Source organism: Heptranchias perlo, chromosome 12 (genome assembly GCF_035084215.1).
Source record: "Heptranchias perlo isolate sHepPer1 chromosome 12, sHepPer1.hap1, whole genome shotgun sequence".
In the NCBI taxonomy this organism is placed as follows: Eukaryota; Metazoa; Chordata; class Chondrichthyes; order Hexanchiformes; family Hexanchidae; genus Heptranchias; species Heptranchias perlo.
In genome coordinates this window covers 41212806-41284894 of record NC_090336.1, presented here as the reverse complement: position 1 = coordinate 41284894, position 72089 = coordinate 41212806, and positions in this window count along the sequence as shown.

Below are 72089 nucleotides of genomic sequence, written 5' to 3'. Positions count from 1 at the left end.
AATTGTATTATTTCTACAGTAAATGTGTAGAGCTTTATAAGGTAGAGTTATAAGGAAGTGATTTAAGCATGCATATAAATAGAACACATATGGCAGGATGATTCAAATATGATATATATTGACGGACAGTTTCTTGGCGCATTGGAGGCTATACATAATTCATTGGGGTCCTGCACGATTGCTGAATGTTGTAATAGAGAGAGTAGATTAAAAAAGAGAAACTGAAAAACACCAGATAGTGTAAGGTTTATTTTCCCATTATCAGTTCATATCCCCTTATATTTAACGTTTACAATGCCTTTGGGGTGAAATTCTTCTTTTAACAAAAAGCAGGAAAGCTCCTGTTTAATAATTAACAATCTGTTAATAAAATTGTATTCTCAAAAATCATATTTCAATTCCCCGATTTCATTGTTAGGTCATTAATTATGGAGGGGACAAATATTCTTTTGGATTTCCTTAAAACAGGAGTTTCACTCCCACTTTTTTAAAGCTGCAAAAGCCACACAATTTGTTATTTCAGAGTGTTTCCTCTTTAAACAAGCGGTGACAAGATTTCTTACTTTAAGATGCAAGCTGCTATAATCCCAATAGATCCAATGACCATCAAAATCATCCATCCAAAGTTGATCTTTGCTCTTGGTACATGAAGGTGGAAGCTGATTGAGGAAACTGGTGTATTTGTCTGTTAACGTCACCCTGTGGCAACAATTCATCTAAAAACTATGGGGTCAGAATTCCTCAGGTTGCTTACATGTAGTGACATGGTAAATATGCTTATGAAGATTTATTCTGGTATTTCAAACAAAATCAAGATATATGTATGATTTCACTAGAAACACCAAGCAGGGAAAAAACGTCACAAATGGATTTACAATGTTGCTACACACTGAGCAGGAAATATTTATTTTAAAATGTTTTCACTTTTTTAAACGAAGGATGTGAATAAGCCAGCCTATTATTTTTAAAGGGCCCAATGTCCCTCAGGTCACAATCCCACTGGAGTTTTTGGTTCAGTGGGAGGGCACCTCATTTGCATAGGTAAGTCAAGCTTCATGTGCATCTCTAATGCTCACCTGCCCTTTCCTGCTGGAAACTAACACAGGCTCAGAAGATTTGGGATGGTCAGATGCAAGTGGATGTTAGGACTCAGCAGAATTAAGGAAACCAGAGAGGTGTGGAACATACACATGCTCTGATCTGTTTGGAGTTAAATTATAAATTGTTGAATTTACCCTTGCATCTAAAATAAAATTAAAATCTTATATGCATAAGATTTGTCACATACAACTTTCTGTGTCACAATTCTTGCTCACACTTAATTATAGGCAAATGTCTAGCAGCTGACTAGCCCCAATGCAAATTTCTGTAGCAATCTTTTTTAAAAAGTGAAAGGAAGAGGGTCATTTGGAATGTACTGAGAAATTCATATCATATTAACATGGGTGACTGAATATCTGTACTTTATGACTTATAAAAACAATAGTAATCACATTTCAAGAAAAGAGAAAGTAAGCTAAATACAACATCCTAGGTTTTGACTTGCAGGTATAAGTGCAATTAAACTCTCATTGACTCAACACCTCGATTTTAAAATTCTTATTCTTGTTTTCAAATTTGACACCAAGCCACTTAAGGAGATATTCGGACAGGTGACCTAATGATTGTTCAAAGAGGTTGGTTTTAAGGAGCATCTTAAAGGAGGGGAGAGAGGTAGAGAGGTGGAGAGGTTTAGGGAGGGAATTCCAGAGCTTAGAGCCTGGGCAGCTGAAGGCACAGCCGCCAATGATGGAGCGATTAAAATCAGGGATGTGCAAGAGGCCAGAATGAGAGGAACGTGGCAATCTCAGAGGGATGTAGGGCTGGAGGAGGTCACAGAGATAGGGAGGGGTGAGGCCATGGAGGGATTTGAAAACAAGGATGAGAATTTTAAAATCGAGGCGTTGCCAGACCGGGAGCCAATGTAGGTCAGCGAGCACAGGGGTGATGGGTAAACGAGACTTGGTGCGAGTTAGGATACGGGCAGCAGAGTTTTGGATGCGCTCAAGTTCACAGAGGGTGCAAGGTTTTACAAAAATGTAAAACTTTATTGCTCTGGAACAAATAAAAACATATATGAAAACACACACTGATATACGCACTCCCCTAAATTCCATCCATGTCTGCTGTTTATCATCTCCAAGTGATTGGAAACAGACCTGCACGACAGCATGTGTCATGGCTGTATCTCAGGAAGATTGCAAACATGTGGATAATAATGCCATGCACATCACAGGGGGAATGTGTGCATCGAAGACAAAGTTACAATTATCGATCGGACTGGATTCTGTGGAGGTGCACAGCTTTACACGTGCATGGCATTCACTCCTCCTAGGCCCTGGAGAAGTCGGCTACGGCATTGAAATCTAAATGAGTTTTTGGTTACTGCTCCCTTTTTACATCAAACAAATGAACTGTCACTTTAAGCAAACCAGCTGTCATGTAGCTTTGATATGGTGGATTGGCTGAGGCACACAATAACTTCCTAAAGGGATCTGAAATGTACAGAAACAAAAAAAAGATGAGAGCAGCTATCACCTTCAATGCTATTTGAAAGTATTGTAAACAATTTTACAACACCAAGTTATAGTCCAGCAATTTTATTTTAAATTCACAAGCTTTCGGAGGCTTCCCCCTTCCTCAGGTGAACGATGTGGAGATTTGAAAGTATGTGCTTGCTGCGGAATACGTTTGTAAATCAGCCTTCAACTTCTGACATAGGACTATTTACATTGACAAAGAGCTCTGGCCAATAATACATAATTAGGCAAAATACAATATCAGAAGGAAGATATATTTTCTTCTTTCAGGTTCTTTCTGTATCTTGTCTCATCATGTAGAGTTCCAGAAATAAAAACTGGTCATACTTTATCTGTAACTCAGTGCTACAGCATATCTGTTTGTACTTTACACATTCAGTATTTGGTTCTGAACGGTATACTGGAACATACATGTTGTTGATTAAATTTGTGTTAGGAGTAAAGAAGTGTACAATAATTAAGAAAATACTGAAATTTGGAGAAAATAGTGTGTCATGCACAAACTCCCAGAAAATATAATTGGTGCTGGAATGTAGTGGTGAGTACATTTGCATATAGCAGAGTGAGGAATTCATACACTGAAACTGCTGCCTATTACCCATTCTCCCATATCATGATACCACTGGTGCAGACCTTCATGATATAACTGACAGGGGATTCTACACAAAACATCTCTTATCAGGGTCTGTCTAACTGACAGCTTTGAAGTATAAATCAAGGGAGGACTGTAAAGCAATGGTATGCTATGCACCAGTGATTTGGTAATTTGAGTGAATGGATTATGGGCTGCGGTCTTAGTGTATGAATTCCCCAATATGTAATCAAATGTACTCGTCGCTACATAGAATCATAGAATGGTTACAGCACAGAGGAGGCCATTCAGCCTGTCGAGCCCGTCCCTGCTCTCTGCAAGAGCAATTCAGCTAGTTCCTCCTTAGGCCTGTAGCCCTGCAAATTTTTTTCCTTCAAGTACTTATCAAATTCTCTTATGAAAGCCATGATTGAATTTGCCTCCAGCATCCCCTCAGGCAGTGCTTTCTAGATCATAACCACCTGCTGCGTGAAAAAGTTTTTCCTCATGTTGCCTTTGGTTCTTTTGCCAATCACCTTACATCTGTGTCCTCTGGTTCTTGACCCTTCCGCCAATGGGAACAATTTCTCTCTATGTACTCTGTCTAGACCCCTCATGATTTTGAACACCTCTATCAAATCTCCTCTCAACCTTCTCTGCACTAAGGAGAACAGCCCCAGCTTCTCCAGAATATCCAGGTAACTGAAGTCCCTCATCCCTGGAACCATTCTAGTGAATCTCTTCTGCACCCTCTCCAAGGCCTTCACACCTTTCCTAAAGTGCGGTGCCCAGAATTGGACGCAATACTCCAGTTGTGGCTGAACCAGTGTTTTATAAAGGTTCATCATAACCTCCTTGCTTTACATAGAATCACAAATTGTATTCTGTGGGTTATTTGCATGACAAGCTATTTTCTCCAAATTTGTGTATGTTTTTAGTTAGTGTATTTTGCCTGGTCAATGTAGAAATAATCAATTTATTATATCTCGGATTATGCCACAATTCGCATAACTTTAAGAATTCCTTCAAACTCAAAGTCAAAATGGATTATTCCGTGCCCCGCTAACATTACATGGAGAGAATCCTTGAGAATCTAACTACATTAATCTTTCACTGGAAAAACAGCAAAGACTAAAAGTACATCTCTGCTTGTTTTGTCATTCTAACCGAATCAGTAGTCCAGTGTAAATGTGGATCAGAAGAGCACAGCATTGTAAAGTGCTCATACTGCCTGGAAAGGTGACAAAACAATTAGCTGATGACATGATTTACACTTCTGTCACTTACAGGGAGTAATTTATTCATCACTTACATTGAAATAATCAGCACAGTTCTAAATTAGCTAAAATATTTACCTCCCCCTAAGACTATATTCAGTTACATATATATAGCTTAGTTTGGCAAAGGTACCACAATGTAATTCACTACACTCTGCTTTTGTGATACGACTCCCGTCTACTCTACAATGCTGCAATAACGACACCATCTGGTATCTTCTCAGAACCAGGGGCACAGGGCTGGAAATGAAGACCAAATGGTGTTTTTGGTAGTAAGCAACCTACAGACATGTTTTTTTTTAAAAGAGAAAGTTAAAAGTTTGGGGATAATGTGAAGATTTTTTTTTTAAATCAAAAATCTACTTATACTTGTAGCTCTTTATCTAACAGGCAATCAAACAATTACTGAATATAATATACAGTACATCAATCTTCATATTGTAATGTATTGGTATGAAATTTGAACTCTAATCACTTTTTGCTGTGCAGCACACAATAACTGATGATCTCCCCTGCTAGAAGCTTTATTGTAAAAAATCACTGGTACTGCATGTTTAATTGGCGCTATTCATTTGAGTAACTGCAATAGAAGGAATATAAAACTCAGAGACACCTGAATGAATCCTTATTAAAAGCTGAAAATAAAGTAGATGAAGTCAACACAGCCCCCATTTAATCAACAGGAGGCAAATTTGCTGAGCTTCTGCTTTCAGAAGAAGTGGGAGGCAGTAATTTGCTGGCAGGCTAATGAGTGCTGGTCATTAGTGCTGTGAATAACTCATACATATTTAACATATTCACGACTCCAAAGCACTTTTGCATCACATTGGAAAATAATGTAAATCAGTGGTGCCAATAAGTGGACATGAGGTAAAATGTTGATTAGTCACTAGCCTCTTTCCTCAAGCTCCCCAACTCTGAACATGATTGATACAATTGGAGTCTGTAATTTTCAAACATTGTAGGATGGATTAATGCTGGTTGGCTGGTTAATGCAAGCATTTGTCAAACACTCCTTTAAGTTGCATTTAACTAAAACATATCTGCTTATAATTTATTTTAATTTGACTTAAAAATGAAATTGAATTTAATTATAAGACATTCAAATACTAATTGTGACAGCCTTGGCTCAGTGGTAGCACTCTCGCCTCTGAGCCAGAAGTCATGGGTTCAAGTCCCACTCTAGAGATTTGAGCACATAAATTCAGACTGAAACTTTGGTGCAGTATTGAGAGAGTGCTGTACTTCGGAGGTGCTAACTTTCAGATGAGACATCAAACCGTCCGCCTTCTCAGGTGGACATAAAAGATCCCGTGGCACTATTCAAAGAACAGCAGGGGAGTTCTTACAGTGCCCTGATCAATATAGCTGTTTGTGGGAGCTTGCTGAGCGCAAAATGGCTGCCCCATTTCCCTACAACAGTGACTATATTTCAAAAGTATATAATTGGCTGTAAAGCGCTTTGAAACATCCTGAGGTTGTGAAAGGCACTATTTAAATGCAAGTTCTTTCTTTCTTTGATAACAAATATAATTCATGGAATACGGACTAATTTGCAACCAAAAATGGGAGAATGAATTGCTGCAGTTGCTTTGTATAGCAACTTTGTAAATGCATTCATTAAGATTTCCTCTGGACAGTACTTCTAATGAAATTGTAAATATTTGCAAAAAAAATGCATTTATGCTATAACTAGAAATGCAAGCCGGATGAAATCTCAAGAGCACGTCCACAATGTCACTACATAGTCAACAGAGCAACTCTTACCACATAGTTAGTGGATTTTTAAATACTCGACTGTACAAAGCCCTTACAACATAAGATGGAGATATTAGATAATAGATTTCCCAATCTGCGCTTGTAATTGGGCAGAACAATATGGATAAGTTAATTTTTTCCCATCAGTAAATACACATTTGGCACCTATGCCACTATTTTGGAATTCACTGTGGTGCTATAACTACTGCTAATTGTTAATACCAGAGCAATAAAGGAACAATTGAGCATAGAACTGGGGTGCAGTTTTAATGGTATATTCCAACATTAACTCTTGGAAGTGTTTAGGATAAATAGAAGTGTTAGAAAAGTGTTCACAAAATCATTTTCTACTCAAATCACTCATGCAGCAGGACAGCGATAAACCTACAAGGAGGACATATTACACTATAAACAGAATTTACAAGGCCTGCATAAATTACTCTACTCTAATTGAAAGGCAATGGCTAAGGTGTTTCATGCTCAGTAGACAACTCCAGAATGAATTATGTTAGCGTTACTTTTACTCATTTTTCAATTGCAGTTATTTCTATTCTGATCAGCTGATATTAACATGCCAGTAGCCAACAGCTCTTTTTCTAGACACATTTTGCTGATTAAGCAGACTTCGGTGGGTCCAACATATCTACATAGATACATTAAATAGACCAAATGAGGATCACTAACTAAAATCAAAGTCGTATCACTTTGCAAAGTGAAAGTATCGCCGTAAGCCCAATTGGCCTCCTTCTGTGCCATAAGTTCTATGATTCTACGATCCATCAGGGAGCACCTCACAACCTTGCCTCTTTGAAAGAGTGGAGATCATTTTAAATTACAAAGATAATCACTTTAAATTTATATATCTCTAGAAAAACAAATGGAAATTGAAATACAGAGAGAACAACAAATTATTTTACTATATGATGTGCAAAGGTTTCTAATGTTTGTCAAAAGCATTAGATAAATATTTTGTTTATCTATTTTTTGGCAGATGCCAACAGCTCAGACCCACTTGGCATGGACCTGTTTGTAAAGGGATCAGAACTAGGAAACAACACAAATTAAGCCCTCAAACTATAGCCACAATGGCACTTGAGATTGCCTCAACAATCCCTACAGACAGGTCATAAGGTTTTTTGTTGGGGGTCCAAATAGCAACACCTTCAGACTGTAGGAAAATGTGTGGGGGTGGGGGCATTAAATTGAAACATCAGGCTGACCAGTGAACAATCTTTTTGTCTAATTATTCCCCAGTTAGTTTCCAGACTTGTATGAAGGATAGCAGTCTGCTGTTTTCCCATTGTGATGCTGAGCATAACATTCCTTACCTCTTACCATCTTAACAAATCGTTAACAAATGTTTTTTGGGATGGTGATTGCCTTCCAGCTACATATTGATTGTCAGTTGAAGACTTTTCTGAATCATAGCTTTCTCATTTCTTTACTTTCCATTGTCTAGGGGTCCAGACTTCAACACTAGAATCATTTAGAAGCATTAAGTGCCAATTTCTGGATTTTAATTCCATCATTTAATTCCATCATTTGAACGTTTATGTTATGGAAGTTAAATTCACCACTGGTAATTTATGACAATAACAAACGTTAAACATATCATTAGTTTTTTGGTGCTACATATGTTAATTTCCAGTGGCTGTACAGACCAAAACGAACCCTTCATATACCAAGAAAGAAATCAAACCCTTTGTAGTATTTGAACTTGATCGCCTCTCACCTAGATAGTGGGCTGTTAAAAGCTTTGCTATTCTTTTCTATTCTATTCTTTCTGTATCAAAATTAAAAACACTTGAGTCATAAGAATTGTCACAAAATAATTTAGCGTTGTTATGTAACCCACAATTCCCTGCATGGTGAGTTGCTGAAATTGGTGATATTTTCATGGGGCAAGTGGTGAAGATAGGTCAGCCAATTCTTCCCTACATGGAAGGAAAGGAAACTAGAGAGAGTGTCACTTCACAAGTCACGTTCACACATTTCCAAACAGCGAGTCCTACTACAGTATGGAATGACTTATACACCCTTTCTAACTGAGAATGATGCACTAACCAGGAGCCTTTACAAGGAAAAATTAGAAGATAACAAATAGCTTACTATATGGACACGCATACACACACACACACACACGTACGTACATACCTGCAGGGATATGGAACTGGGTGATAAATTGCTCTTCACATCGTTTGTTTTATCCAACTGGACTTTACAATAAAATGGAATCATCACTTGCCCTATAAGGAAGCTAGCTAAAGATCACAAAGACCTCCATTACATGTGGACATTTGTAATAAAATGATAACAAGGGCAGAAAAATGATGTTAAAAATGCAATTTAAATTATAGCTTAAATATATGTCTTAAGTGCGATGCGATCATGTAAATTGATCTTAAACATGATAAATTACATAAAAGAGTAATTATGAACATATTTGTATGCAGATTAAAGATTATCTTCAGTAGGATTTGATCTCATTAGTGTTGTTTGAAATGGGCTCACACACATCATTAGATAATCCTTATAATTAAAAATTCTTTGTAACGATATGATTGTAATATTGTATGACCGTGATTTTATGATTGTAATGAACCTGTAGGCCCCGATATTACCAGGGAGGCGGGTTGTCAGCAGTGCGGGGGGGGGGGGGGGGGGGGGTCGACTGGGCGTGTGGGTAACCCGCCCAGTAAAATCGGATCACAAGTAAATTGAAGCCACTTACCTTGGCTTCCGGGTTGGAAAGCTGCACAGTGGGCGGACTGTGCACCCGCATCACAGGCTGTCAGCTGGAGGAGCCCTATTTAAAGGGGCAGTCCTCCAATGACTGATCCTGCAGCAAACAGCCAAAATTACAGCATGGAGCAGCCCAGGGGAAAGTGTGCCCACTTTGGCTGACCTAACTAGGTCAGCCAAAGTGGGCACACTTAGTCATTGTCCTACACTCCGTCTTCCATATCACCGCCCCCACCCCACATCTCCTTCTGCACTGCCAACACTACTCTATCACATCACTCCTCACACCCACTCAAACCTCATCCTCAACTTACCTGCACTTACTCACCTCCCCAGTACTCATCCCGCCACTACCACTCAACCCAATCCTCATACAATCTCATGGCTCTGTCTCATACTCACCCTCTGATGCATCTCTTTCACGGTCAGCCTCACCCAACCTGCCACTACCTCTGCTGCAGCCACAGGGCATGCACCACATATGAGTAGTAGGAACCCTAAGGCAAAGGTTTCGTGAGCACAAAGGGGATGCACAAGGGTGTTTGATGGTTTGTCATGTTTTTTATTTATATTTGATTTTGGCTCAACTCACATTAAATATTATATCGTCACCACTACTGCCACATCTTGGCCATTCTTGACTGGCTTGTGTAATAAGTCCTTTTCATGAGGTTCTCCATGAACACCCACACTTGATGCCACCCATTGGGTCACCCTACAGTGGGTGTATGTGTAGTTGCGGGACTATTTTGTGCAGGTGCCTGTGGTGCAGCACTGTGTTGTGGAGCTCCACGTGGCAGAGGTGGACGGCGTGCCTGGCGAGGCTGGTGATGCTGCTCGTCCTCGGATGAAGTGATGAATGCAGCCATGGCGCTCACCATCCTGACGGTCTGAGTTTGAGGGGGTCCGCAAAGTAGGTAAATGTATTTGCACAGCAGAGTTTAGGGTATAAATTAATAATTTTGAATGGAAAGACAAAGGTGTTGCAGCCAAAACTTTGTCTGAAGTGACAGAGTGCCCTGCTGCAATAAATGAGCTTTTCCCCCCAACTGTCAAAAAATCCTTTGCATCTCCCACTGGCTGCTGACTGAAACACATCTGCTCCAACAGGGAGTGTTTCCCACAGCACGGGAAACACGCTGAGGATCCATGAAAACTGCACCCCTGCCAAAATCTCCTGTCAATGAGGTCTGTCAAGTACCTCAACTAGATAAGTAAGTATTTAAATTGTCATCCCGCCGGCTTTAATTGCCGGTGGGAGTCCCGCATGCGGGAGCTGCGCACGCACCCGAATGAGTCATTGGGGAACCTGGAAGTGGGCGGGTTGGAGCAGGGCTCCAGACCCACTCCAGTTTCCCCGATTTTACGAGCCCCCCGCCCCCAACGCACCCGCTCGTCCACCGTATAATCGACCCCGTAATGTTGCTGATTGAACCATTCTATACATGTGACAGGTAGCCATCAGATCCTTATACTGCCACAGCTTTTAGAAATGTTGTTGTACTTTTACATTTCACTTTATTTAATGTTTTTCCCCTTTTATTTTTTTCCTCCCATGCAGCCAGGTCCTCAATTGCTCAGTCCCTCTGCTCCGTCCAAACCAAATCTCCTCTCCTCTCCTCTCCTCTCTGTGCAGGTCCCCATATCAATGCTCCAATCCACTTAGCTTTCATGCCTGGACTGTCCCCTCTGCCCAACTCGACTTTGAGCTGGCTTATCTAATCAACACAACCTGGGGAATGAATTGGTCTATTCACTATGTGTAACAACATCATAAGTGCATTCAAAAATAATGTGTTTAAAATAAGAACATAAGAACATAAGAAATAGGAGCAGGAGTAGGCCAATCGGCCCCTCGAGCCTGCTCCGCCATTCAATAAGATCATGGCTGATCTGATCCTAACCTCAAATCTAAATTCATGTCCAATTTCCTGCCCGCTCCCCATAACCCCTAATTCCCTTTACTTCTAGGAAACTGTCTATTTCTGTTTTAAATTTATTTAATGATGTAGCTTCCACAGCTTCCTGGGGCAGCAAATTCCACAGACCTACTACCCTCTGAGTGAAGAAGTTTCTCCTCATCTCAGTTTTGAAAGAGCAGCCCCTTATTCTAAGATTATGCCCCCTAGTTCTAGTTTCACCCATCCTTGGGAACATCCTTACCGCATCCACCTGATAAAGCCCCTTCACAATCTTATATGTTTCAATAAGATCGCCTCTCATTCTTCTGAACTCCAATGAGTAGAGTCCCAATCGACTCAACCTCTCCTTCTTTGTACTGCCTCGAGAGCAAGTATGTCTTTTCTTAAGTATGGAGACCAAAACTGTATGCAGTATTCCAGGTGCGGTCTCACCAATACCTTATATAACTGCAGCAATACCTCCCTGTTTTTATATTCTATCCCCCTAGCAATAAAAGCCAACATTCCGTTGGCCTTCTTGATCACCTGCTGCACCTGCATACTAACTTTTTGATTTTCTTGCACTAGGACCCCCAGATCCCTTTGTATTGCAGTACTTTCCAGTTTCTCGCCATTAAGATAATAACTTGCTCTCTGATTTTTCCTGCCAAAGTGCATAACCTCACATTTTCCAATATTGTATTGCATCTGCCAAATCTCCGCCCACTCACCCAGCCTGTCTATATCCCCTTGTAGGTTTTTTATGTCCTCCTCACTCTCCACTTTCCCTCCCATCTTTGTATCATCTCCATCTTTGATATGTTACACTCGGTCCCCTCCTCCAAATCGTTAATATAGATTGTAAAGAGTTGGGGACCCAGCACCGACCCCTGCGGAACACCACTGGCTACTGGTTGCCAGTCTGAGAATGAACCATTCATCCCAACTCTCTGCTTCCTGTAAGATAACCAATCCTCCACCCATGCCAGAATATTACCCCCAATCCAGTGATTCTTTATCTTGAGCAATAATCTTTTATGTGGCACCTTGTCGAATGCCTTCTGGAAATCTAAATACACTACGTCCACTGGTTCCCCTTTATCCACCCTGTACGTTATGTCCTCAAAGAACTCAAGCAAATTTGTCAGGCATGACTTCCCCTTCGTAAAGCCATGCTGACTTTGTCCTATTAAATTATGTTTATCCAAATGTTCTGCTACTGTCTCCTTAATAATAGACTCCAAAATTTTACCCACCACAGATGTTAGGCCAACTGGTCTATAATTTCCAGCCTTCTGCCTACTACCCTTTTTAAATAAGAGTGTTACATTAGCAGTTTTCCAATCTGCCGGGAACTTTGCCGAGTCCAGAGAATTTTGGAAAATTATTACCAAAGCATCCACAATCCCTACTGCCAAATCCCTCAAGACCCTAGGATGTAAGCCATGAGGCCCAGGGGATTTATCCGCCTTGAGTCCCATTATTTTACTGAGTACCAATTCCTTAGTGATTTTAATCGTATTTAGCTCCTCCCCCCCTAGAGCCCCCTGTTTGTCCAGTGTTGGGATATTCTTAGTGTCCTCTACTGTAAAGACTGAAACAAAATATTTGTTCAGCATTTTTGCCATTTCCATGTTTCCCACCATTAATTTCCCGGTCTCATCCTCTAAGGGACCTACGTTTGCCTTAGCCACCCTTTTTCTTTTTATATATCTGTCGAAACACTTGCTATCTGTTTTTATATTTTTTGCTAATTTATTTTCATAATCTATCTTCCCTTTCTTAATCAATCCTTTAGTTACTTTTTGCTGTCTTTTGAAGACTTCACAATCTTCTATCCTCCCACTAAGTTTGGCTACCTTATATGTCCTTGTTTTTAGTCTGATACTGTCCTTAATTTCTTTACTGAGCCACGGATGGCTGTCATTTCTTTTACACCCTTTTTTACTCAGTGGAACATATATTTTTTGAAAGTTGTAAAATAACTCCTTGAATGAACACCACTGCTCATGTACCGTCTTACCCTTTAATCTATTTTCCCAGTCCACTTTAATCAATTCCGCTCTCATACCATCATAGTCTCCTTTATTCAAGCTCAGTACACTTGTTTGAGAACCAACCTTCTCACCCTCTAATTGGATATGGAATGTAACCATGTTATGGTCACTCATTCCAAGGGGATCCTTAACTAGGACATTATTAATTAATCCTGGCTCATTACACAGGACCAGGTCCAAGGTTGCTTGCCCCCTTGTAGGATCAGTTACATACTGCTCAAGAAATCCATCCCTAATACACTCAATAAACTCTTCCTCAAGGCTGCCCTGCCCAATTTGATTTGTCCAGTTAATATGATAGTTAAAATCCCCCATAATTATAGCTCTTCCCTTATTACATGCCCCGACTATTTCCTGATTAATACTTCTTCCAGCAGAGTTGCAACTATTAGGAGGCCTATATACTACGCCCACTAGTGTTTTTTTCCCCTTATTATTCCTTATCTCTACCCAAACTGTTTCATTATCCTGATCCTTTGTCCCAATATAATTTCTCTGTTTTACAGTGATTCCTTCCTTTATTAACGTAGCCACCCCACCTCCCCTTCCTTCCTGCCTGTCCTTCCTGATTGTTAAATACCCTGGCATATTTAATTCCCAGTTGTTGTCACCCTGCAGCCATGTTTCTGTAATGGCCACAAGATCATACCCATACGTAGTTATTTGTGCCGTTAACTCATCCATTTTGTTACGAATGCTACGTGCATTCAGATAAAGAACTTTCAAATATGTTTTGTGACACTTAGTTCCTGCTTTTTCCTTTTTTAACACTTTACCTTTTACTCCATACCCTCTGTCCCTTCCTGACACGCTTTCCTCTGTCTCCCTGCTCAGGTTCCCAACCCCCTGCCACAGCTTTGATGCTGGTTTAATCGCCTTACGCCTTCTGGTTTTTATTTTATCTGTTGTGCCTAAAGTACACTTTCTTTCTGCTGCTCTACGCTTTTCCCTTTCACTTGTTCTTGAACAACTGTTTGTACTATTTGTATTGTAGATTTCACCTGGGTCTTCCCCTCTCTTGCTGCTCTCAATTTTATTCCCTTCTGACTCCCCGCTCAGGTTCCCATCCCCCTGCCACTCTAGTTTAAACCTTCCCCAACAGCACTAGCAAACACCCCCGCGAGGACATTGGTCCCGGTCCTGCTCGGGTGTAACCCGTCACGCTTGTACAGGTCCCACCTTCCCCAGAACTGGTCCCAATGTCCCAGGAATCTAAATCCCTCCCTCCTACACCATCCCTGCAGCCACGCATTCATCCTGTCTATTCTCCTGTTCCTATACTCACTAGCACGTGGCACCGGTAGTAATCCTGAGATCACTACCTTTGAAATCCTGCTTTTTAATTTATCTCCTAACTCCTTAAATTCGCCTTGCAGGACCTCACCCCTTTTTTTAACCTATGTCGTTGGTACCAATATGGACCATGACTACTGGCCGTTCACCCTCCCCCTCCAGAATGCGTGGCTGACAACCAAATGTTGCTAGACATCATGACCAGAGCAATTCTTCTCTGCTGGAATTTTCCTGAACATGCAAGATCAAATGCTGATTTGCTTGATACCTGACAGTAAATCACGTGTACTGTAATGGTCAACCTCCCTGCTATTGCTCCCTGGCAAACAGAGGCAAGGATATGTTTCTTCCCATTCTTCCCAGCCCATGAAGCATAAGGGCCATTGATGCATGAATTTCTACTATGATAGTGACAAGCATTCCAGCGGCCATTATTCCCGTGATTGTTCCCTAATTTGGTTGGAGCAAATCGAATCCAACGTGATACACATATTGTGTGTGCTTCAGAACTTTGACATTAGTGAGTTAAAGGCTCTTCATACGCTCAAGGGTCTAATAACTAAAAATCTCCTGGAATAGACGAACTATACCCAAGGGTTGCTGGAGAGACAAGGCAGGATATTTCGTAAGGACTTACAATCAAGTTGACGAAGTCACTGAGGAGTCTTTGTGGAGATTCCAAAAGACTGGAAATAGGCAAATGTAGTTCCTATATTCTCGAAGACCAGCAGACCCATACTGCCAACTACTGACTGGCCTCAGTAAATGATCAATTAATGGAATCAATAATCAGAAATGGAATGAAAGAGTACCTGTACGAGAATGACAGCAACACGGCCTTAGACATGGTGGATCTTATCTGATGAACCTCATATACTGGGAATTTCCTCAATGTCTCTCCTGATCGACCACTGTAACTTGGGTGGAAGATTGGCAGACCTGGTCTATCCATGGTTTCCATCAAAGTTATGGTGGCTGATTGGGAGAATCCCTAAGGAAATTCTCTGCGATAAACTTTTTTGAAGAGGGAAGTCACATGACATACTTACCTTGACTTCTATAGAATCATAGAAAGTTACGGCACAGAAGGAGGCCATTCGGACCATCGTGTCCATGCCGGCCGAAAAAGAGATATCCAGCTTGATCCCACTTTCCAGCACTTAATCCATAGCCCTGTAGGTTACGGCACTTCAAGTGCACATCCAAGTATTTTTTAAATGGGTTGAGGGTTTCTGCCTCTACCACCCTTTCAGGCAGTGAGATCCAGACCCCCACCACCCTCTTGATGAAAAAATTCTCCTCCGCTCCCCTCTAATCCTTCTACCACTTACTTTAAATCTATGCCCCCTGATCACTGACCTCTCTGCTAAGGGAAATAGGTCCTCCCTATCCACTCTATCTAGTCCCATCATAATTTTATATACCTCAATTAAATCTCCCCTCAGCCTACTTTGATCCAAAGAAAACGACCCAGCCTATCCAATCTTTTCTCATAGCTAAAATTCTCCAGCCTTGGCAACATCCTCGTAAATCTCCTCTGTACCTTCTCTAGTGCAATCACATCTTTCCTGTAATGTGGTGACCAGAACTGTACGCAGTACTCAAGCTGTGGCCTAACCAATGTTTTATACAGTTCTGCTCATATATTTTATGCCTCGGCTAATAAAGGAAATTATCCCGTATGCCTTTTTAACCACTTTATTTACCTGTCCTGCTACCTTCAGGGATCTGTGATCTCCAAGGTCCCATTGTTCCTTTACACCCCTCAGTATCCTCCCATTTATTGTGTACTCCCTTGCCTGTGCCTCCGACTATGCTGAGCAATGCTAAAGGTAATCTCGTAGTCCTTCATTAGATTTAATGTTTTGAAGTTTGGTAACTGAAAGTATACATAAAGTATAACTAATGCAGTACACAGATAATGTGGCCTTCAATGATCCTAAGCTTAAATAATTAAGGATAATTGTCTAATTAGCTCTGGAATGAGCAGAGGGTCATTACAATGACCTTACCATTTGCAAAGTTAACTCGAATCATAGGTGATATAGAACTGTAATGTAAAAGCTGTGGATTTCACTAGCTTGGATATCTATCTGTAAGTTACATGAGAACTGTTATCTAGCTAGGTTTATGGGCCAAATTGCCAGTTAAATAAGGATACATTAAAATTGAACTGAGTAACATTCCCACCTGTCCATCCTCCATCTGTTATTTAAGCTACCTAAAGAATTGTTTTACTACACTAGATTCGACACATAGAAAAATAAAATATGCTAGAATATTATGTCTAAAAACAGGTAAAACTGTACATCTGTAGTACTAGATAATGCAATACACATTGGGCCAGATTTTACTCTCAAAATAACGGTGAGGCTAATGACAATGTCCGTTATTTATGCGCAAATGGTACAGCAGCTTCAGGCGAGGGGCAGTTGCGCGGTTAAACGCGAGTATCAAAAAGTTGCTGTCTGAATTGCACCTCTCCGCCGCTAGCTAGATATGAACTAAAGTCACCACAGAAAGTTAAGTCTTGTTGTTTCAAGTCTAAGTACCCTTTTAACGATGTGATAATTGTTAATGACTGCAAATTAACCTCTCTTAACCAGAAAGTAAACAAATATGCGTGGAGTCTCATTCCTTCAGGTTGTGAATTGTTTTAGGAGATTTTTAAAAATGTCAAATTAAAAATTTTTTTTACAAAATTTCTTACTTTTCCTTTCTGTCTCTTTTCTCTCTCTCTTTTAATCCAATCTTTCCTTCTCTTTATTTCTCTTTCATTACCTGATTTGACATTGAATTCACCCACTCTAATTTACACTTCCTTCTCTGTCCTTGCACTGTTTATTTCACAATCCTTCAATCTGATTGATTAAGGAGATACACAGTTGCTTGCCCTGTTCACTCAGGTCCCAAATGACCTGTTTCCCTCACTGCAACATTATCAGCTCGCACTTTCAACAAGTTGCCACAAAAAAAATCTAAAAACCTAAATGTGCAAGGACAAGTCTAACCAACAGCAAATGCCATTCGATGCCCTGACACAGCAAAATCTGGACCATTGATATGAAAAAGTAGGACAAAATGAGAGTGAAATTCCTCCAGTTGATCATTTTAGTCAAAAGGCCACTGTGATTAGAAAATAGGATTTCCTATTTTGTGTCCACAACAAGGTTTTCAGTAAAAACATTGATAGGAAGATTTTCTCCCCTTATATGTTAGAAATATTTATTGTGAAGTTGTTAACATTACAAAATACATTCAGTTGATGCTCATTCAAATTGTGTATTGTGACATTGACGTCCATCTTAACATACGCTAAATAGGTTGTTTAGATTTGATTTAAGTTCTCAATAAACCCTCAGTGCCTTCCATTAATTAAAAACAGATGAGGTGAACAGAAGGAACTTTTCAAAGGACTAATTTTAGGCTAGATATCAGCATCACATGATGAGGTAAGAGTGACTGCCCTTGACATCAAGGCAGCAGTTGACCGAGTGTGGCACCAAGAAGCCCTAGTAAAATTGAAGTCAATGGGAATCAGGGGGAAAATTCTCCAGTGGCTGGAGTCATACCTAGCACAAAGGAAGATGGTAGTGGTTGTTGGAGGCCAATCATCTCAGCCCCAGGACATTGCTGCAGGAGTTCCTTAGGACGGTGTCCTAGGCCCAACCATCTTCAGCTGCTTCATCAATGACCTTCCCTCCATCATAAGGTCAGAAATGGGGATGGTCGCTGATGATTGCACAGTGTTCAGTTCAATTTGCAGCCCCTCAGATAATGAAGCAGTCCATGCCTGCATGCAGCAAGACCTGGACAACATCCAGGCTAGGGCTGATAAGTGGCAAGTAACATTCGTGCCAGACAAGTGCCAGGCAATGACCATCTCCAACAAGAGAGAATCTGACCATCTCCCCTTGACATTCAATGGCATTACCATTACCGAATCCCCCACCATCAACATCCTGGGGGTCACCATTGACCAGAAACTTAACTGGACCAGCCACATAAATACTGTGGCTACAAGAGCAGGTCAGAGGCTGTGTATTCTGCGGCAAGCGACTCACCTCCTGACTCCCTAAAGCCTTTCCATCACCTACAAGGAACAAGTCAGGAGTGTGATAGAATACTCTCCACTTGCCTGGATGAGTGCAGCTCCAACAACACTCAAGAAGCTCAACACCATCCAGGACAAAACAACCCGCTTGATTGACACCCCATCCACCACCCTAAACATTCATTCCCTTCACCACCGGCGCACTGTGGCTGCAGTGTGTACCATCCACAGGACGCACTGCAACAACTCACTAAGGCTTCTTCGACAGCACCTCCCAAACCCACGACCTCTACCACCTAGAAGGACAAGAGCAGCAGGCACATGGGAACAACATCACCTGCATGTTCCCCTCCAAGTCTCACACCATCCCGACTTGGAAATATATCGCCGTTCCTTCATCGTCGCTGGGTCAAAATCCTGGAACTCCCTTCCTAACAGCACTGTGGGAGAACCTTCACCACACGGACTGCAGCGGTTCAAGAAGGCGGCTCACCACCACCTTCTCAAGGGCAATTAGGGATGGGCAATAAATGCCGGCCTCGCCAGCGACGCCCACATCCCATGAACGAATAGAAAAAAATCACATGGACTGTAACATAGCAAGCAAATGAGCTGGAATTTTGTGCATAGAAATGCACCCCAGTGAAAGGACAAGTCGAGCGACTCTGTATTCATTTTCTAAGTAAATAGGCAGCATGCCACAGTTTTAATCTGGAAGATCTCCATGGGAAATAACAGAACACTGTTTTGTAAATGAACGTCTGCACAGGTTCATTTTGAGGCCTTATGGGCCATTGATACTGAATCAGAAATGAGGAAAGGAGTAAGAACAGATGAAATTTATTGACTATGAATGGATACTAAGATTACAATTTTGATGGAATCGGTGCATAGCATAAAGAGAAGGTTGTGTTGGAAGTTAAGTGCATTGAAAGAGGAGAGTGGCATAATTGAAAATTGTCAGCATGGGATTTGGAAACAGACGCAAGTGAAAGACAACAGGAAATAGAAGACAAAAAGCCTAGCACAATTTGTGGAACTGCATGAATAGTATACATCACATAAAGGCTGACAATTCAGTCACGGAGTACTGTAAGTTCAATGTCAACTTCTACGCTTTTGTGCTGTAGTAAGAATAAGTGATCACCATAGTAAATGACTTGATATTTGAAAGTAGTACAAGCTGTGTTGGTGATAAAGGAGCTAGTATTATTTTTTCTGCTGCACAATCTGCATACAGGCCTTATGTGGCATACATATAATACAAGTACCAGTGTCCAGCATTATGTGTAATGTAAGTATAAATGAAAGTCTAAAGGATAAAGTGGGCACAGGTTCACAGATAAATCATGTCAGAGCACTTGAACAGGGAAAAGCTACTTGAAAGCACATGCATTTGTTTGCATAAAAATAGAATAAGCTAATCAGTGTATTGATGTAGTTAAAGCAGAACCGCCATGTAGGCATATGCTGAATAGTCACTGCTGGATAGTTACTTTCAGTGAGGTTTTATGAGCAAACGAAAGCATATAAATCATTGCATGCAGAACAATTTTAAAAATACAATTAGTCCAGATTCCATTCTTTAATAAAACTATAATTCATCTATTTCTTTTGATTTGAATATTAGCTAATATGTGATTGGCATCTAATATGAGTACAACAACTTGCATTTACATAGTGCCTTTAATGCAGTAAAAGGTTCCAAGGCACTTTACAGGAATGTTATCACACACAATTTGACACCGAGCCACTTAAGGAGATATTGGGACAAAAAGCTTGATTAGGTGACCAAAAGCTTGGTAGATAGACAGCCCATAAGGGCCCACGAAAACCCCAAGGACCAATGTCAAGATAAAGACATAAACTAATAGATAGCATGTCTAAGCTTCTCAACAATTAACCAATCATTGCAGACAAAAATCAGCAGAGATATATAAACATATCTTGGAGCCGTAGACAGAAAGGGCTAGGATTTTCTTTGCTCTGTAGTACGGTACAGTTATTGTAGAGCTACATTCAAAAATATGTTGGAGTTACGAAGGTAAATTCACCAATTCGGTGCTCCCAATGGGAAGCCACACTCAAAGTGATCATGAATTGGACGTGGACTCTATTCACTGACCTGCTCTCTCTATGAATGGATTCCTCATTAGAAGTGCAGGATTGAAGAAATTATCCAACAGATTCTTGGAGGCCAGCTTCCTTCCAGTACCTCATCCAAGTGGCCAATTTCCTTTTGTGAGCTTTGACTAGGACACTCATTACACTTCTCTTGTGATCCCCTATTGCATGTAGTGCCGACTCCTGCTGCCGTTGCTTTCCCTTCCTTGCTGAATGACGGCTTTCACTTTTGCTTCTTGCTTTCTCCATCCAGTTTTCAACTGAATATCTTAGTAATCAGCCCATTTTAAAACTGGACAGTTTTTGGAAGGATAAGGAGAGTTTAGAAAAAAAGCTTTGTGCAAGTGAAAAAATGCTTGTGCATATGCAGTGCAAAGAGGCTTAAGTCAATTTGCGGGATTTGTGATAGTGTAGAGGAGCAGCAAGACTCTTGAATTGTATTTTTAACTGTTCATTTTACAGATATTGAAGTCTCACCACTAGTGAGTTGTGTGATTAAAGTATTGGACTGAGTGTGCCTCATGAGATTAGTTGTAAATTAGTTTAGCTGGTTTGTTTTATCATCAGGTTTCAGCACTGATCATGAGTTCTTATTTAGTGTCAAGCTATCATTATTATTACTATTAGCATTGCATAGAAATGGAAGGGGATAAAAGAATGTGGGTAAAACAGATAATAATGCATAAGAACAAAACATTAAAAATGGGTTTGTGAAATTGAGCCAGAAGCAAGTTACGGCTCATGATTGTGGGACTTGACCAAAAATTAGTAGGCATTCCTGGCCTGGTCGGTGAGTGTCAGTAGGCTATTTGACTGTATGCGGTCAGTTCATTTCCACCAGGGTTCACTGGATAGCAATCAGTAGCAGGAACTCTAGCTGACTTTTTTTCATTAAGGATTTATTAATGAAAAATAGATACAACAAACGAGCACTTATTTCTTAGGATAATCAAAGGTTCAGAAAAGGCCTGTTAAAAATAGTTAAAAGTCCTATTAGTGACCTTTAAATGAGCATCTCAAAACTGAGCTTTTTGCTCAGCCTTGATGTAACATACGAAACACCTTTCCCTACATAGTCAAAATTCGTAAGAATTCAGACTTTGAAAAAAAGGTATTGAGGTTTGATCTTGGAAGAGACCAGAAGGCTGAGTATTCTTTGGCGGTTTGATAAAAGCTCTCAAAGTTCCATGACAAAAGTATGATTATTACCATCTTGATCCGGGCAGGTAGACATTTCAAAAAGAAAGGTATTTACATTTCTGAAGAACTTAGCTGTAAGCTTGTAGAAATTACACTGCAGTAACTAGGAAAGTAGTAAACAGAGAGAGTTCATTAGCAGCCAGCAACCAGAGAAATTCTTTACCAATTCCCACACAAACTGTCAGTTACCCATTGGTCAGCTTAGTCATGTGTGCCACTCAACATGGTGCTTTGTGCAATCTATCCTGTTACAAGATCAATAAAACCCCTTGATCAAACATTGAGATGGAAATTATGAAACCAAAATATTGTTAACTCAGATTCCAGCCTTAGAGCAATACAGCTTCAAGACAGATGTGAAGTGCAAGTTAAAACAATTTGGGCTATGTCAATCACATTTAGTATTAGTGACAATGAAAGTTTGAAGTGTTTTTTAACATTAGATTGGCTTATTGTACAGAACTCTTGCAGATGACATTCTGCAATTGATATAGAGTTGACCATTGTTATAGTGTTTTCAGCCATAGTGCTATAGTTAGTTGGCTCCTAAATGTCCCAATAGACTTTCAATGCAATGTATTGGAAAGCTAAAGGAACTTTTGTAATACAATGAGAAAAAAAATGCTGCAGCTGAGGTAAAGCTATGAAATTTCTGCTGATCTTTCACTTAAGCATTTTAAACTCTCTTAAACTGTTTTTGTATCTACAGCGTAAAAAAACTGCACCCAATTGATTTTAGCTCACTCGGAGGACAACGACACCGGATTGATTTTAGCTTTGTTGGAAATATAGTTAATTTCATTCTTAGTAACCCACAGCAATGTCCTTGGGAGGTGCAGTTCTGAGTCACTGTAAACCCAATAGCATTAGCTTTAATCCTGTGACCCGAGTATAAGTGTTAGTGCTTTATCTTCACCTTTTTCACTCCTGCTTTCTCAGCTTGCCTGTTCTAACAGATATTGGATCCCAGCTGCTGATTAGAAGAGACTGAACTGAAGAAGCATTTGGTTTCAGCACACATAGGGCTCCAAGCTTCCCTGGTTTACAATAACAGTTTTGGATTAGTTGAGTTTGGGTCTTTTGTGCTTGCTACCATAGACATTCAATCCTATAAACAAACAAACAAACAAACAGTAAAAACAAGAGATTAACTCTAATTACATACTGCAGTTTGAACATAGATCACTGGCAACAGAAGAACATCAAATTCTTATGGGCTGCTGAAGGGAAAATAGATGGGAATATTCCAAACGGTCCATTGATTTCACCTACAGGCATCATCTACTCAACGCTTGAGAATCAACAAGACTTTTTTTTGTTCCAATCATCTCACGATATTTGTTTGGCTCACAAATAATGTAAAATGATGAGGGCATATTGCAGTCTTTCTGTATGTTATTGATATTACTATGGTCATTGCACCTCTGAGCTTTCCTCTCTTCCTCCTAAACTCTAAATATGCCTTCAGACATGTTCTTCTTCCACCCTGGATCTTTGTTTTGTTGAAATTAAGAGCTGCTCATTCACAAATAGTGGGACTGCCTCCCTCAGTCTTCACCTCCTCCTACAATTTACATGTTTTTAAAATTCAAATTTAGAATCACGTGATCATCGTTGATTTATCTCATCTCCTCTTCAATCCTGGTGGTTTCCTGCACTGTGAGCCTTCACTTAGTTTCCTCAATTTAAAACATCTGCGATCCATTTTTTAAAAAATCATCTTTTTTCACTGGGAATCAAGGTTTTCAGTATCAACCAATCAGATCTGGAGCCTGTCTAAACCAATAAAATTGGTTGGATGGTGGGACTGGAACCAGAGCCTCTTAGAACCAATTAGGGTAGTTGGAAGGTAGGAAGCCAGGTTGTTAAAACAAACCAATCAGAAGCTTTCTCCCACTGCTCGTTGTACAGAAACTTCAGGCAGAAATACTTTAACGTGGTGGTATAATATGCCTATGTGTTGGGTGGTGAAGGATGTGATGCAGGGATGGAATTGTTCAGAGTGTTTGGCAGGGATTAAGGACTGTTGCCTTGTTTTTTTTATTCATTCATGGGATGTGGGGGTCGCTGGCAAAGCCAGCATTTATTGCCCATCCCTAATTGCCCTTGAGAAGGTGGTGGTGAGCCGCCTTCTTGAACCACTGCAGTCCGTTAGGTGAAGGTTCTCCCACAGTACTGTGAGGTAGGGAGTTCCAGGATTTTGACCCAGGAATGATGAAGGAATGGCGATATATGTCCAAGTCGGGATGGTGTGTGACTTGGAGGGGAACGTGCAGGTGGTGTTGTTCCCATGTGCCTGCTGCCCTTGTCCTTCTAGGTGGTAGAGGTCGCGGGTTTGGGAGGTGCTGTCGAAGAAGCCTTGGCGAGTTACAGCAGTGCATCCTGTAGATGGTACACACTGCAGCCACGGTGCGCTGGCGGTGAAGGGAGTGAATGTTTAGTATGGGGGATAGGGTGTCAATCAAGCGGGCTGCTTTGTCCTGGATGGTGTCGAGCTTCTTGAGTGTTGTTGGAGCTGCATTCATCCAAGCAAGTGGAGAGTATTCCATCACACTCCTGACTTGTGCCTTGTAGATGATGGAAAGGCTTTGGGGAGTCAGGAGGTGAGTCACTCACCGCAGAATACCCAGCCTCTGACCTGCTCTTGTAGCCACAGTATTTATGGGGCTGCTCCAGTTAAGTTTCTGCTCAATGGTGACCCTCAGGATGTTCTTTGTGGGGGATTCGGTGATGGTAATGCCGGTGAATGTCAAGGGGAGGTGGTTAGACTCTCATTTTGCAAGAATGAGTACAGCTCTTTATTCCTCCATCTTTCTCAATAACCCATTCTTGCAAAATGTTTCCTGCATTGAATCCAGGTCCTCGGGGTTATGTTCCTGCATCTGATAATCTCATCCACCTCTCTCCAGGCCTGACGAATGCCCATTTTTGGTATCTTTTTGCCCTTGTTGAGAAAGAGAACTTCTATCTACACTTTGACCAGGACCTCCAGGGAGGCTTTAGATAACCTGGGTGCTTGCTTGCTGTAGAAAATCTTCTTGCAGCAATCTCACTGAGGAAATGCCAGAAGGGAATAGAACCTCCATTTAATGGGCACATTCTCACTTTAAATAAACCTCTAGAGGCCCACTGGAAATTACACTCTGAAGATGAGTGGGCTTCGCGTTTCCGACGTGATTTGGTGGGAAGTGTGCCAGTCAAATTTAATTGAGGCCCGGGAGATAAAATAATGAAATTTAAGCCAGCAAACGCATTTCATACACGCCCGCCTGCCCGCCCGAAACCTGTTCCCGGTTAAAATGGACCCAAACTTTTAAAAACATTTCATTTTTAAAAATTAAGTTTTTAAAAGTCTTAACAGCACTGTGGGAGTTTACCACATGGACTGTAGTGGTTCAAGAAGAAGGCTCACCACCACCTTCTCAAGGGCAACAAGGGTTGGGCAATAAATGCTGGCCTTGCTAGCGAAGCCCAACTGTCGTCTTATGTGAAGATTTATTTCTTCAAAACTCATTGCAGCCATGTTTTGGAAGCAAGAAGAATGTTCCCTAATTTGAATGAAATGAATTACTTTGTTTGAGCATTCCTGTCATTGTATTTGTGGACCTGGCAGGATCTGGAATTAAAACAGGCACTAGAGTTTGAGTGGTGATGACATTTACTTAAGTTTTGAAAATTACAATGAGATTTCCATGTTTTGGATTGTACTACAGAATTCTGCTATAATGTGAGATGTGGACCATTGCCCTATTTATGCAGGAGTTGAAGCACTGATGGATAATAGATACGGAGACTGTAATAGACCAGTGTGGAAAAGATTAATCAGGGCAGCAGCAGAAATCCTATGGTTGACTTGATTGATGAGGGAATCTGCTAGTTTAGCATTGCTATGCTTTGTTTTATATGAGTGTAAATTTTAACTTTTATTCATCAAACATGATATGATCCTTAAGCCACAATGACTTAAAGTGACTAATCAGTTCCTAATTATTGTTTAAACAGTTGGTTTCTGAGTGAGTGAATGAAGAAGAAAGTGGAATCGTTGGTTAGAGATAAGAGTGTTGAGGTTGGAAAAACCATTAGGGTATGTCTGTGCAATGAAGAATTGCACTACAGGATGGGACAGGAAGACTTGAAAGCTGGCAGGTTCCTAAGAATGAATAGTAACCAAATTCATGGTGACTTGATCCACATGGTTGAACAACAGTTGACTGCAGGAAGAATATGCTGTGTGAATATACTGGTACTTAACTGATACAAATTCCAAGGATACCAGAGTGTCCTCAAACATGGTATCCTTGCTTCACGTAATAAAGTTTATGTGAAATTTGGGAGACAAAGAGATGTTGCTGCTGGAGCAGGATGCTGAGAGTCATGAATAGTGATAAGAAAAGCTATAATCAGAGAGGGTCTGCACCTGGACTGGGAGCCCTGGTGAATCCTCCACAATAGAAAGATGTTGGCTAGCCGAGCTCCCGGTACAGAGATATTCACTGTGTCCTGATTGGTAAGGGTTGCTTCACAGCAGAATGTAATGCAATGTCCTCTTATTGCTATGGTCAATATTGCATTCTTTGCAGGTTAGTCATGAAGTCTGTCAAAATTAAGATTCCATTAATTTTTAAAATACGTATATATGTAGTTGTGTCTGATTTGACAGGCCTGAACCCAAATTATATTTAAAGACACAGTGCATGATTATCTAACAGCACACAGTTGCGCTCTATAACATTTGAAAACTGTTTTCAATTTATTTATATACTTGCATATATAAAAATAAATAAATTCAAGTCCTTTCCTTTTTGTGATGGAGGTGTCTTTGTTACTGTGCAATAACTGAGAAGGGAGCCCATGTGATGGTGATCAATATCCATGGTGATATGTAAGGAGTAACATTAATAATCAATGATAGTATAATAGATTGCTCGCTGTGCCTGTTGGTGTGGATTGTGTTGTTATGCGTTATAGGTTTTGTATTAAAAAAATTGCAGTGTTTAATTTTTGGTCCTGAATTTCTTGGATCGTCCTTATCCCAGGCAAAACTGTTAACTGTTAATTTTAACCAAACAATGGGCAGACTTTAAAGAGCAGATGGGTCGGGTACAATCTAGGTACATTCCCACAAGGTGGAAAGGAAGGGCAACTAAAGCCAGTGCTCTCTGAATAATAAAAGAGATAGAGAGTAAGATGAAGCAGAGACAGATGTCAGGTTGATAATACAAGTGAGAACCAAGCTGAATATAGGAAGTCCAGAGGGGAAGTGAAAAAGGAAATAAAAGGGGCAAAGAAAGAGTATGAGAATAGACTGGCAACTAACAAAAAAGAGAAATCCAAAAGTCTTCTATAGGCATATAAATAGTAAACGGGTAATAAGAGAAGGTCCGAATGAGATGCATCCTAGGTTTCTGAGGGAAGTAAGGGTGGAAATTATGGTCATAATCTTCCAATCATCCTTAGATACGGGGGTGGTGCCAGAGGACTGGAGAATTGCAAATGTTACACTCTTGTTCAAAAAAAGTTGTAAGGATAAACCCAGCAACTACAGGCCAGTCAGTTAACCTCGGTGGTGGAAAACTTTTAGAAACGATAATCTGGGACAAAATTAACAGTCACTTGGACAAGTGTGGATCAATTAGGGAAAGCCAACATGGATTTGTTAAAGGCAAATCGTGTTTAACTAACTTGATTGAGTTATTTGATGAGGTAACAGAAAGGGTTGATGAGGGCATTGCAGTTGATGTGATGTATATGGACTTCCAAAAGGCGTTTGATAAAAGTGCCACATAATAGACTTGTCAGCAAAGTTGAAACCCATGGAATAAAAGAGGCAGTGGCAACATAGATGTGAAATTGGCTAAGTGACAGGAAACAGAAAGTAGTGGTGAACGGTTGTTTTTCAGACTGGAGGGAGGTGTACAGTGGTGTTCCCCAGGGGTCAGTGCTGGGACCACAGCTTTTCTAGATATATATTAATGACTTGGACTTGGGTGTACAGGGTGCAGTTTCCAAACTTGTAGATGACACAAAACTTGGAAGTGTAGTGAACAGTGAGGAGGATAGTGATAGACTTCAAGAGGACATAGACAGGCGGGTGGAATGGGCAGACAAGTGGCAGATGAAACTTAACGCAGAGAAGTGCGAAATGATACATTTTGGTAGGAAGAACAAGGGGAGGCAATATAAACTAAAGGTTGCAATTCTAAAGAGAGTGCAGGATCAGAGAGATCTGGAGGTATATGTGCACAAATTGTTGAAGGTGGCAGGGCAGTTTGAGAAAGCGGTTAAAAAAGCATATGGGATCCTGGGCTTTATAAATAGAGGCTTAGAGCACAAAAGCAAGGAAGTTATGATGAACCTTTATAAAACACTCGTTCGACCGCAACTGGAGCATTGTGTCCAATTCTGGGCACCGCACATTAGGAAGGATGTGAATGCCTTGGAGAGGGTGCAGGAAAGATTTGCAAGAATGGTTCCAGGGATGAAGGACTTCAGTTACGTGGATGGACTGGAGAAGCTGGGGTTGTTCTCCTTAAAGCAGAGAAGATTGAGAGGAGATTTGATAGAAGTGTTCAAAATCAAGAGGGGTCTATACAGGGTTGATAGGGAGAAAGTATTCCGATTGGCAGAAGGATCAAGAACCAGAGGACACAGATTTAAGGTGATTGGCAAAAGAACTAAAGGCAACATGAGGAAAAACTTTTTTGCGCAGCGAATGGTTATGATCTGGAATGCACTGTCTGAGTGGGTGATGGATGCAGATTCAATCATGGCTTTCAAAAGGGAATTGGATAAGTACTTGAAGGAAAAAAATTGCAGGGCTACGGGGAAAGGGTGGGGGAGTGGGACTAACTGGATTGCTCTTGCAGAGAGCCAGCACAGGCTCGACGGGCCAAATGGCCTCCTTCTGCACTGTAACCACCCTACGATTCTATGATTATGCAGAAATTTTCATTGGGTTTGTGCGCCGATGGGAACTTATGTTCAAATTTCATGCGAAGCTAACTTGCAAACACCGGAACATAAAAACTGGCATAAAACAAGCATCACTTCAGCAGTTAGGATCTTGTTTTCTAATTTCTATATTCTAAATGGCTAACTGTTAAACTTCTTGGGAGAGAATTTCCGCATAAATTCAGCAAAACAGCAGTGGCAACCCTGGAGAAAAGGCATAAACATCAACGGCAACAAAAAGCCAGGGACGCCTTCATTTGAAGCAGTGAATAATTTGAGTGCACATGTAATTTTGTTTGTATAAAATGTCAAAATAATGTGAAGCATGAACTTTTGAGCTCTTTCTGAGGTAACTATATTTGACAAGTTGTTTATGTAACTATGGTTATTACATGCATATTTTAATTTATTAATGTAACTGTGGTATGCAAAGTAAACTAGTTCATTCATTTATTATCTACCTGCAATGGGGAAGGAAAACATTACAGGGATAATGTTCCAATGTTGCACTGCCATTTGGAAGCCCCATCCACTGAAGGTGCATATTGTTAATTTGGGCATATGCTGCATCAGTTAAATGGCTGGATAATCATGCACAGCACTCAAACAAAGTTTCAATGTGTGCTTCTACTGGGAATGCTTCCCGCTGGAAACACAAAGGCAGAAAATTATCTTATTTATTTACGTTTCAGGAAGCATACTGTTTATTTCTTTTGCAACAACAAATCAAAGAACACACTTTTGACTGTAGAAGCAGCATACTATTCTGCAGAACGCAACAATTTATATAACATACAAGATTCTATTTTTATTTTTTAACAATACTGCACAAAAGTCAAAGCTGTGCATTGCGTCAGGGAATTCAACATATGAAGTATCACAAATACAGGATAGTGGAACAGAGTCAATTCTCTGCAGCAGATTTGATATCCAGTCCCTGATCCAGGTAGGTGCATGGCACGCCAAGGTGCTGTTGATAGATGATTAGCCAGCCTGGTTCATTGATGGAACCTGGGGGGAGTAGACCTGTCACTAGAGACTAGGCTTCTAGTCACCTGGCTCCATATAATGCTGCAGTATAATGCCCTAATAGACAAGGAGGTCCTCAATAGAACTAGCAAATACCCCCACAAGGATATTGGTCCCAGTTCTGCTTGGGTGCAACCCGTCCAGCTTGTACAGGTCCCACCTTTCCCAGAATTGGTCCTAATGCCTCAGGAATTTAAACCTCTCCCTCCTACACCATCTCTCAAGCCACGCATTCATCTAGCCTATTCTCTTATTTCTGCTCTCGCTAGCACGTGGCACTGGGAGTAACCCTGAGATTACTACCTTAGAGGTCCTGCTTTTTAATTTATTTTCTAACTCCCTATATTCTGCTTGCAGGACCTCATCCCTTTTTTTTACCAATGTCGTTGGTACCGATATGGACCATAACCTCTGGCTGTTCACCCTCCCCCTTCAGAATGTCCTGCAGCTGCTCCGTGACATCCTTGACCCTAGCACCAGGGAGGCAACATACCATCCTGGAATCACGTTTGCGGCTGCAGAAACGTCTATCTGTTCCCCTTACGATGGAATCCCCAATCACTATTGATCTCCCATTCTTTTTCCTCCCCTCCGGTGCAGCTGAGTCACTCATGGTGCCACAGTCTTGGCTCTTGCTGCATCCCCCTGATAAGCCATCTCCCCCAACAATATCCAAAGCGGAATATCTGTTTGAGAGGGAGATGGACCCAGGGGTATCCTGCTCCACCTGCCTAGTTCTTTTACTCTGCCTGGCGGTCACCCATTTCCTTTCTGCCTGCGTAATCTTTACCTGCGGTGTGACCACCTCACTGAACGTGCTATCCACGATAGTCTCAGCATCCTGGATGCTCCACAGTGAATCCACCCGCAGCTCCAGCTCTGTAATGCAGTTAGCCAGTAGCTGCAGCTGGACACACTTCCTGCACGCATGGTCGCCAGGGACACCGGTAGTGTTCATGACTTCCCACATAGCGCAGGAGGAGCATATCACGGGTGAGAGCTCTGCTGCCATGACTTGCCTTAGATTAAGCTCGTTAGCTACTCCCTTTAAGGAGTTTACTCCTTTAAATTACTCTTAATTTAGAGAATGTTAACTACACTAGGGACCTTAATTCACTAAAAAATGCTACTTGCTATAACTAAATTAAGTTTAGTTTTTTTTTAAAATGTAGTAGTTTTATGCTATAAGTTACTTAGCCCACAGTCCTAAGAAAGAAGGAAACAGAAGAGACACTCACCGCCAACCACCTACCTGCCTTACCTGTGACGTCACATTGCAGTTTGGTTTTGTTGTTGCTGTGACCCGCTCTCGCTCCTCTCCGCTCTCGGTACGCTCCTCTCCGCTCTCGCACCTCTCCGCTCTGCTGTCTTAACAAATTCACCTCACCCCTTACTGCACCGAATCCCCTCGCTCACCAAATTCCCAATTATAGACTGTCGAAACCAGACTCCGTTGATAGCTGCTACTCCGTGCTCCCTCACTAGGTTAAACTAGTATGGCAGGGTGATGGGAACCACAGGACAAATTCAGACCAGGAAACGGGAAGTAGAAAAGCAGTTAGTGACATAGTTAGCGACTCAAAGGCAAAAGAAGCAAAGGTTAAACAGTGTTCAGAACAGGAATTTGACGGGGTTAAAGGGTATATACTTCAATGCAAGGAGTATTACAAACAAAGCAGATGAGCTAAGGGCACAGATAGACACATGGCAGCATGATATCATTGCTATAAAGGAAACCTGGCTTAAAGAGGGGAATAATTGGCAGCTGAATATCCCTGGATATAGAGTTTTCAGGCAGGATAGAGTGGGTGATAAAAAAGGAGGGGGGTAGCATTATTGGTTAAAGAATCAATTACAGTTGTGAGAAGGGATGATATGCTAAATGGATCATCAATCGAGGCCTTATGGGTTGAGCTATGAAATAAAAAAGGGGCAGTCACACTACTAGGAGTGTACTATAGACCCCGAATAGCGAAAGGGAGATAGAAGGACAAATACGTAGGCAAATTTATGAGTGCAAAAATAAGAGGGCAATAATAGTAGGGACTTCAACTACCCTAACATCAACTGGGATTCAAACAGTGTGAGGGGCACAGAGGGCGCAAAATTCTTGATCGGTGTCCAGGAGAACATTTTTAGCCAGTACATGACAAGCCCAACAAGAGGGGATGCAATTCTAGATTTAGTCCTGGGAAATGAAGATGGGCAAGTGGGTGAAGTGACAGTGGGTGACCATATTGGGGATAGTGACCACAATTCAGTTAGTTTTAGCATTATTATGGAAAAGCACAGAGTTAAATCAGGAGTAAACGTTTTAAACTGGGGGAAGGCAAATTTTACAGAACTAAGAGGTGATTTGGCAGAAGTGGACTGGACACAACTAATTGAGGAGAAATCAGTGGCAAGCCAGTGGGAGGCACTAAAAAGTGAAATTCTACGGGTACAATGCAGACAAACCCCCTCAAAGGTAAAGGGTGGCACTGCCAAATTTAGAGCCCCCTGGTTGTCTAGAAGTATATGGGGCAAGATAAAGCAGAAAAAGAAAGCTTATAACTGTCACAGAAAACTAAATACTGCAGAAAGCCTAGAGGAGTATAGAAAGTACAGGGATGACGTAGAAAAGGAAATAAGGAAAGCAAAGAGAGGGCATGAAAAAATATTAGCTAGTAAGATTAAAGAAAACCCAAAGATGTTTTATCAGCACATTAAGAACAAGAGGATAGCTAAGGAAAAGGTGGGACCTATCAGGGATGATAAGGGTAACTTGTGTATAGAAGCAGAGGACGTGGGTAGGGTTTTAAATGAATATTTTGTCTCCGTATTCACAAAGGAAAGGAATGATCTGGACGTAGTAGTTAAAGAGGAGAGGTGTGAAATATTGGATAAGGTAAACATAACGAGAGAGGAAGTACTGGAGGGACTGGAATCCTGGAAAGTTGATAAGTCACCAGGGCCGGATGGATTGTTTTCTAGGCTATTGAAGGAAGCCAGGGAGGAAATAATGGATGCTCTGAGGATTTTCCAATCCTCACTAGATACAGGGGAGGTAACGGAGGACTGGAAGACTGCAAACGTAGTACCATTGTTTAAAAAGGGTACGAGGGAAAGGCCGAACAATTATAGGCCGGTCAGTCTTACCTCGGTGGTGGGCAAACTATTAGAATCAATACTGAGAGATAGGTTAAACTGTCACTTGGAAAGGCATGGTTTAATCAGGGATAGTCATCATGGATTTGTTCAGGGAAGGTCATGCCTTACAAATCTGATTAAATTCTTTGAGGAAGTGACAAGGAGGATTGAAGAGGGTAGTGCAGTGGATGTTGTCTACATGGATTTTCATGATGTGGAGATGCCGGTGATGGACTGGGGTTGACAATTGTAAACAATTTTACAACACCAAGTTATAGTCCAGCAATTTTATTTTAAATTCACAAGCTTTCGGAGATTTTCTCCTTCCGAAAGCTTGTGAATTTAAAATAAAATTGCTGGACTATAACTTGGTGTTGTAAAATTGTTTACATGGATTTTAGTAAGGCATTTGACAAGTTCCCACATGGCACACTGGTCAGAAAGGTAAAAGCCCATGGGGTACAGGGAAGTGTGGCAAATTAGATCCAAAATTGGCTCATTAACAGGAAACAAAGGGTAAAAGTTGATGGATGTCTTTGCGAATGTGGTGTGCCACAGGGCTCAGTGTTGTTTGTGGTATATACTAATGATTTGGACTTGAATGTAGGGGGCATGATTGGCAAATTTGCATACAATACAAAAGTTGGCCATGTAGTTGATAGTGAAGAGGATAGCTGTAGACTCCAAGAAGATATCAATGGGTTGGTGGAGTGGGCGGAAAAGTGGCAAATGGAGTTCAACCCGGAGAAGTGTGAGGTAATGTACTTAGGGAGGGCAAACACTAAAAGGGAATATGCAGTAAATGGGAATATATTGAGAGAGGTAGAGGAAGTGAGAGTCCTTGGAGTGCATGCGCACAGGTCCCTGAAGGTGGCAGTACAGGTTGATAAGGTTGTGAAGAAGGCATGCTCTCCGTTATTAGCCGAGGTATAGAATAAAAAAGCCGGGATGTAATGATGGAACTGTATATAACGTTGGTAAGGTCACAGCTGGTGTACTGTACGCAGTTCTGGTCACCACATTACATGAAGGATGTAATTGCTCTAGAGAGAATGCAAAGAAGATTTACAAGAATGTTGTCAGGGCTTGAAAATTGCAGCTACGAGAAGAGATTGGATAGGCTGGGGTTGTTTTCCTTGGAGCAGAGGAGGCTGAGGGGTGACTTGATTGAAGTGTACATAATTATGAGGGGCCCCGATAGAGTAGACAGGAAGTATCTGTTTCCCCTAGCGGAGAGTTCAAGAACTAAAGGAGATAGATTTAAGCTGATTGGCGGGAGGGGACATGAGGAAAAACTTTTTTACCCAGAGGGTGGTGGGTGTATGGAATTTGCTGCTCAAATTGGTGGTAGAGGCAGGGACCCTCAACTCTTTTAAAAAGTACCTGGACCTGCACCTAAAGTGCTGTAAGCTGCAGGGCTATGGACCGGGTGCTGGAAGGTGGGATTAGAATGGGCACCTGGTTGTTCTTTGAGCCGGCACGGACACAATGGGCCTAATGGCCCCCTTCTGTTCCGTTTCTTTTCTATGGTTCTATGGTTCTAAGGAGATCCTGGTCAAGCAGCAGGAAGCATAACAGGACTATATGTGGTAAGCAGCAGTTTAGCTTGTTGAACTCTAGCGGTACCTCGACACTTTGGAAGCCTCTAAATCTTGTTCCTGCCAACTTGTACCTAAGTTCTTTGGACTTAATGAAGTGGGCTGTGACCCTAGGGGCAGTGGGTGCACATTCCATATCCGGCAAACAGAAAGTCTATTTATGTAGATTTCACTGTAGTTTGTTTTGGACACTTGCATATAGTGATGGGATCCATTTATTCTCGACACCCCTCTGACCCAAAATGCCATGTTGATTACACTAGTGAAGGAGACCTCTATAATGTGTTTGTAACTTCATTGCTTCCAAGGATTATTCCTATGACATTTCTGGAATCAACATTGCATTTAAAACTTCATAAGTTGTGCCTCTATTTATGCTATGCTCCCTAAATGCCAAGAATGTTGTACCGTGTAACAAGATATGTACTACACTGACCGGTATGGTATGGAAGGTAACATAGTCATGGTTCAATTACTTTAAACCAAGGACAGTATTATAAATGATAACACTATAGTGATGGCTGTGAGTAGTAACAATATGGAGCTCTCAGATTAAAGATTTCCTTTTATTTCACAGTCTATTAAAAAAATAGATGTTTTCTATGTTCTTCTTTCTGTTCAGCAACATTCCAATATTCTCTTTGCACTGTAATGTGTTGGAAATATGATGTGAATTGTTCTGATTACTTAGCAAATAACAAAGAAGTTTACCTCTCAAAGATTTGAATCCTTTCACTGGTCCATTGTACTTATGCAGCAGTGCTTATTACAGATGTAAACTGTGCTCATGGAGAAGTTATGCTAGAATATTAATGGCAAGTGTCACTGAATTATTATTAATCTGTATTGCTTGAATGTGTGATATTCTGCCAGAATTCTAGCACTTTTACACAAGCAGTAACAGCAGTCAGAATGCATCATATGATAATGTTTTATTTTGCCCTAGCAGCAGATAAAAGATAAAGTGAACTTTATATCAAATAAAACAAGATAGGATTGTGGAGGCTATCAGCATGCAATATAATACAAGAAGAGAGATAAATTTAGATAAGGAACAATAATGCTACATGAACAAAGTCTGTTATAAGATATTATAATTGTCATAAAATTATCATTACCATTTTTCCAATTTTCTTTTATCGTGTTGTACAATACCTTTTAAAATACTTTACCACATTTTAATATTCTCTATATTGTCATGTCATTATGTCACACAAGTATGAAAATGAGCTACACTATTTAAATTTAAGAAGCCAGCAGTGTAAACTCATCTAAGGGTTTCTGCAATCATGATGCAAGAGATAGCCCCACCCTACTTCAGGAAAAAATTCAAAAAAATTGAGTTAATGTACTGCCTTTAATGTAGAAAAATATCCCATGAAACTTCACAGGCATCAGGAAAAAATAAATCTGAGCTAAAGAAGGAAAGATTAGGAGGGCTGACCAAACATTTGGTCAAAGTGGTGGATTTTAAGGAGGCTCATAAAGTGGGAGAAGGAGGTGGAGAAACAGAGAGGATTAGGGAGGGAATTCCAGAGTGAGGGATCTATGTGGCTGAAGGCACGGCTGCCAAAGATGGGGCAAAGGGAGCGGAAAGAGGCCAGAGTCAGAAGAATGGAGAGTTTGGATGGGGTCATAAGACTGGAGGAGGTTAAAGAGATAGGGGGTGGGGGTAAGGTCATGTACGGATTTAAACACAAGGATGATAATTTTTTATATGACGTGTTATAGGTCTGGGAACAGTAGGTTAGCAAGTGGTGGGGGGGGGGGGAGTGATTGATGAGTGAGTGGAAGTTGGTGTGGGATAGGATATGTGGAAAAAAGAGATTTCAATGAGTTGAAGTTTGCAGAATTTGGAAAATGGGAGGCCGGCCAGGAGAGTATTGGAGTAATTGAGTCTGGGAGTGCTGAAGGCATGAATGAGGGTTCCAGTGGTACAGGTGCTGAGGTCAGGGAAGAGACAGGCAAAGTTACATAGGTGGAAGTAAATGTTTTTTATGATGGAGAGGATATGGGGTCAGAAACTCAGCTTGAAGTCAAACAGAATGCCGAAGTTGCAAACAATCTGTTTCAGCCTGAGACAATGGGCCGGGAAAGGGATAGAGCCGGGGGAAAGGGTAACACAATTTGTGCCAGGGGGACAAATATGATGGCTTGGTTCTTGTAATGTTTAGCTGGAGGAAATTACAAGGATAACTTTATCCCAACCACATACTGTAATTGCACCTGCTCTAGATTCTGCTGCTACTCTGTCCCCACTGCCAAATGTTGGTTAGGGACCAGGCCATCTGCTTACTGCTCAAGTTGAGCAATAGACATTTGAAACATAAATCCTTTCAGCCAATTTAAGACAGCAGTTGCGGATGATTTATTCCAATTCAAAACTAGCTAATTATTCAATATCAATCATGTCTACCAATTTATACGATCTGTCTTAATAATACTTATGCAAAGTAAAGAAGCAGGCAAATGAATTATTTAAGTACGTTATAGATTCAAAAATTTTTTCCATTACTTGAACACATTGACTGGGAATTTCCTCAGAGCTGCTCCCACTTTGCCACTGTAACTTTGCAGGAAGTGCAGTGGAAACCTGGTTTATGTGTGTAAACGAGGGTTCCGCCACACTTTTGGTAAAGTTACAATGGCGGAGCCGGAGTGTTTCTGAAGGAATTCCAAGCCGTTATCTAAGTTGATACTCCATTGCAGAACGAGGGGAATGCTGCACTATTGGAGTTGTTATCCTTCCGAATGAGATTTACACTGACTTGCCCATTCAGTGGGTTGTTAAAAATCCTATGGCACTATTTGAAGAAGGCAGGCGTTATCCTGGTCTCTTAACCAAGAATAATCCATTTACGAACACCAGCTAAAACAATTTGAATGGTAACCTCATCCTAGATCCTATTTGTGGGATCTTTGGGATCTTGCAGCGAGCAAAATGGCTGCTGCTTTTGCCTACATACCAACACTCACTGCACTTCAAAGTAGCCAATTATATGTGAGTGCTATAAGATGTATAAGGCACTACTTGGTAAATTTTAAAATTTAGCATTCTTGGCCTGAGTTGCAGGAATTCAGGAGATGAGGTCCAGGGAGCACATTTTATAACCCGCATGATTGTCCAGCCATTAAATCACATGATATTCTTTCTATCGTTTTGAAGGGTAAGTAAGGCACTATGGAAATTTGGCACTAGGGATGGTTTTAGAGTACCAGAGGGGTATGGAAAATGTATTATCCTCTGTACCCCTCACAACAAATAGGCATGTTTTAAAAAGATGATTAACACCTCCCAAACAAATATAGATTAATTTAATGAATCAATCAACAAGAATCAATAAATTAGCTTTGTAGGAAGTAAAGCTCAATAGTAAACATTGTATTTATAAAACAAACATACCTGACAAATGAATACGATGTTAATAGGACTTGAGTATAACAATAGCAAATTTGTCTAGTGACAGCTGGTGAATGATGACATTTCCTATGTTTTTCTGCCAAAGGGCCATGTGCCCCATTGTCTGGGAATTGGTAGGGACAAGGGAAATAGCCTTGTTGCTGCAGTTGTATGATGGAGATACCATGGTGGAGGAGAACCAGGCCAGGTCTTCCATGTCAGTGCCAACAGCAGGTCCCTATCAGCATGCTAGTGAGCATGTCAAGGAAATCAGTGGCAGAAAAAGGTAAAATGTAAAAATAAGCAATAAGCAACGTATTGCAATCTGAAAGACCCATTATACAATGCTGGTGTCCATCTCTCTGGTGTATCTACTATTGCCTCCATATTCATGACTTGTCAACCACAATAATTAATTTACTGCTTTACAATTTGAACATGTAGACATAAATAATTTGTCAATAAATTGTTTTAAGAAGACCCACTGAAATTATCTTGTAGATCAATGGAAAACATAAATCAGTCAGAATTCCTGTTAATAGATGACTACTGATAACAAAATTAAACACTAAATTTTGCCTCAAATTTCAGACTATCCTGATTCTGGAAGGTTCAAAATAAACTTCAACATCTTCACTCAGTATAACATAATCATGTAACACTCATAATGAATTCAGAACAGCAAATATAGGGGATATGGAAAACAGTAAAATAGCATTTTATTTTGTTCAGTACCCAATTTGATAACTCAACTGGGATGAAGCTGTAATCATTGGCCTCACATGGACAAATGAAACTTCTTTCCAGTTCCTCTTCTATGTACACCTCTCAAATGGCCTTATAATTAAATTATTTAGTGTGATATTTTTCCCAGTTATACAGAACTGCCTGAAAGAGGAGAATGACATCATAAAAAAAGCTACTTTTGAAAAAAGAATACAAATAGATTAAATACTATATCCAGTACATAGAGCAGACAAGCTTAATGTAAAACACATGGGGCATAACATAACACATGTAGAGCAAGCATTGTAACATTGGCTTATACCTATTGATACAAGAGATTCAAATTAGTTGTCCAGTTCTGGTAGCTATTTGAGTTGCTAGACAGGAACACACAACAAATCCATTACCAGTACAACTTGCATTGCTCTCAAGTATTGACTCAGTTGTTGTGAAGGACATGCAATATACCTAGCTTATCCTGTGCAGTGAAGAATCCTGCACAACAATCGCCAGGCAAGAGGGTTCCCTCCCAGTCGGGGAACACTTCAGTAGTCAAGGACATTCAGCCTCCGATCTTCGGGTAAGCGTTCTCCAAGGCGGCCTTCGAGACACACCACAACGCAAAATCGTCGAGCAGAAATTGATAGCCAAGTTCCGCACCCATGAGGACGGCCTCAACCGGGATCTTGGGTTTATGTCACTCTACGTGTAACTCCACCTGACGTAGAGTCATCCAGACTCAAGTCGTAGTTGGCTTGTTCTCCATACACAGATGCGATTTCCAGCAAAAACAAAGTTATCTATTTTCAATACAAACCCCAGCATCTGCTACATTTGACCCCGTGACCCCACCTCAGGATTCTTGGATGTAATGTTTCCCTGACTAACCTGTTTGAACACCATTCACTCCTTTGATTGCTGTGATTATCTCTCTGCCGAGGTGTGATAAAGGGCAGTTAGAAAGATTATCTGTAATCACCAGGCATTGTTCTCTGACTATATATGCTGTGCCTATTTGCATCTCTTCACTTCACCTGACAAAGGAGCAAAGCTCCGAAAGCTTGCGATTTCAAATAAAGCTGTTGGACTATAACCTGGTGTTGTGCGACTCCTTACAATGGAAGTACACAGTGCTAAGAAAATGAATGACAGCTGGAAACAGCTGAGAGGAGCCGAGCCGAGCGGAGGGAGCGTCCGATAAAAGGCGGGATTTCAGAGCGCTGAGAGGAGCCGAGCCGAGCGGAGGGAGCGTCCGATAAAAGGCGGGATTTCAGAGCGCTGAGAACAGCTGAGAGGAGCCGAGCCGAGCGGAGGGAGCGTCCGATAAAAGGCGGGATTTCAGAGCGCTGAGAACAGCTGAGAGGAGCCGAGCCGAGCGGAGGGAGCGTCCGATAAAAGGCGGGATTTCAGAGCGCTGAGAGGAGCCGAGCCGAGCGGAGGGAGCGTCCGATAAAAGGCGGGATTTCAGAGCGCTGAGAGGAGCCGAGCCGAGCGGAGGGAGCGTCCGATAAAAGGCGGGATTTCAGAGCGCTGAGAACAGCTGAGAGGAGCCGAGCGGAGGGAGCGTCCCATAAAAGGCGGGATTTCAGAGCGCTGAGAACAGCTGAGAGGAGCCGAGCCGAGCGGAGGGAGCGTCCGATAAAAGGCGGGATTTCAGAGCGCTGAGAACAGCTGAGAGGAGCCGAGCCGAGCGGAGGGAGCGTCCGATAAAAGGCGGGATTTCAGAGCGCTGAGAGGAGCCGAGCCGAGCGGAGGGAGCGTCCGATAAAAGACGGGATTTCAGAGCGCTGAGAGGAGCCGAGCGGAGCTGCGACCGAGTTCGAAGTGACGTCAGGAATCAGATCGGGACGCGACACAGGGGAGGCACCTGATTGGTGAGTAGGTTCAGGTGAGTATTTCTCCTTATCTACAGTAACTGAAGTAAAAGGAAAGGGAAGGTCTGCAGGTCTTATAGGAAGTAGCGTTTATTTTTTAGTGAATCAAGGTCCCTAGTGTAGTTAACATTCTCTAAATTGAGAACAATTTAAAGGAGTAAACTCCTTAAAGGGAGTGGTAAGTAGTTTTTCTTTCCTTTTTTTTTCTCTTGACATTGTAGTTGTTCTTAAGCTAATTTAAGGGTTAAGTCATGGCAGGAGATCCCAGCGCCGTGTCATGTTCCTCTTGTGGGATGTGGGAATTCAGGGCTCCTTCCTGTATCCCTGATTCCTTCACCTGCGGGAAGTGTGTCCAGCTGCAGCTATTGTTTGACCGCTTGACGGCTCTGGAGCTGCGGATGGACTCACTTTGGAGCATCCGCGATGCTGAGAAAGTCGTGGATAGCACGTTCAGTGAGTTGGTCACACCGCAGATAAAAATTACTGAGGGAGATAGTGAATGGGTGACCAACAGACAGAGGAAGAGTAGGAAGGCAGTGCAGGGGTCCCCTGCGGTCATCTCCCTCCAAAACAGGTATACCGTTTTGGATACTGTTGGCGGAGATGGCTCACCAGGGGAAGGTGGCAGTGGCCAGGTTCATGGCACCGTGGCTGGCTCTGCTGCACAGGAGGGCAGGAAAAAGAGTGGCAGAGCTATAGTGATAGGGGACTCGATTGTAAGGGGAATAGACAGGCGTTTCTGCGGACGCAACCGAGACTCCAGGATGGTATGTTGCCTCCCTGGTGCAAGGGTCAAGGATGTCTCGGAGCGGCTGCAGGACATTCTGGAGGGGGAGGGTGAACAGCCAGTTGTCGTGGTGCATATAGGCACCAACGATATAGGTAAAAAACAGGATGAGGTCCTACAAGCTGAATTTAGGGAGTTAGGAGTTAAACTAAAGAGTAGGACCTCAAAGGTAGTAATCTCAGGATTGCTACCAGTGCCACGGGCAAGTCAGAGTAGGAATGACAGGATAGCTAAGATGAATACGTGGCTTGAGAGATGGTGCAAGAGGGAGGGATTCAAATTCCTGGGCCATTGGAACCGGTTCTGGGGGAGGTGGGACCAGTACAAATTGGACGGTCTGCATCTGGGCAGGACTGGAACCAATGTCCTAGGGGGAGTGTTTGCTAGTGCTGTTGGGGAGGGTTTAAACTAATGTGGCAGGGGGATGGGAACCGATGCAGGAAGTCAGTGGGAAATAAAGTGGTGACAGAAACAAAAGGCAGTAAGGGAGAGTGTACAGAACATGACCGGACAGATGGTCTGAGAAAGCAGGGCAAAGACCAAGGGAAGACTAGATTAAACTGCATTTATTTCAATGCAAGAAGTCTGATGGGCAAGGCAGATGAACTCAGGGCATGGATGGGTACATGGGACTGGGATGTTATAGCTATTACTGAAACATGGCTAAGGGAGGGGCAGGACTGGCAGCTCAATGTTCCAGGGTACAGATGCTATAGGAAAGATAGAGCAGGAGGTAAGAGAGGAGGGGGAGTTGCGTTCTTGATTAGGGAGAACATCACGGCAGTAGTGAGAGGGGATATATCCGAGGGTTCGCCCACTGAGTCCATATGGGTAGAACTGAAAAATAAGAAGGGAGAGATCACTTTGATAGGATTGTACTACAGACCCCCAAATAGTCAACGGGAAATTGAGGAGCAAATATGTAAGGAGATTACAGACAGCTGCAAGAAAAATAGGGTGGTAATAGTAGGGGACTTTAACTTTCCCAACATTGACTGGGACAGCCATAGCATTAGGGGCTTGGATGGAGAGAAATTTGTTGAGTGTATTCAGGAGGAATTTCTCATTCAGTATGTGGATGGCCCGACTAGAGAGGGGGCAAAACTTGACCTCCTCTTGGGAAATAAGGAAGGGCAGGTGACAGAAGTGTTAGTGAGGGATCACTTTGGGACCAGTGATCATAATTCCATTAGTTTTAAGATAGCTATGGAGAAGGATAGGTCTGGCCCAAAAGTTAAAATTCTAAATTGGGGAAAGGCCAATTTTGATGGTATTAGACAGGAACTTTCAGAAGTTGATTGGGAGAGTCTGTTGGCAGGCAAAGGGACGTCTGGTAAGTGGGAGGCTTTCAAAAGTGTGTTAACCAGGGTTCAGTGTAAGCACATTCCTTATAAAGTGAAGGGCAAGGCTGGTAGAAGTAGGGAACCTTGGATGACTCGGGAGATTGAGGCACTAGTCAAAAATAAGAAGGAGGCATATGACATGCATAGGCAGCTGGGATCAAGTGGATCCCTTGAAGAGTATAGAGATTGCCGGAGTAGAGTTAAGAGAGAAATCAGGAGGGCAAAAAGGGGATATGAGATTGCTTTGGCAGATCAGGCAAAGGTGAATCCAAAGAGCTTCTACAAATACATAAAGGGCAAAAGGGTAACTAGGGAGAGAGTAGGGCCTCTTAAGGATCAACAAGGTCATCTATGTGCGGAACCACAAGAGATGGGTGAGATCCTGAATGAATATTTCACATCGGTATTTACGGTTGAGAAAGGCATGGATGTTAGGGAACTTGGGGAAATAAATAGTGATGTCTTGAGGAGTGTACATATTACAGAGAGGGAGGTGCTGGAAGTCTTAACGCGCATCAAGGTAGATAAATCTCCGGGACCTGATGAAATGTATCCCAGGACGTTATGGGAGGTTAGGGAGGAAATTGCGGGTCCCCTAGCAGAGATATTTGAATCATCCACCGCTACAGGTGAGGTGCCTGAAGATTGGAGGGTAGCAAATGTTGTGCCTTTGTTTAAGAAGGGCGGCAGGGAAAAGCCTGGGAACTACAGACCAGTGAGCCTGACATCTGTAGTGGGTAAGTTGTTAGAGGGTATTCTGAGGGACAGAATCTACAGGCATTTGGAGAGGCAGGGACTAATTAGGAACAGTCAGCATGGTTTTGTGAGAGGAAAATCATGTCTCACGAATTTGATTGAGTTTTTTGAAGGGGTAACCAAGAAGATAGATGAGGGCTGTGCAGTAGACGTGGTCTACATGGACTTCAGCAAAGCATTTGACAAGGTACCGCATGGTAGGTTGTTACATAAGGTTAAATCTCATGGGATCCAAGGTGAGGTAGCCAATTGGATACAAAATTGGCTTGACGACAGAAGACAGAGGGTGGTTGTCGAGGGTTGTTTTTCAAACTGGATGCCTGTGTCCAGCGGTGTGCCTCAGGGATCGGTGCTGGGTCCGCTGTTATTTGTTATTTATATTAATGATTTGGATGAGAATTTAGGAGGCATGGTTAGTAAGTTTGCAGATGACACCAAGATTGGTGGCATTGTGGACAGTGAAGAAGGTTATCTAGGATTGCAACGGGATCTTGATAAATTGGGCCAGTGGGCCGATGAATGGCAGATGGAGTTTAATTTAGATAAATGTGAGGTGATGCATTTTGGTAGATCGAATCGGGCCAGGACCTACTCCGTTAATGGTAGGGCGTTGGGGAGAGTTATAGAACAAAGAGATCTAGGAGTACAGATTCATAGCTCCTTGAAAGTGGAGTCACAGGTGGATAGGGTGGTGAAGAAGGCATTCAGCATGCTTGGTTTCATTGGTCAGAACATTGAATGCAGGAGTTGGGATGTCTTGTTGAAGTTGTACAGGGCATTGGTGAGGCCACACTTGGAGTACTGTGTACAGTTCTGGTCACCCTATTATAGAAAGGATATTATTAAACTAGAAAGAGTGCAGAAAAGATTTACTAGGATGCTACCGGGACTTGATGGTTTGACTTACAGGGAGAGGTTAGACAGACTGGGACTTTATTCCCTGGAGAGTAGGAGGTTAAGGGGTGATCTTATAGAAGTCTATAAAATAATGAGGGGCATAGATAAGGTCGATAGTCAAAATCTTTTCCCAAAGGTAGGGGAGTCTATAACGAGGGGGCACAGATTTAAGGTGAGAGGGGAGAGATACAAAAGGATCCAGAGGGGCAATTTTTTCACTCAAAGGGTGGTGAGTGTCTGGAACGAGCTGCCAGAGGCAGTAGTAGAGGCGGGTACAATTTTGTCTTTTAAAAAGCATTTGGACAGTTACATGGGGAAGATGGGTATCGAGGGATATGGGCCAAGTGCAGGCAATTGGGACTAGCTTAGTGGTATAAACTGGGCGACATGGACATGTTGGGCCGAAGGGCCTGTTTCCATGTTGTAACTTCTATGATTCTATGATTCTATAAGCGCTAAAATTGATATTTCCCTGTGGAAGACTGCTGCGGCTCTGCATTGGTTGGTATTGGACAAACTGGCAACTTGTGTTGGTCCCCAGACAGTGGCAAAAATCGTCTCAATTAATCACTGTTAAAAAAAATGAACATATAATTAATAGAATGAGAACAACTTATATTAAAATGTCTAACATGAAAATCTCTAACCGAATATCGATGAGATTTGAGATAAATACCTAATTTATGACAAAATGCCTTGCTAGACAAACAGTTTTTGAATCCTTAGCAAATTTTACTTATGGTTTCAACACTTAATTTGACACCATGTGTAATAAAAAGCACATTTATACACTCTAACTGGAGAGAAAGATTTCCGCTGGGACAGGCATGGTACTGAAAGTTTCATGAAATTAGCATCTTTGACTTTATTTGGTAGACAATATAATAAACACTCTCATTAAATGAACCAGATATTAAAGGCACCCCATGGAAATTAAGGCTTGCCGCACACTTAAATTAGAGAAGCTTTGTGTTGTTTGCAGGAATGAAGATATTGAATGAACCTCTCATATATATGTTTTGTGAGGATAAAAATACTTAAACTTGTAAGAATTCAAATGCTGTGCAAGGAGCATGTGGAATTCTGGTATACAAGGCAATGCAATTTTTTTTCTCTCCTTAAAAATGAACCCTTTTGTCCAGTTAAGCATTCAGTCGCCTTTTGCTGTGATTTTCACATTTGTTTTCAGTTTCTGAACATTGTAGTATTTAGTTATAAAGCTGTGATATAATAATTTTATTTGTAATCAATGCAAAATAGTTACATTAGTCCTGAAATTCCATGGGTAGCATTCCCAGTGATTGCGCTGAGATTACACCAATGATGCCCTCCAACAGTGACCCCAGCCAGAGTTCGCCGGATCAGTAGGGGGCACCTCATTTGCATGTGGCACGGGCACAAACACCATTTGGAGTACATCATTGGCACCTTTCTGTTCCATACTAGCGGAAATCTGGCTGGCCGGATGCCCATGGAGGTAGGGAGCTGACTGCCCAGAGACCCTCCCCCACCCTGACCCCTGCAATGTTCTCATAAGCCCCTGAGGAAGTGAGTCAATTCTGGATAATTTCTTTTCTTCCTCAGGGGTCCAGACTGTTTCCTAGGATACGTGTGTAGGCCAGTACATCTCATCTTTCTCGGTACACCAGCCACCGCTAATATGATGAGTCCCTAGTGAGCCTCAGGAGTGGGAACTCCAGCTGAAGAAGTCCCTGCCTCTGGCCCCATCTTTTGGCTTGTAAGGGCTGGACATTTTGCCAATTCACATTGCAAAGTGTGTACACAGGATTGGTGCGAGTAATAAAGTTATTCCCCCTAGTATTGTTTTTTTTTATATATAAAGCCTGTACAGTATTAAAGCACTTACACTTTGGGAGAAAGGAGTATTAAAAGTGAAAAAATGAAATAATCGAAGGATCAGGCTCACCCAATGGCTCAGCAAGTTTATCCAATGAGTAGCTGAGCCATGTAACCCAGATTCAGTGCCGGTTTTGTGCTGATTTAGTTGATTTCAGCCACAGTGGTGGTAAGGGCACAACAATTGGCAATAGTCCTTTAGTAAAGGGAGGGGAAAACCAACCAATTTTTCTCTTTCTGCTTGCTATCCAACTGACTGCTGCTGGCACAAAACCACGAGCAAAGGTATTCAACTACAGGGGATCCAACCTTTATGAGGTAAATGCAATAACTTTTGCGGACATCACATGATCGGACATCACATGATCAGACATCACATGGCCAGATGTCATGTGGTCAGACTTCAAGTGATCAAACCTCCAGGAATTACCTCCAACCAGAGTTGGCAACCTTAGTTATGACAAGAAAACTGAACTGAATCTGGCATTATTTTGGATTCTAATCTTAGCCAGAATTCAGAAGATGATGTTAGGTAGTTGCATATAAATCCTGGTGATATTGATTAAATGGTTTTAGTTACTGTGATTACAAGTCAAAGTCCTGCATTTGGACTGTTTACATTTCATGGTATCTTTCCCAGTTTTTCACAGAAAAATTGAAATGCTAATCCACCACAAAAAAAGTCCAATGGAATATGTTATCAGTTGCTCAGTGATAACGTCTCAATATATACTTTAACTGCACTTGAATCAGAAGGGGTAAAGACATAAGGAAAGATGGAAGTGGGAGGATGTCACATGTCCTCAATTTTGTTCTCTTAACTGACACCAATTATGTTATGTATCAGAGGGGATGTCACATATACTTTCATTTGTTCTTTCAATTGAGATCTCTTATTATAAGTAGGCCAAGTGAAGGTCAACTTGCTGGTAGTGTTTCAAAAAGCAATTGCTTTTATGACACATATTCATGTTTGCTCCCCTTGACAAAGAATGGGAGCTTGATAGAGCAATAAAAATGTTTCCTGTCCAAGGCAGTGATTTTTGCATGCATATTTGTGCTCCCATTGTTTTCAATAAAAGACAATACCAGCACAAACAAATTCACCCACTGCTCCTTCACCTAACCCAATCTCATCCCAAGTATACAAAAAAAGAATTGACTGAACACTGATCTGATAAAATAAACGGTATACAATTTGGGCTATAAAAGCATTTCTGATCAACATACATTTCAGGTATATTGGCTCTTGTGCCTACAATCCATCTTTGTCTCCCAATGGACAGCTCAGGATTCATATAGAGACTGTCCTGAAAGGCTTTTGCACACTGTTGTAAAATTAAATACTTTTTTTTCATTTTGTCACTTAAGCAATAACAAAACTTGAAACCTTCACAATATGCTCTCTATCTGTCACAAAAGTTCAACTAATTGTTTTACAGATTAAATATGTTAATATCTTTACTGAACAACATTTCAATGACAGCAGCAACAACAATGATTTGCATTTAAATAGCACTTTTAATGTAAGGAAATGTTCCAAGGTACTTCACAGAAGGGTAATCAGAAAAAATTGACTCTGAGTCAAAGAAGGTGACTAAAAGTTTGGTCAAAGAGGTAGGTTCTAAGGAGGATCCTAAATGAACAGAGAGAGATAGTGAAGCAGGGGTGGTTTACAGAGGGAATTCCACAGCTTAGGGCCTAGATGGCTAAAGACACAGCAACTGATGGTGGAGAGAATGGAGTGAGGGATGTGTAAGAGAGGAAGGAGGAAGCCTCCGAAAGCTTGTGAATTTCAAATAAAACAGTTGGACTATAACTTGGTGTTGTAAAATTGTTTACAATTGTCAACCCCAGTCCATCACCGGCATCTCCACATCATGACTTGTAGGAACACTGAGTTCTCATATAGTTGTAGGGCTGAGGGAGGTTACAGAGATTGGGTGGTGCAAAGCCTGCGCTGTTTCGCCAACATCCAGTCTTGGATGAGCCACAATTTCTTCTATGTAAACACTGGTAAGACTGAAGCCATCATCTCTGGCCCACACCAGAAACTTCATATGCTCGCCACTGATTCCATCTCCCTCATGGCCACTGTCTCAGGCTGAACCAGACTGTTTGCAACCTCTCTGTTGACCCTGAGTTGAGTTTCTGACCTCATATCGTCTCCATCACAAAGACTGCCTACTTCCACCTCCGTAAAATCACCCATTTTTGTTCCTTACCTCAGCCCATCTGCTGCTTAACACTCTCATCCATGCTTTGTCACCTCCAGATTCAATTATTCCAATGCTCTCCTGGCTGGCCTCCCATCCATTCTGCTGCCCATATCCAATCCTGCACCAAGTCCTGCATACCCACCCCCGCTGGCCTTGCTGACCACTATTAGCTCCCAGCACCTCAATGCCTCAGATTTAAAATTCTCATCCCTATGTTTGAATCCCTTCATGGTCTTGCCCCTCCCTATCCGTGTAACCTCTTCCAGCCCTACAATCTCCCACCCACCCCCCCCGCCTGAACTTCCTGCTCCTCTCACTCTTAGTTCTTGTGCATCCTCCCTCCCTTCGCCCTAGCATTGCCTTCAGCCCCCTTGATCCTACACTATGGAATTCCCTCCCTAAACCTATCCACCTTTTCATCTTCCTCCTTTAAGATATGCCCTAAAACTCACCTTTTTGACCAAGCTTTTAGTCGTGCCTCCTAAGATCTCTTCTTGGCTAGTGTTAATTTTTTTCCCTTATACCTCGTGAAGCACCTTAGGACGTTCAAGACACTATATCATTTCAAGTTGTTGTTGTTGTTGTTGTTGTGCGATATTGCTTAAATAGTCTGTTTTGCCTTGATGCAAAATAATTTATTAATGCTGGATTATCTTCACAGGGGAGCGAGCCTTTGGCTTAGTGGTAGCATTCCTACTTCTGAGTCAGGGGCAGGATGTGAAGATTGGAGAGTGGAGACCAGAGCTCCGGCTCTGAATTCTAGGTTGACATCCAGCAGAATACTCGGTGAGTGTGAGTGGCCTCCTCTCATTGTGTTGTTTGTGGGAGCCCAAAAAACCCTCCTGCCGTATAGGACTAACCATCCTATCGGCTGAAATAAAGATGGTTGCGGCCAAGCAAGGAACATTTGTGTCGCAGCCTGTCACACTGTTAATCAGCCTACAAATCCTTCTACTTCTTCACATTATTCACCAAGGGAAGAGCGTGGAGATACAAAAGCAGCAATATCTTCACAGTGTTCAATGCTGCAGTTTCTCACTCACTTCTATGACCTTCCATCCTGTTTTATATTTGCTCTGTATCATAGAAAAACAAAGAGAAAATTAAGTTATTAATTTAATAATCTGCGCATGTATATGAAGGAATCATGCTGAGATTGTGATTTATGTTGCACAACTGGGCTAACCTGATACTCCCAATAGACAAAGATGTAAAATCAGTGCTGCAATTAGGATGTAATTCATTCCACGTAGATCCATGTCTTGTATTCTGATCCATGTCAGGAAGGTAACTAAAATTAAAATTAGTTGGATGCAAATATTAATTTTCAATATCTACTCTATTAATAAATGGATTAGGGAGTGGAATGATTCCCTCCCCACAGTGACAGCTGACCTCCATTATATTATGTTATCTCTATGAAATTCACAGACTATCATGTATTCACATTGCAACATTGTGTCAGTATAATTCCTTTACAACTTTCTGGCCATTATGGGATGGGATGGGGGGGGGGGAATGGGGATGGGGGAGGGGATGGGAAGAAGTTATAACTTCTATCTGATTCTATGTAACTGATAGTTACATACTTTTAAAGAAAAGAGAAATTGGGGTTGATTTTAACTTGCCCAAATCGACACTATCGGGATGGTAACGGCCTCAACAATTGGTCCTCTGCCACTTTTACATGGGCCGGTCACTGGGCAGTCGAAGTACCTGCCTATTTCAGACGGTAGCCCTCATATTATGCAAATAGAGGTGCCTTGATGTCCTTCGATTGTCATTTTAGGATAGAACTGGTCCGAGCATGACCAGTTTCACTAGCGAGCCAAAGAGGCCCTGAACAGGTAAGTTTTGAATATTTTTTGTGGGCCCTTGGGGCCCCACAAAAATAATCTAGGCTGTTGCCACCTTCAGCTCCCTCCCTCCATGATCGCGACCACTGCTCCCCGCCCCTGAGCTTACTTTGCTGCCGGCCAATATTGCACCAGCTTGAATCTGGCTAGCTGCATCAGGACGCCAGTTTGGTGCTCGCGGTTTGCCGATTCTATTTAAACGAGGCCCAGGCCTCAAAATGGCTCGGGCCGCTCTGCCGATCAACTGCCCAAAGATTAAAACCACCCCCTATATATTGTGCACTTCAAAGTTATCTCCAGAAGCTTATTTTAGTTCTTAGACTTGTGATCTTTGGTTATTGCATTTGCTTGACTTAGATAAAAGACTTTCTGCTGCAAATAAACAACTGGAATAGATTATTCACGTGTTCATTGTTTGTTTAATAAACTTGTTTCCAATCTTAATCTTTACTTAAGATCTGATGTGATGCTCTATCCCTTTCCACAACTAATGTTAAATGTTATGGAGGCGTAAGATAGTCAGGTACTTATTACCAAACAGAGTTTGCTGTTTGTTAGCTCTAGGTCCTATTTAACCTTGAGATGAGCTGCCAACCACATATCAGCTCCATCACCAATATCACCTACTTCTACCTGCATAACAGCACTTGTTTCTTCCCCTGCCTCAGCTCATCTGCTGTTGAAACCCTCACCCATGCCTTTGTTACCTCCAGACTCGACTCTTCCATTGCTCTCTGGCCAGCCTCCCATCTTCCACCCTCCATAAATTTGAGCTTGTCCAAAACTATGCTGCTTGTATCCTAACTCGCACCAAGTCCCGTTCTCCCATCACCCCTACATTGACCTACATTGGCTCCCGGTCCGGCAATGCAAGATTTTAAAATTCTCATCCTTGTTTTCAAATCCTTCCATGACCTTGCCCCTCCCCATGTCTGTGACCACCTCCAGTCCTACAACCCTCCGAGATCTCTGCGCTCCTCCAATTCTAGTCTCTTGGGCGTCCCCGATTTTAATCGCTCCACCATTGGCGGCCGTGCCTTCAGCTGCCTAGGCACTAAGCTCTGAAATTCCCTCCCTAAACCTCTCTAACTCTCTCTCCTCCTTTAAGACACTCCTTAAAACCTACCTCTTTGACCAAGCTTTTGGTCACCTATCCTAATACCTCCTTATGTAACTCGGTGTCAAATTAAGTTTGATGACTCTCCTGTGAAGTGCCTTGGGACATTTTACTACGCTATAAGGGCTATATAAATGCAAGTTGTTGTAGGTGCATTACTGAAAGCTTATCCAGATCTCGAGACAAGGATAGGCACTCTTGAAGTTTGGGAAACATGAGAGTGATCAAAGATATGAGAGTGGAAGTAATCTAGGGTAAGAAGTTTTAAAAAGGCCCAAAAATGTAATGGAAAGTTACTGAGAGAAAGGAATGGTTTTCTTCCAATGCTATAAACCAATCGTTTTCAAACTTCTCTGCGTGGGGACCATCTGTAAATATTGACACTGTCAATGGTCAGTCAGCTACTCTAAGGAACATAGTGCAATCATTGCAGAAAAAATGATTGTACAGCAATAGAAATAACTGATAGTGAGTTAACAAATACAAAAAAGCACAGAATTGTGTTGAGATACAGAAATCTGATGCTCTCACAGACCTCCCCTGGATCCACTAGAGTCCAGGGGCATTATTTTTACATGGAACCCGGAAGAGAGTTTATTGGACACGAAACCCGGAAGTAAAGTTAACAGGTCGGAATCTGTGATCACCACCTAATTGAACGATAAAAATTTTACTCGCATGTTTTGCGCATGGCACCCAGCCTGACTGACATGAGGGAAGGAAGGCCTGCGGTAGCATGCCACAGCCGGGGATGGGAGAGGAGGGAAGAAGGGAAAGATCGTGGGCCATGGGGAAGGTCAGGGCCGTGAAGAGGATCGGGGAGGGGGCCGTGAAGAGGATCGGGGAGGGGGCCGTGGAGAAGATCGGGAAGGGGAACCATGGCGAAGATCAGGGATGAGGGCCATGGAGAAGATTGGGGCCGTGGAGAAGATCGGGGTGAAGGGCCATGGAAAAGATTGGGGAGGGGATATGTTACTAGGTCGGTAAAAGAATTGGTGAACGGATCAGGAGAAGCGTTGGTGATCGGAGGCAGGAAGGGGTCACGGACATTGGCGGGGGGGGTCTCGAACATTGGTGAGGGGGCTGGCCAATTGTGGGGGTCCAACTGTGGCAGGTAAGTTTGTTGGGCCTGGAGGAAGCACTCCATCTCCTTCTGGACCACAACCAGAGCAATAAAGGCACTTACCTGATGATCGGGCCCTTCTCGCCTCCTTTTCACTGGCGAGATTCAGAAGCTCTGGGAAACCTGTGCTGGAGAAGTTAAATTTGAAGTTAGGTTAAATTCAATTAGAACCATAGAACCATAGAAAAGAACCATTAAAAAAAGATATTTGACATCTCCTAATGACGTTAATTGTCCCGCCCACCTTAAACCCGGAAGTGGGCAGGTTGGAGCCAGGTTGCGTCGTGATCTAAAAAGCTGTGATTTTCATCTCCCACCCGTCCCCAACCCACCTGTTCTTAGGGGTTAAAACGCCACCCCGTGTAACCCAATCTCAAAACCTGTGCTCTAGGATTTTTGGTGAGCGATATTAATAGGTTAATATCTAACATGCAAGATATTACATTGAGGTCAATACCCAGCATGTGGTTGGACGCAGCAATGATCAAAGAGGCACATAGGTGATTTTCATTAATATGCAAGAATGATTCTGTCTTTCTGAGGTTGTTGAGGTTGCAACTTAAAATCTTTTCTAAAATGTATTCATTAACTGCATTATATTGCACTTTTTATCTATGTTTTTGAATTCTGGGAGGCTTGCGCGTCCAGAATGGATGTTATCTGAAATGAATAAATTAATAATCCAGAATTGCATTTGTTAAAGTTTAATTAGTGTTATTATTAAAAAAATTAAAAATGGAAGTAATTGGAGCCACTGGTTCAGAGCAAGTAGAAACTGTTGAATAATAACTGTAGAAAATTGGAGATAATAATGCAAAAATGGCTCTGCATTCAAGAAAGCATGCTACCAGTGTCATGATCTTTACAAGCCAATTAAATAGATGGCTGTCTTTAAATTGAAACTCTTCATTAACGAGGCGTAAGGACTGATGTTTACACATCACTGCTAATGTCTTCTTTGATAATCCAGGCAGAATCTTAAACCCATTGTAGGTCTAAGTGCTCATTTTTGTGTCTATTTAGACATGCAGTTCTTGTCACTCTTGGTCACTATTAATTTGCATGGCCTGTCAAAAAGAATTTTCATTTTTAATAGGCCATCGGATTGTGTTGTGATTTGGGAGCTCAGGCACATTTGTGGGTGGAAAAGCCGATAAAAGAAAGGTCACTCCACATTGAAGTCCAACTTCAAAGTCACATTGTATAATGTACAGTGAACAATTAACTCATGTTTATTGCTATTTAGCTTTGCATATCTCAATCACAACATATTCTTGTGCATACATGTGATGTGGCAAAGGGGACAATATTTCAGAGCAGGAAAACCTGTTTGGTGAAGGAAAGATATAAGGCTACAAATGAATGTTGGCAATATTATTGGACACTCATAGGATCAGAAGTAGGCCATTCCACCCCTCGAGCTTGTTCCACCATTCAATTAGATCATGGTTGATCTGTACCTCAACTCCATTTACCCACCTTTGTGCCAAATCCCTTGGTACCTTTATCTAACAAAAATCTTTCCATCTCAGTTTGGAAAATTTCAATTGACCCAGCATCCACAGTCTTTTCGGGGAGAGAATTCCAGATTTCCACTACACTTTGTGTGAAAAAGTGCTTCCTGATATCACTCCAGGTGCACCCAGCTCTAATTTTACGATGCCTTGTTCTGGATTCCCCCACAAGAGGAAATAGTTTCTTTGTATCTTGGAGAGATCCCGGGGGTGGGGGTGGGGAGGCCGATAGCGAGGGGATGAGACCGCGTTGAGGGAGAGATTGCAGGGGTTTCGGCCGAGCATGGGGAGGGAGAGATCGCAGGGGGTTGGCTGATTGCGGGGTGGGGGGGGGGGGGGGGTTGGCGGATGGTGGAGGCGAGAGATCACGGGGGGGAGTCGACTGATTGCAGGGGGGCGGGAGAGATGGCGGGGAGGAGGCCGATAACGGGGGCGGGGGGTAAGATCGTGGGTAGGGAGAGATCACGGGGGAGTTCGGCTGAGCGCATGGGGGAGGCAGATTGCGCCAGCAGGTTTGTTTGAGGGGCCGGGGAAAGCATTCCTGCTCCTCCTGGCCCACAAGCACTGTAGGAAAAGCATTTAGCCGCTGGATCCGGCAGTTCTCGCCTCCCTTCAGCTCCCGGGTTTCCCCGAATCCTGGGAAACCCGGCCCACAGCCGTTAAATTCAAACGGCTGCCAAAATCTGAGGATCGCAGCCTCATTTAAATATTATAATTATGGACCCGCCTCTCGAAAGCGGGTTACTCGGACACCTCCAAACCACGGTTTAACCAGAAGTAGGTGCGCTCGTGATAGGTTGGGTCGGGATTCCCATTTTTAACAATTTAACCCCGACCCTCTTCCCCCCCACCCACGTTGTGGGCGGTTAAAACTCCCCCCATAGACTATGTACCATACATTGATAACCTAATTAAAATGAAGGATTTATTGTTGACGCGTGGAATTAATTTGGTAACAGTTTTGTGCTATGGTTGGGTAGAAATTCAGCAGAAAAGTAATTTTCGTGATAAAAAAAGTGTTCTCTACTGCATCATGCGGAGGGTCAGATAACAAGGCATCGTGAACTGTTGAGTTTTCGGGGGTTGAACAACCACAGAGAAGAAACTGTATGAAAAATGAGGAATCAAATCGAGAAATACAAAGGCAACTTTGTGCCTTTTGTTCCTGAACAAAATTACTGGGCTCGATTTTACCAGCGGGTTTCGTGTGCGTTTCCGGAGGGGGGGGCCCCGAAAATCCCGATATCCAGGCACGTGACCGGATCGCGCAACAATCCCGCCCACTTCCGGGTTCCCCGATGACGTGCGGGGGTGCGTGCGCGGCCCCCGCTGGTGGGAATCCCGCAGGCAATTAAAGCCAGCGGGATGCCACTTGAGTGTATTTATTTTGCTTGTTCAGGTCATTAACTGACCTGATTAAGGGACTGTGTGTGATTTTGGAGAAACATGGGACTGTTTCACACACTGGACGTGTTGCAGCCGTCAGCCTGTGGCAACTGCAAAGGTCCATTTGACAGGTGGGGGGGGGGAGACCCTCACCCATTGCAGGAGGCCGCTCTGTCACTCGGGACAAAGTGTGGCCTCCACCACCCCCCTCCTGACGGTCAAAGTCACCAACCTGCACACTTACCCCGGGGTCCGGAGACATGTGCCTACCTTGCGGACCCCCTCAGATGTACATATTGCGGATGGGGGCTGCCGTAGCTGCAGTCATGACCTCCTCGGAGGGCGCACAACATTGCCAGCCTCCCCATCCACCTCTGACACGTGGAGCTCCACAACAGAGTGCTGTGACACATCCACCTGTACAGCAGGAGGGAGGGCCACCGCAGAGAGAGACGCGTCGCAGAGGGCACTACCCTCGCCATGGAGTCCACAGACCGAGGCTCAGCTCCCCGGACCTCTCTGAGCAGCAGTGCACACGGAGGCGCAGATTCACTCGACATGTAGTCGTGGACATCTGCAGCCTCTTTCATGCCGAGCTGCTCCTGGCTGGCCCCAGCACCATCTGCTTACCTGTCGCTGCCAAAGTCACCACTGCCCTCCACAACTTCTCCTCCGCATCCTTCCAGGGTGCAGCCGGGTACACCGCCGATGTCTCTCAGTTGTCTGCGCGGAAGAGCCCTGCAAATACACCTGCACCTACTCTGCAGGAACACAATGGGTGGCATCAGTGGTGGGTCCTCATAGTGATACCCAGGAGCGGGCATTATTGCACAAAACAGACAGGATTCGCGGAGACATGGCAGTGGTGGTGCCAATATAAGGTGCGATGTGAGTTGTTCTGAAATTCAATATAGGTAACACCCATGACAAACCCTCAAACACCCTTGTGCATCCCCTTCATGCTCACGACACGTTTGCCTTATGCTGCCTACTGCACATATGTGATGCATGCCCTGTGGCTGCAGCACAGGTGGTGGCAGGTTGAGTGAGGCTGGCCGTGAGAGAGATGCACGAGAGGGTGAGTATGAGATAGAGCCATGAGATTGTATGAGGATTGGGTTGCGTGTTAGTGGCGGGGTGAGTACTGGCGAGGTGAGTCGGTGCAGGTAAGATGAGGATGGGGTGTGAGTGGGTATGAGGGGTGATGTGACAGAGTAGTGTTGGCGGTGCCGAAGGAGATGTGGGGTGGGGGCAGTGTTGTGGCAGACGGAGTGTAGGGGAAAGACTACGTGTTCTCACTGTGGCTGACCTAATGCGGTCATTGGAGCGCCTCCTGCACTGTATGCAGGTGGGCGATATGTTGGTTGCGCAGGTGACCTCCTCTGCCACCTCGAGCCAGGCCTTCTTGGTGGCAGAGGCAGGCCGCTTCCTCCCGCCCGCCGGGTGGAAGAGCTCTGTCCTCGCCCTCCTCCTCACCCCATCTGATGATACCTGGGGTGAGGCATCATTAAACTGGGAGCAGCCTTCCCCCTGGGCTGCTCCATGCTGAAATTTGCCCGCACGATCGTAGCAGGCAACACACTAATTAGATCCATTTACCTGCTCTTCCGGGCTCCGCGCTGCTGGTCTGCGCGTCGGGCGGGCTGCGCATGCGCAGTACGATCTGTCAGCTGGAGGCTCTCTAGTTAAAGGGGCAGTCCTCCACTGACAGATGCTGCAACCAATAGAACAAATTACAGCATGGAGCAGCCCAGGGGGAAGGCTGCTCCCAGTTTAATGATGCCTCACCCCAGGTATCATCAGATGGGGTGAGGAGGAGGGGGAGGACAGAGCTCTTCCACCCGGCGGGCGGGAGGAAGCGGCCTGCCTCTGCCACCAAGAAGGCCTGGCTCGAGGTGGCAGAGGAGGTCACCTGCACCACCAACATATTGCCCACCTGCATGCAGTGCAGGAGGCGCTCCAATGACCGCAGTAGGTCAGCCACAGTGAGAACACGTAGTCTTTCCCCTACACTCCGTCTGCCACAACATTGCCCCCACCCCACATCTCCTTCGGCACAGTCAACACTACTCTGTCACATCACCCCTCATACCCACTCAAACCCCATCGTCATCTTACCTGCACCTACTCACCTCGCGAGTACTCATCCCGCCACTACCACTCAACCCAATCCTCATATAATCTCATGGCTCTATCCCATACTCACCCTCTCGTGCATCTCTCTCACGGCCAGCCTCACTCAACCTGCCACCACCTGTGCTGCAGCCACAGGGCATGCATCACACATGTGCAGTAGGCAGCATAAGGCAAACGTGTCGTGAGCATGAAGGGGATGCACAAGGGTGTTTGAGGGTTTGTCATGGGTGTTACCTATATTGAATTTCAGAACAACTCACATCACACATTATATTGGCACCACCACTGCCATGTCTCCGTGAATCCTGTCTGTTTTGTGCAATAATGCCCGCTCCTGGGTATCACTATGAGGACCCACCACTGATGCCACCCATTGTGTTCCTGCAGAGTGGGTGTAGGTGTATTTGCAGGACTCCTCCGTGCAGACGACTGAGAGACATCGGCGGTGTACCTGGCTGCACCCTGGAAGGATGCGGAGGAGAAGTTGTTGAGGGCAGTGGTGACTTTGGCAGCAACAGGTAAGCAGATGGTGCTGGGGCCAGCCAGGAGCAGCTCGGCATGAAAGAGGCTGCAGATGTCCACGACTACATGTCGAGTGACTCTGAGCCTCCGTGTGCACTGCTGCTCAGAGAGGTCCAGGAGGCTGAGCCTCGGTCTGTGGACCCTGTAGCGAGGGTAGTGCCCTCTGCGACGCGTCTCTCTCTGCGGTAGCCCTCCCTCCTGCTGTACAGGTGGATGTGTCACAGCACTCTGTTGTGGAGCTCCACGTGTCAGAGGTGGACGGCGTGGATGGGGAGGCTGGCGATGTTGTGCGCCCTCCGAGGAGGTCATGACTGCAGCGACGGCGGCCCCCATCCGCAATATGTACATCTGAGGGGGTCCGCAAGGTAGGTACTTGTCTCCGGACCCCGGGGTAAGTGTGCAGGTTGGTGACTTTGACCGTCAGGAGGAGGGTGGTGGAGGCCACGCTTTGTCCCGAGTGACAGAGCGGCCTCCTGCAATGGGTGAGGGTCTCCCCCCACCTGTCAAATGGACCTTTGCAGCTGCCACAGGCTGACGGCTGCAACACGTCCAGTTCAACTAGGACTGTTTCCCCCAGTGTGTGAAACAGTCCCATGTTTCTCCAAAATCACACTCAGTCCCTTAATCAGGTCAGTTAATGACCTGAACAAGCAAAATAAATACACTCAAGTGGCATCCCGCTGGCTTTAATTGCCTGTGGGATTCCCACCAGCGGGGGCCGCGCATGCACCCCCGCACGTCATCGGGGAACCCGGAAGTTGGTGGGATCGTGGCGCGATCCGGTCACGTGCCTGGATATCGGGATTTTCGGGGCCCCCCCGCTGGAAACGCACACGAAACCCGCTGGTAAAATCGAGCCCACTGTCTCTATTATTTTATCTTCCTCAGAAAGGACGAAAATAGCACCCCTGCTGTGCATGTGAAAATACACTATTTAAAAAAGATACTTCCATAAAAACAAATTCTCCATGCTTTACATTCATAACCTGCAGACTGACAAAAACAATTATTTCAACCACAGACAAATAAAGAATTTGCATTATGTAGTGCTTTTCATGTTCTCAAAATGTCCTAAAGTTCTTCGCAGCCAATAAATGATTTTTGAAGTGCAGTCATTATTGTTAAATGGGAAAAGCAGCAATCAATTTACACACAGAAAGATCTCACAAACAGCATATAAGATAAATGATCAGTCTTTCTGTTTTTTGATGATGTTGGTTCAGGAATGAATGTTGGCCAGAACATTTGGATAACTCCCTGCTCTTGGAATAGTGCCATGGGATCTTGTGCATTTTCCTGAACAGATGGTTAGGGTCTCAGTTTAATGCCTCATCCAAATGACAGCATCTCCGATAGCGCAGCTCTCCCTCAGTACTGAACTGAACTGTCAGCGTACATTTTATACTCAAGTCCTGGAGTGCAGTTTAAACCCAAGGGGTAGAAATTGGTCACTGTTGTACCCAAATTCTGGATGGAAAACAGGATAAAAAATGACAGGGCAGAATTGCTCGGAGTGGCAAACCAACAGTGCTGGCCGCTCCATGCATATATACTAACCCACTAGTCTTTACCGTGTGCAATTCCACGAATAGGAAGCGGAGAAGAGCCCAGCATTAGTTCAAGTCAATCCTGTGGGAGAAGCGAGAGGATCAGTCTCTCCCCTCGAACAATCAGATTTTTTGACAAGCTGTGAAACTGTCTCTGCGGGCTTGGAACATGAAATCCAGGAAGTGAAAGGTACAACATTAAAATCATTATAAAAACAGTTATAGGCAGAGAAAAAAAGAGGGTAAGAAATAATCAAGTTAAATAAAAGAGACATAAGGAAAAAGTAAAAAAAAAATTATTTTAGTTTCTTAATTTAATTTTTTATATGACCAAAAACTTTTAAAATAAGGAGTAATGAGACTCCACATTTTTAAAAGTTAATTTTTAATTTGTTTGGCTGTTATTAAGACTTAGTTTAGACCTGGTATTTTTAAGCGTACCTGCTTTGTGGCGATATTAATTACTTTCCAGCTGGGCAGATGAACAAGTTATCCCTGGTTCAATGATTTCACTGATTGCAGCGGTCGATGTTCCTTTAATCAAAGCTGTCATACGGCCGGCGTAACAGTAGGAGCAAATTCCGGATTTCCGCGTTTCACTGCGCATGTACAAACGCCGGAATTTGCTCCATGATTTTGCCACTAACAAGAGCTCACCATTATTTTCTGAGCGATTTCTGCCCTGACAAGTTTTGCAGGGCTATGCCTTGCGCCCCAATGACGCCTAAAAAACATCCAATGTCATGTTGACCGCGGATGATTTTCAGGCATCCAGGGCAGCCAACTAAAACAGGCGTTAGGCCCCATGCATATGCCAATGAGGGGCCTAATGCCTGTTTTAGGTCACCGAGAAATTGGGCTGCCCTGAGCAGAGCAGACGTCGCGCCTGGTCCGCTCGAGCTTTGCGGCGTCGCTGCGGCCTAAGAACCGGCTGCCACTGTAAAGGTAAGTTTAAATTTATAAAACAAATTTCATGTGGATCCAGGAGGGGCCGGAGCTGGAGTGCTCCTCCTAACTCCACACCAGTCCCGCGGACACTGTTGTCTGCGATTGGTCCACTTCCGCTGTCCTTACCCCCACCCCCCCCCTCCCCCTGCCCCCCCAGCCCGGCATTTACAGAGGGCTGTTGCCGGTGAGGCAAACGGCATGAAATTCATGTGCTGCAATGGGCGAGCTGCCTGTGGCAGGCACGGTAAGCTTACTTAAATTATAGAAATAAAGCCCGAAGTCCAATTTCGGGCCAGCCTCTGGCTTCCCAATTGGGATGCACAAGGCCTGCACACGGCCATTTCTGGGCCCAAAAACAGACCAAAATGAATTTCTATACCACAGCCTTCTAACTGAGACAAACTTCAGCTTACAAGAAGATGAGCCCAAGTTTTGTATAAAAATTGGACTTGCAGCAAATCATTAAATGTAATTATTTGTACTTTGAAAACATTGAACCTGCTGTAATTTTTATGTAGCTTTATAATTTCAAAAACAATTATTAATACTCAGAAATGCAGTATCTATTTGTTCCAAGTCCTTCAGAGCATTCCAGTGATACAGTGATATAGTTCCATTTTTTTTTTGTATTATTCAGGAATAGAACGTGATATCTTTGGGCCCATTTTGCCTACAATTCTCTTGATACATGGGAGTCTGATTTTTTCTCTATAAAAAATATGGAAATATTTTTGTTACTCCAGTTGATCATTCATTTTAGTACTTACAGACTCATTGAAATTATGGCAGAGCATGAGGTCATTTAGCCCAAAGCATTGATGCCAGTGCTAGCTCTACAACTAGAGATATTCCCCTTCCACACACCCAGGTGCTGGTCAGGCAGCACGCACGTGACTGCATTCCACCTGACCTGAATCCACCCATAGTTGCAGATTCAAGTCCTTTTTATTTTCTATTCACAAGGCCACTCCCTGTCAGGGCCTTGCGCCTGGAAACAAAGGCACTACAAGGACATTTAGCCACTACTGCAGGTCTGAGAGGGTTGAAGCAGCAGTAATGGTCACTGGCTGAAGGGGTTCCCGGCTGCTGTCCAAACACATCAGCTAGAAGGTCTCCAGCTCCAAAGGTCAATGGGAGCCTGAGAAATAAGGGCATTTATCTTTTAGGGTCCTCAATGGCTTTGCTACCTGTCTTTCAGTGAATCCCATCTGAAGGCAGACGGGTGCAAAGCTTAAGGCCTGCTTTTTCTGAATAGCCTTCTTAAAGGGTGCACCCTGCACTGGGGAAGGAAAATGAGATGTGTGAAAACCGTGACATCACTCATGCCTCATTTAGAACCAATTTGCACGCTTGCACTAGCACCCTGCTTCTTCCCCTCTCTGTTCCCCAGGCGCAACGCAGAGGGGAATTAGCCTGGACTACACTGATCCAATTTTCCTGCTCTTTGCCCATGTGCCTTTGAACGAATGAAAATAATCGGAGGATTTGCACACAAAAAACCCCCCACATCAGCTGTTCAAAGAGAATTTCACATCATGCCTCCCTGGCTATAAACTCAGTTATCACAGGGTGTACAGTCTTGTAGCTTACAGACAAATCTTTCTCGAATATGATGGCATACATTGTGATAAAGTATTTTTGATTTAAAAATTGATTTCTTTTGATCCAGCTTTCATGTTAAAAATTCATTGGTCCTTTTCTAATGATATACAATACTTGTTAATTTCCTGATGACTTCAAAGTCTACTAATTCAACTAATAAGCAATTTCAATGAATTGAGCAGTAAGCTGAAATCCAAATACAGCTGGGTAAACAAAACCTCGCCACTGGAGAGTGCCGGCTACAAAATTTCCATACAGGCTAGTGTTATAGAATCATAGAAGTTTACAACATGGAAACAGGCCCTTCGGCCCAACATGTCTATGTTGCCCAGTTTATACCACGAAGCTAGTCCCAATTGCCTGCACTTGGCCCATATCCCTCTATACCCATCTTACCCATGTAACTGTCCAAATGCTTTTTAAAAGACAAAATTGTACCCGCCTCTACTACTGCCTCTGGCAGCTTGTTCCAGACACTCACCACCCTTTGAGTAAAAAAATTGCCCCTCTGGACCCTTTTGTATCTCTCCCCTCTCACCTTAAATCTATGCCCCCCTCGTTATAGACTCCCCTACCTTTGGGAAAAGATTTTGACTATCTACCTTATCTATGCCCCTCATTATTTTATAGACTTCTATAAGATCACCCCTAAACCTCCTACTCTCCAGGGAAAAAAGTCTCAGTCTATCCAATCTCTCCCTATAAGTCAAATCGATTTGCAGTAGGCCGCATTATGGGACAAAGAAAAATGCTGGCATTTTGGAGGTTGTGCTGAGGGCCAGCATAAGCCTTGTTAAGGATCCGGATTTTATTTGATCCCTTACTGAATCTTGTAGCTTTTCCACCACCTCCTCACCGACAGTACTACTTGTCCATTTCAAATGGGCACTACAGTAGGTGGGAGTAGGCTTCTTAATGGTGATCATCGTGTTTAACACTTGGTCGGCAAATTAATTTCTTTTTGCTTAGTATGTTGCTTTTCTGGTATCTTTTATTGCTGCGCTAATTTTTGTTGTTTTTGGGTTTGATTTTTTTGCAATACTTTTATTTATTAAATCTATTTATTACAATGGTTTTGCTTCCAGCTGCAATTTAAATTGCAGCATCCAAAGTGGGTAGGATGAGAATTCTTGTGGGAGTTCAAATGGTGCCATTTGATTTGGAGGAGAGAAGGCAGTTTTTGAGAGAACAAGGAAGGCAAGTTTGTCTGTACATTACGTGTTCCCCCATTACCCATATTTAATGGTCCACTTAGTCCTTCCTTGATATGTCAGAGAAGATTGGTGAGAATATGGAACTTGCTACCACATGGAGTAGTTGAGGCAAATAGCATAGATGCATTTAAAGGGAAGTTAGATAAATACATAAGGGAGAAAAGAATATAAGGATATGTTGATAGGGTGAGATGAAGTAAATAGAGTGGGAAGAGGCTCGTGTGAAGCCTAAACACTGGTTGGGCTGAAAGGCATGTTTCTGTACTTTAAAGTCTTTGTAGTTCTGTGTAAGATCTGTCTTCAGCACATATGCTTCACAAAAGAGGGTGCCAGATAGTTGTGCCATCTGTTGGAAACCAAATTGCAGGTAACTGTATCACAAGGATGACTCTTCCCATGGGTGCGCATTAAACTTTGTGCCATTGGATCCTTCTAAGCCACCACCTGTGACATATGCCAAATCAACCAGTCAACTGCCCACAGTTGCCTCAATCAAGTGAGAAAGGCTTTGTTTGCAAGGGGCAACATGTTCATCACTTTTCTACTGGAAAGGAAGTATCAACGCAATAGGGCACAGAACATTTAGGGTGGTATTATATGAATAAAGTATCTCAAAAAATCTGACTTTCATCGAAACACCCTTGTGATCTGTTAAAGCTTTTCTGTTACTGCTCTGTTTTTGCCTCATATACAATACAAGTAGGTGAAAAACAACACTGCTGCAGGATGAAAATGGATTGTCACAACAAAGACATTTCATCAAATTGATTAGTGTTAATACAAACCTTGGACTTTAACTGCAGGGACTGGCCATAGTTTGGTTTGTAAGCTTAGGGTAGATTTTTTTGAAGTCTGCAACAGTCCTTTTAAGGACCATTGGTTAGCCTGTTCAACAGTCAGTCCCAATGGGCAGAGCATGCACTGTGCACGCTGCACCCATCGGTACTGAAAAATTGCATCGGATTCTTATGTACATCATAAGACTCCGATTAGCATATTGGAATGAAGCTCCTGCCTGAAGTAGGCAGGTATTGAGTAACCATGGGGAGATCCCCAGAAAAATGGAGATTGGCGGGAATAAAGCAGGGACAGGATGGTAAATACAGCAACACAATTTATTGGGCCACTACCACCTCATTCCCAGCCAGTGGAGCAACTTTAAATTGGCCTCATTGAGTCTTAATTAGAAATGCTTGGGAACCATAATTGTCTTCCTTTCATCTTACAAGGTAGAGTTGAAAGTGATGATGGTATGGAATGGATTATTATACTCATCATTCATATTTGGGTTTGATTATAGTCCAGGCAGATGAGATGAAGGTATCTCTCTTAATTGGTTATAATAGTTTTACATGAAGTGTGTTTGTATAGGTTTAATCCAGTTTTTAATGTTGTGAGCCCACAATGCATCACCGCTCATTATTCAGTATTAATTGGCACTAAATTGACAATTTCACTCATAGAACTGAAAAAGGATCACTGGGTGTAGGAAACAAAAGCAAAATTCACACTGAGGGAATGTTCTTGGGATTAAGGCAGACTGATGGGCAGTATTCATGGAGTTTCACTTGCATCTGGTTATGCTATGCATGACCTTAGAATGGTTGATGCTAATACTGGTTACCCACAGTGGATAAGTGTTTCATTTCCCAGCATTGACATATTTAACTTTGATATGTACAAAAATTCATCAGAAGTGAAATAAACAAAATCTCCAGTACCAATATTTTGATATTCTGTATCCGAATTATTTTGGACTGAAGAACTACAAACACATAAGTGGAAATGTTATTTAGATTTTTCATAGATCACTCCTTCATTATTTGGCTGTTAAATTAAAATAATGTGAATTGTGATGAGGTTAATCCTCAGATTTGTTGTTCCATAGAAGTTTACAGCACAGAGGGAGACCATTCAGCCCATTTGGCTCCAAGCTCGAGCAATCCAAAACTAATCTCACTGCCCCACTCTTTCCCCATCGCTCTGTATCTGTCTCTGCTTGAAATATTTATCCAATTTTCTCTTAAAAGACACAATGGTGTCTGCCTCAACCATTCCTAGAACAGTTTCAAAATAAGGGGTCTCCCATTTAAGATGGAAATGAGGAGAATTTTTTTCTCTCAGAGGGTCATGAGTCTGTGGATCTCCCTTCCCCAGACAGTGGTGAAGGCAGGGTCATTGAATATTTTTAAGGCTGAATTAGATAGATTCCTGATGAACAAGGGAGTCAAAGGTTATAGTAGGTAGACGGGAAAGTAGGGTTGAGGTCGCAATCAGATCAGCCATGATCTTATCAAATGGCAGAGCAGGCTCAAGGGGCCGAATGGCCTACTCCTGCTCTTAATTCGTATTTTCGTATGTTCCCGTTGGCAAAGCATCCCATGCTCCAACAACCCACTGTATAAAGACATTTATGTTAACCACTATCCTCACTCTCTTAGGGGCAATCTTAAATTCATGAATCCTTATCACTGACTCCCCAACCACAGAAAATTGTCTTTTCCTATTAATTCAAGCAAAATTCTTCATAATTTTAAATATTTTTATTAAATCTCTTCTTGGACTTCTCTGCTCCAGTGTAAATAGTTCCAGTATTTGACCTGTCTGGCATCCCTCCATTAGTCCTCATCTTCTTCCAAACACATCAAATTGGGACCATTTGGGACCATGGGCAAAGCCACATTCAAAAGTATATGCCTCTGCACATAATCTGGTTTGATCTATATCTCTTCTGGATAAATGCACTGATGGCCACTAATGCTATGATTCCCATAAATTTCCCTAAACCCAATTCTTCTAGTGAGATAAGGTACTCCTGCTTTTGATAGGCTTACGTAACTCTCAATCTTAACAGTTACATTATTCAGCAGTAGTGCAGCTGAATACCTCCTGCACAAAACATGTGCACTAAGCAATTTTGGGACACTTGCCTACCTGAACAGGTGACGTGTGGGCTGTACCTGGAGATAAGAAAAAAACAAGAAATATGGGTCTCGTTCCTAGTCCTACTCTTACCTAGATTTCTCTCCTCTCCCCTTCCCTATTAGATGGGAAAACACTTCATGCCAATGAACTCTCCATTTCCCTGTGCACCATTTGGCTCACAACTCCACATAATTAGATGACAAATTAACTATGGCATGTTGGAACCTCATGTGGCGATTTGCCATGTTATTTGGTTTTCAAATTGAGAGAGTGTTTAATGTCTCAGATCCGCCCAAGTTCAATCAAATATTTAAGCATCAGGGTACATATAGAAGATATATTTAGTTTTTATAAGTATTCCGTTTGCCAGAGGCAAAATACACAATCTGTTTTTCAGAAAAGCACAGTTGATGGTGGTAAAACAGTACTGTGTGGGTTTGTTTGATTAAAGAGCAGGTGGTCCAATGTGTTCTTTTGGTTAATAGGCTGAAAAGAGCAATCACGGCATTTATACAGCTGATTATCTTTAAAGCATGATGGACACTTTAAAGTGGAATTGTTATCATCCACGTCAGTGCCACATACTCTTAAATGTTAGAAAGGAGAAAGCACTATTCCAGGTACTCATTTCTGAGTTTAGCACTTTAAAATTGCCAGACAGTGACAGCCCCAGGAGAGAGATTTTGTAGACAACTTTGTCTGGAGTGATGTACAGTATTGTTGTAAAATTCCATTCATTGCACAGGGGCCTAATCTTCAACTTCCATTTGAAAGAAGCACGCCCGTGTGATGCTGGCTTTGGGAGGTCCAAACCATTTTCAGTTTAGGCCTCGTTTGACTGTTGCCAGCACTCTGCTGCAACGCACTGGTTGTAGAAGGGCAGGAAATCAGCCATCTTCCTCCGTGAGCCGGTTGGAGGTGATCCTGACGGTTTGCGGGGGTGGGGGGGGGGGGTGCTTGAAATGGCTAGCAGTAAGCCAGAGTTCTTTGTGGGCCCTAAAGGAGCACAAAGTTCCGTGGGATGTTTAACGAGTGGCCTCTAAAGACCGCTGGTTAGGTCACTCAACACCGACGCACACTCTGTCCATTTGTACCTGAATTTGCAATTGGGTTGCTATGGCTGGAGTAGGACCATGCTTTGAATATTCAAGCAGCCTTTCGTCTGTTTCAGGGCCAACTGAAAACTGTGCCAAATAGGCCTTGGGCATCAATTGGGTGGCCGGATTTTTAATTGCTGGCTGTCCATTTTTCAGACGAGAAATGAGCAGCCAGCAGTTGTAAATTAACCCCTTGGACTTTAATATTGTAAAACAGTAAAATATATGAGAAAGTACATTTATGAACTACACTCCCATTCAACGTCAATTCTCCTTGTGATGTCAATGGCACACTATCTGTTATGATTGATATTTTTCACCTGAGAGTGAATTCATGCAGTGATTGAGGAAATTTATTTGCACTAATTAAATTGTTGTGTCTAAATGAACGAATGTCTAAAATAAAGGCCCAGAAATTACTCACCAAACAATGGGGTACCTCAATGGCGTCCTCTGTCTTCGACAGCAAATCGAAGGAGCAAGTTCACGCATTTGCACATGCGCACTAAAACCCGGAAATCATGAAATTGCTCCTATTGCTTCGCCGGTGATTTGACAGCTGCGAATTAAAGGGGAATCGCACGCTACAATCACTGAAATCCCTGAAAAATCGTAAACTTGCCCAGCTGGAATGGAACTACTTACGCCACCAAAAGGTACGCTGAAAAATAACAGGTCTACACTACATTTTAAAAGCGGATGACTCTTAATGACTGCCAAACAACTAAAAAATTAAATTTTAAAAATGTGGAATGTCATATTACACCTCATTGTAATATTTTTTGATGATTAGATTTTTTTTTAAAATAAAAACTTAATTTTTTTTACTTTTAACTTTTAATTATTTGTTTGGCTTTTTATAAAAAATGTTTTTTTAAATTTACAATGACATACAGAATGCTAACTTTAAATGAATGAAGTCTGCTTGCCTGCTTGTGGGTGTGACTTTTCTTCCTGACAGATTCTGTGGGTGTGTCTTCCATTCCCACAAACTGTCCCATATGAATCAGCTTACATTGCTGAGAGGATGAATTGATAGTGCACTACCTCACAAAACTTCAAAATTGAGCAATGGATGCCCGCTGTAAGTACTTTTGTTCTTTTAATTCGCAGGAGCTGCGGAGGGTCATGCCACTCCACTCTGCGCGATTTCCGGCCCATCATAGCATTGCCATCTGATTTCTGATTGATCCCTGCTAACAATGCAATCGATAATGCCATGTGGTCAGCACAAATCAGTCAGAGCTGAGAATCACATTCCAAAACAAACACAGCTGTTACAGTTCCACACCAAAACCTGAAAATTATGTAAATTAAAATAACTAACCATTTAAAAACTGTAACTTAAAGCTTAAGTCACTGTAATCGTTTAAACATTCAAATTCTAACTGAAATTTTAACTAAAAACCTGGGCCCCGAAGAAAAGTCTGATTACTTTACATGCTGCATCATAGATGAAAGCCACTGAAACGTATTTCATCTTTAAAAAAATGTTAGAAAAAAAAATTATGTGCTTAATTTATGCACATTTTCATTGAAAGAAGGGGCATCCGATCAAAATATGTTGATTTGATTAGTTAATGAATTATTAAAAATGTTACTAAATTCAGCAAGAGGTGGGTGAAGAGGATATTGTATATGAGAAAATAACAGACTTAGAGAAGTTCCTGATTAGTCCTTATGTTAGAATGCACTGGTTAAGCCCCAGCTCTGGAGTATTGTGGCCAATTCTGGACACCACACTTTAGGAAGGATGTGAAGGCATTAGAGAAGGTACGGAGAAGAATTACTAGAATAGTATCAGGGATGAAAGACTTCAGTTATGTGGAGAGACTAGGGTTGTTCTCCTTAGGGCAGAGAAGACTAAGGGGAGATTTGATAGGGGTGTTCAAAATCATGAAGGGTTTTGACAGAGTAAATAAGAAGAAACTATTTCCAGTGGCAGAAAGGTCGGTAACCAGAGGATACAGATTTAAGGCAATTGGCAAATGAACCAGAGGCGACATAAGGAAAACATTTTTGTGCAGAGAGTTGCTTTGATCTGGAATGCACTGCCTGAAAGGGTGGTGGAAGCAGATTCAATAAAAACTTTCAAAAGGGAATTGGATAAATACTTGATGGAGGAAAATTTGCAGGGATAATGGGAAAGAGCAGGGGAGTGGGACTAATTATATAGCTCTTTCAAAGAGCCAGCACAGGCACAATGGGCTGAATGATCTCCTTCTGTGCTGTATCATTCTATGATTCTATGATTCAGTGTGCATTAATATTAGCAGCAAAAATAAGAAGCAATTTATATGTGAAAAATATAGAAATTTCAGACTCTGTATATATTTGATACACAGAACACTCTTGTGGTTTCTAGTTACAAACACAATTCACTTTTTATTATTCAATTATTCAGTAAAATCGCATTGCAAAGTGGAACTTTGCCACTTTCTGAGAGGGTGCATTCATCAATCTTGAGGCTTACCATGCACATGGTCAGTTTTGCATTGAGCAGTGATCTAATTTGATTACATAAGGCTGCTAAATGATAATTGTAAAGTACAAAATTGCTTCTTTAGGTAGAATAAAACTACATTTTCAAGCATCTAAAAAATATTACTTAATGCAGGTAGATACCATGAAAACAGCTATTGATGAAATGAAAATTCAAATTTGATGAACATCAGACCAAAGCCTATACTGGACAAGAAATTCTAAAATCATGTGACAAGTAAATCCATGAACATAGAAAATGCACAACCTGCCCCAGCATCGATCTACAAATTGTATATTTTTTACACACCAGAATCAATGTTGTCAGCAACCTTGCCATTTTGCATTGACACTACGTTCAAATATGGAGAAATTAAATATAGTTCAGTTCCCTGTCAACTGGAGTCAAGAAATTAAGAAAAATAATTACCAAGATACTTAAGACAGGCATTCAGTTTGTAAAAAGCTTTTTGTGCCACTGACAGATCATGGATTAAAAAGTCCCATATTCCATTAACAGCTCAAACACCATGCTAGCATCATGTCAAGTTTCTTAATCCCCTATGGACCAATTGTCCACATGACCAAAATTCAAAGCAGTCACCTGAATTAACTATATAACCAAGCTTCAATACCAAACTGATAGTTTAAAAAGAAGCTACTTACTGATGATATTTAGAACAGGAAACAATTCACAAGTTAATGTGAGACACTTTTTTCTATTTTCAATTTCTCATCACCCTTTCACACTCCACTTCTCAAGACATTGGTTTTGGTAGACTATTCAACCTAACTGCAGATATGCACTTCCAGCAGGGGGTGCTAGATAGCAATTCTGCCTGATTTCCCCTTCTCTAAACCAGGGCACTGAGGCCAACCATAGTCCTCTTGCTGCTTGCCAGCTGAAATCAGCACAGACCTGTATGAACGGTTATAAGCAAGAGCTAAAGTATTCACAAGTCACCATTAAGCAGAGTTTACTAATTTGGGAGAAATTAAATTGTTATGATAATTAGTTGAAGTCACTCCCACAACACCTTTATTTGGATTGTGGAGGTAAGCTTTGTACATTATAATAACGAAAAGTAAATAATCACAAAGTTGAGTATTTTGTTATTGGCAGGAATAAATCCTCGAATGTTAATGAAAGTTTTTTTTAAAGAAAGCAGTTTATTAGACATCTAAGCCCTGTGGGATTCCCCCCACGAGTTTGAATCGTTAGTAAGGAGCTTTTAGCAATTAGTTATGCCCTGGTTATTTTGTTTGTTGGAAACCAGAAAACTCTGAACTTCCCCAAACCATTGGTTTCCAGTAAAGGTGCTACGAAGCTAGATGATCTCAATTCTGGCACACTTCACGGCTTTGAATTCTTTAGAAAACACTGAGGGGCATGGGGTCTCTTATCTAGTTAGCCAGTCATTTAAATTGTCAATATATTGATATTATAATGCATGACATCATTATGTCTTTGCTATTGTCACTTATTCTACCTATGCCATTGGGGTGAGAACTCTTATGCTGTAATCATTTACAGCCCCATCTTCCTCAGGAGCATAATTACCTCTGGTGACACAAAGATTCACTTCAAAAGTGAGTTTATCTCTATGCTACCTGATGTAAAGTGTCACTTGTGGCACTAAATCCCTCATTCCATCATTTTGTCCTGGCTGTAGGAAGGCTGAGCTCTCAGCCCACCCATACAGATAAGCAATGCAGATGCACTACTTACATTGCTGGCCTGTATGGATTATCCCTCAATAGCAGGGAATGTTTATGGAAAGAAATTTAAGGTTGCAATCACAACTTTTCACCTTGCAACATAAACAGGATGAATTCAAAGTACGAGTAACCTTAACACATTGCAGAACTGCTTCCAGTGGACATAGGCATCACTTGCATGAAATACTGGGGGAATCCATGATTGAAGTGTGCTCTACGGGTGCACCATGTGCAAGTACAATGACTCAGTTATCAGCTGATTAAATTTACCACACTTTGCAACTTTTGCTGATTGATGAAGTCATTCTCAGAGTCATGTGATAAAACAGACACTTTATATATTGCTCACTTGTCTTTATTAATGACATTTGGATGGATGTGATGTTGAACCAAGCTACCTGTCTGTCTATTTCGATAGAAGTTAAAAATCCCATGGTACTATTCGAAGAAGAGCAAAGAATTCTCCAGGTGTCCCTGCCAACAGTCCTCCTTCAACCAATATTCCTGAAGAAAAAACATAGATTAACTAGCCATTCATCTCTTTGTGAGATACTGGAGAAAGGCTGCTGCATTTGCCTGCACAACAATTGCTGTTTTTCAAAAGCATGCTTTGTATGAAGCACTTTGAGACCTTTTAACATGATAAAAATGCAAGTATTTTTTTATTTTTCACTATCAGCAGTATGTTCAAATTCAATTTTAGGTTTTCATTGTTTGTTTTCAAAGTAAAGTGTTCTTACATCAATTAAGTTTGTATAAAATTGCTTCTTCTCATCTACT